The sequence below is a fragment of the Oncorhynchus masou genome, unplaced genomic scaffold, assembly GCF_036934945.1.
Source record: "Oncorhynchus masou masou isolate Uvic2021 unplaced genomic scaffold, UVic_Omas_1.1 unplaced_scaffold_2572, whole genome shotgun sequence".
Lineage (NCBI taxonomy): Eukaryota > Metazoa > Chordata > Actinopteri > Salmoniformes > Salmonidae > Oncorhynchus > Oncorhynchus masou.
In genome coordinates this window covers 1-59,633 of record NW_027009014.1, presented here as the reverse complement: position 1 = coordinate 59,633, position 59,633 = coordinate 1, and the positions used below count along the sequence as shown (strand labels likewise).

The window sequence follows — 59,633 nt, the reverse complement described above, 5'->3', positions numbered from 1 at the left end:
ATTAGGTGTTGAGTTGTGACTGATCTTTCTGTTCATGGCTGCATAATAAGTGCATTAGACAAAACGTCAAGAAGTTTCCCCCTGTTGTAATGTGGAACTCTTACAGCAGTACCTAACAGTAGAAGTACCAGTCTGTACCCTAACAGTAGAAGTACCAGTCTGTACCCTAACAGTAGAAGTACCAGTCTGTACCCTAACAGTAGAAGTACCAGTCTGTACCCTAACAGTAGAAGTACCAGTCTGTACCCTAACAGTAGAAGTACCAGTCTGTACCCTAACAGTAGAAGTACTAGTCTGTACCCTAACAGTAGAAGTACCAGTCTGTACCCTAACAGTAGAAGTACCAGTCTGTACCCTAACAGTAGAAGTACCAGTCTGTACCCTAACAGTAGAAGTACCAGTCTGTACCCTAACAGTAGAAGTACCAGTCTGTACCCTAACAGTAGAAGTACCAGTCTGTACCCTAACAGTAGAAGTACCAGTCTGTACCCTAACAGTAGAAGTACCAGTCTGTACCCTAACAGTAGAAGTACCAGTCTGTACCCTAACAGTAGAAGTACCAGTCTGTACCCTAACAGTAGAAGTACCAGTCTGTACCCTAACAGTAGAAGTACCAGTCTGTACCCTAACAGTAGAAGTACCAGTCTGTACCCTAACAGTAGAAGTACCAGTCTGTACCCTAACAGTAGAAGTACCAGTCTGTACCCTAACAGTAGAAGTACCAGTCAGTACCCTAACAGTAGAAGTACCAGTCTGTACCCTAACAGTAGAAGTACCAGTCTGTATCCTAACAGTAGAAGTACCAGTCTGTACCCTAACAGTAGAAGTACCAGTCTGTATCCTAACAGTAGAAGTACCAGTCTGTACCCTAACAGTAGAAGTACCAGTCTGTACCCTAACAGTAGAAGTACCAGTCTGTACCCTAACAGTAGAAGTACCAGTCTGTACCCTAACAGTAGAAGTACCAGTCTGTACCCTAACAGTAGAAGTACCAGTCTGTACCCTAACAGTAGAAGTACCAGTCTGTACCTTAACAGTAGAAGTACCAGTCGATCCCTAACAGTAGAAGTACCAGTCTGTACCCTAACAGTAGAAGTACCAGTCTGTACCCTAACAGTAGAAGTACCAGTCTGTACCCTAACAGTAGAAGTACCAGTCTGTACCCTAACAGTAGAAGTACCAGTCTGTACCCTAACAGTAGAAGTACCAGTCTGTACCCTAACAGTAGAAGTACCAGTCTGTACCCTAACAGTAGAAGTACCAGTCTGTACCCTAACAGTAGAAGTACCAGTCTGTACCCTAACAGAAGTACCAGTCTGTACCCTAACAGTAGAAGTACCAGTCTGTACCTTAACAGTAGAAGTACCAGTCGATCCCTAACAGTAGAAGTACCAGTCTGTACCCTAACAGTAGAAGTACCAGTCTTCACCCTAACAGTAGAAGTACCAGTCTGTACCCTAACAGTAGAAGTACCAGTCTGTACCCTAACAGTAGAAGTACCAGTCTGTACCCTAACAGTAGAAGTACCAGTCTGTACCCTAACAGTAGAAGTACCAGTCTGTACCCTAACAGTAGAAGTACCAGTCTGTACCTTAACAGTAGAAGTACCAGTCGATCCCTAACAGTAGAAGTACCAGTCTGTACCCTAACAGTAGAAGTACCAGTCTGTACCCTAACAGTAGAAGTACCAGTCTGTACCCTAACAGTAGAAGTACCAGTCTGTACCCTAACAGTAGAAGTACCAGTCTGTACCCTAACAGTAGAAGTACCAGTCTGTACCCTAACAGTAGAAGTACCAGTCTGTACCCTAACAGTAGAAGTACCAGTCTGTACCCTAACAGTAGAAGTACCAGTCTGTACCCTAACAGTAGAAGTACCAGTCTGTACCCTAACAGTAGAAGTACCAGTCTGTACCCTAACAGTAGAAGTACCAGTCTGTACCCTAACAGTAGAAGTACCAGTCTGTACCCTAACAGTAGAAGTACCAGTCTGTACCCTAACAGTAGAAGTACCAGTCTGTACCCTAACAGTAGAAGTACCAGTCTGTACCCTAACAGTAGAAGTACCGGTCTGTACCCTAACAGTAGAAGTACCAGTCTGTACCCTAACAGTAGAAGTACCAGTCTGTACCCTAACAGTAGAAGTACCAGTCTGTACCCTAACAGTAGAAGTACCAGTCTGTACCCTAACAGTAGAAGTACCAGTCTGTACCCTAACAATAGAAGTACCAGTCTTCACCCTAACAGTCATTAAAGTGATGAATAATCAGTAGAGGTCATTAGGGTGATGAATAACCAGTAGAGGTCATTAGTAGAGGTCATTGGAGTGATGAATAACCAGTAGAGGTCATTAGGGTGATGAATAACCAGTAGAGGTCATTAGTAGAGGTCATTAGAGTGATGAATAACCAGTAGAGGTCATTAGTAGAGGTCATTAGAGTGATGAATAACCAGTAGAGGTCATTAGGGTGATGAATAACCAGTAGAGGTCATTAGTAGAGGTCATTAGAGTGATGAATAACCAGTAGAGGTCATTAGTAGAGGTCATTAGGGTGATGAATAACCAGTAGAGGTCATTAGGGTGATGAATAACCAGTAGAGGTCATTAGTAGAGGTCATTAGAGTGATGAATAACCAGTAGAGGTCATTAGGGTGATGAATGACAGTATGGGGAAAATGTTTGGTATCATCAGATCTCTGACAGAAAGGTGGACTAACTCTAAATTACTGATTTAGGGTGAGAATGGCACACAGGGTTGTAAATAATCTCTAAATTCGGTTAAGTTTCCCAGAAAACCTGGTTGGAAGAATTCCCGGAATCAGGAAGGAATGAGGAGGAAATCAGGGAGCCTCCAACCAGAGGATTGTGGGTGTTCCCTCTCACCTGCAGTAGGCCTCCCTTCAGGTCCAGCAGTAGTTTAGGGGTCCCAGTCTCAGGTTCAGGACTGCTGCTGTGCCTACACCACCTGGCCTCTAGGGCGGCGCTACAGGAGAAAGGCCCCAGCAGCAGACGGCTCCGATCCTTCAGACCCGTCCTCAACACGATATCCTGCAGCTCCAACAGCACTGAGACTGACTGGACCGGGTCTACAAGGAGCACAGAGAGAAATACAGTACAAACCTTCAGTAAAGGGTTTATGTAATGTAGAGCTGGCACCTTGTACTTGTAGCTTTAAACACCTCGAAAATCAACCAGATCAACTTCAGAGAGACATACAGTACAAAACTTCAGTAAAGGGTTTATGTAATGTAGAGCTGGCACCTTGTAGCTTTAAACACCTCTAACGTACAATGAGTTGGTTTGGTTTATAACATGCTTCAGGCAGATTGTCATAACGTATTGTAGTTAACGGCAAGTGTAATTAGGGCAATTTATTTATAGTTATATTTAGTTATAAAAAAAAATGGTTTTGGGGCTCAACTACAATCACAGAAAGAGTGAAAATAAGTCTACATGTAAAAAAGAAATGGTGAGCTTCCCCTTTAACTCCAAACCCCTTTAACGCTAAACAAAGAGCAAGGGAGAGAGAGGACATCTCTGTCTTGTACCTCTCCAACATCACAACACCAAATATCACAGTTGAACTTGATGAGAAGCAGATGAGCTAGCGGTTGGTTCCTACAGTGAGACGTGTGGACCCGACAGACACTTGGTCAGACAAACACAGGACAGTTCTGGCTCAGTCCATCTCCTTCCAGTCGACAGAGGGACTGACCTCGGCTACGACCTTGGTTAGGATCCAAGCTCGATGAACTCATAAATCTCCATAAACCTTGGTCTCCGCCACTCGCTGACAATGGACGTCTCTGGTCTGTCAGTCAACAGAACACTTGGATGCTGTTCTGTGTATGAGTCATCTGTCCAGAGAACCAACTCTTTAACGGCCCTTTAAACTGTTGCCTGCCTGCCGGGGAACCCAGAGAACCAACTCTTTAACGGCCCTTTAAACTGCTGCCTGCCGGGGAACCCAGAGAACCAACTCTTTAACGGCCCTTTAAACTGCTGCCTGCCGGGGAACCCAGAGAACCAACTCTTTAACGGCCCTTTAAACTGCTGCCTGCCGGGGAACCCAGAGAACCAACTCTAACGGCCCTTTAAACTGCTGCCTGCCGGGAACCCAGAGAACCAACTCTTTAACGGCCCTTTAAACTGCTGCCTGCCGGGGGAACCCAGAGAACCAACTCTTTAACGGCCCTTTAAACTGCTGCCTGCCGGGGAACCCAGAGAACCAACTCTAACGGCCCTTTAAACTGCTGCCTGCCGGGGAACCCAGAGAACCAACTCTTTAACGGCCCTTTAAACTGCTGCCTGCCGGGGAACCCAGAGAACCAACTCTTTAACGGCCCTTTAAACTGCCGGTTGCCGGGGAAACCCAGAGAACACGGAACTAACTGCTCTGTTGTTCCACCACTTGTTCTGCTCCCGCTGTTTACAATAACCAAGACGTCCGTCTTGTTTTCATTCTGTCTGCGCTGCGGCCTTGTGCTGACATGATCCAGGCAGGCCTCGTCTCTATCAGAGCAGCACTGGGCTGTGGAGCTCCCAGGCAGGCCTCGTCTCTCTCAGAGCAGCACTAGGTTGGGGAGCTCCCAGGCAGGCCTCATCTATCTCAGAGCAGCACTAGGCTGGGGAGCTCCCAGGCAGGCCTCGTCTCTCTCAGAGCAGCACTAGGTTGGGGAGCTCCCAGGCAGGCCTCATCTATCTCAGAGCAGCACTAGGCTGGGGAGCTCCCAGGCAGGCCTCATCTATCTCAGAGCAGCACTAGGCTGGGGAGCTCCCAGGCAGGCCTCCTCTCTCAGAGCAGCACTAGGCTGGGGAGCTCCCAGGCAGGCCTCCTCTCTCAGAGCAGCACTAGGTTGGGGAGCTCCCAGGCAGGCCTCATCTATATCAGAGCAGCACTAGGCTGGGGAGCTCCCAGGCAGGCCTCGTCTCTCTCAGAGCAGCACTGAACTGACTAACTGTGGCTATCATCATCCTATTACAACAGAGAGAGCCTCATCCCAACTGGCCAGAAGACTCCACCCCTCCCATGGTGCATCATCTACAGCCCAGAGACCAGGGCAGGGAGGAACAGAAAGCACCACCCCTCCCATGGTGCATCATTAACAGCCCAGAGACCAGGGCAGAGAGGAACAGAAAGCACCACTCCTCCCATGGTGCATCATTAACAGCCCAGAGACCAGGGCAGAGAGGAACAGAAAGCACCACTCCTCCCATGGTGCATCAACTACAGCCCAGAGACCAGGGCAGGGAGGAACAAAAGACTCCACCCCTCCCATGGTGCATCATTAACAGCCCAGAGACCAGGGCAGAGAGGAACAGAAAGCACCACTCCTCCCATGGTGCATCAACTACAGCCCAGAGACCAGAGCAGGGAGGAACAGAAGACACCACTCCTCCCATGGTGCATCAACTACAGCCCAGAGACCAGGGCAGAGAGGAACAGAAAGCACCACTCCTCCCATGGTGCATCAACTACAGCCCAGAGACCAGGGCAGAGAGGAACAGAAAGCACCATTCCTCCCATGGTGCATCAACTACAGCCCAGAGACCAGGGCAGAGAGGAACAGAAGACTCTACTCCTCCCATGGTGCATCATCTACAGCCCAGAGACCAGGGCAGGGAGGAACAAAAGACTCCACCCCTCCCATGGTGCATCAACTACAGCCCAGAGACCAGGGCAGAGAGGAACAGAAAGCACCATTCCTCCCATGGTGCATCAACTACAGCCCAGAGACCAGGGCAGAGAGGAACAGAAGACACCACTCCTCCCATGGTGCATCAACTACAGCCCAGAGACCAGGGCAGAGAGGAACAGAAAGCACCATTCCTCCCATGGTGCATCAACTACAGCCCAGAGACCAGGGCAGAGAGGAACAGAAAGCACCACTCCTCCCATGGTGCATCATTAACAGCCCAGAGACCAGGGCAGGGAGGAACAGAAAACACCACGGCATGATGAGGTAAAACACAGCTGCAACCAGGATGACAATCTTAATATTCTCACTAATTAGGAAGTTTCCTTTCCTCTCCTCTCCTCCCTCCTCTCCTCCTCTCCTCTCTCCCCCTCCTCTCCTCCCCTCCTCTCTCTCCTCCTCTCCTCTCTCCCCTCCTCTCCTATCCCCCTTCCCTCCCCCTCCTCTCCTCTCCCCCTCCTCCTCTCCTCCCCCTCCTCCTCTCCCCTCCCCCTACCCTCCCTCTCTCCCCCTCCTCCTCTCCCCTCTCCTCACCCCCTCCCCCTCCTCTCCTCCCCTCCCCCTCTTTTCCCCTCTTCTCCTCCTCTCCCCTCTTCCCCTCTCTCCTCTACCCTCTTCTCCCCCTCTCTCCCTCCCTCTCCTCTCCCCCCTCATCCTCTCCCCTCCCCCTCCTCTCTCTCTGTGTGTGTGAGCTCAGCCTGTGTTCTGCCACCCAGCCTATTATCATGTGGTCAGGGAGAGAGCAGAGGAGAACCACACTCATATTTATGGTCGACCGTTGGACGCCTGAGTCGAACGGACAGCAAGTTACCATCCCTACTGCCACACACACACACACACACACACACACACACACACACACACACACACACACACACACACACACACACACACTCCCTAAATATTTTTTAGACCTGCTTGGCCTGTCTGGACAACACACGACCTGCCTGGCCTGTCAGTACAACACACGACCTGCTTGGCCTGTCTGGACAACACACGACCTGCATGGCCTGTCAGTACAACATACGACCTGCCTGGCCTGTCTGGACAACACACGACCTGCCTGGCCTGTCAGTACAACATACGACCTGCCTGGCCTGTCAGTACAACATACGACCTGCCTGGCCTGTCAGGACAACACACGACCTGCCTGGCCTGTCAGTACAACACACGACCTGCCTGTCCTGTCAGTACAACACACGACCTGCATGGCCTGTCAGTACAACATTAGACCTGCCTGGCCTGTCTGGACAACACATGACCTGCCTGGCCTGTCTGGACAAAACACGACCTGCCTGGCCTGTCTGGACAACACACGACCTGCCTGGCCTGTCTGGACAACACACGACCTGCCTGGCCTGTCTGGACAACACACGACCTGCCTGGCCTGTCTGGACAACACACGACCTGCCTGGCCTGTCTGGACAACATACAACCTGCCTGGCCTGTCAGTACAACATACGACCTGCCTGGCCTGTCTGGACAACACACGACCTGCCTGGCCTGTCTGGACAACATACAACCTGCCTGGCCTGTCTGGACAACACACGACCTGCCTGGCCTGTCAGTACAACACACGACCTGCCTGGCCTGTCTGGACAACACACGACCTGCCTGGCCTGTCTGGACAACACACGACCTGCCTGGCCGGTCAGTACAACATACGACCTGCCTGGCCTGTCTGGACAACACACGACCTGCCTGGCCTGTCAGTACAACACACGACCTGCCTGGCCTGTCTGGACAACACACAACCTGCCTGGCCTGTCTGGACAACATTAGACCTGCCTGGCCTGTCAGGACAACACACGTCCTGCCTGGCCTGTCTGGACAACATTAGACCTGCCTGGCCTGTCTGGACAACATTAGACCTGCCTGGCCTGTCAGGACAACACACGACCTGCCTGGCCTGTCTGGACAACACACGACCTGCCTGGCATGTCTGGACAACACACGACCTGCCTGGCCTGTCTGGACAACACACCCACCTGCCTGGCCTGTCTGGACAACACACGACCTGCCTGGCCTGTCAGTACAACACACGACCTGCCTGGCCTGTCTGGACAACACCACACCTGCCTGGCCTGTCTGGACAACACACGACCTGCCTGGCCTGTCTGGACAACACACGACCTGCCTGGCCTGTCTGGACAACACACGACCTGCCTGGCCTGTCTGGACAACACACGACCTGCCTGGCCTGTCTGGACAACACACGACCTGCCTGGCCTGTCTGGACAACACACGACCTGCCTGGCCTGTCTGGACAACACACGACCTGCCTGGCCTGTCTGGACAACACACAACCTGCCTGGCCTGTCTGGACAACATACGACCTGCCTCACCAGACACAGGATCACACAGACGATCAAAAAGACATGTTTCAGGACAACGGTTCCCATCCAGCTAGAAGAACCAGTCCGCAGAAGGCCAAGAACTCAGGTCCAGTTTGTGGTTTTATACATACACGCAACATTACATTACACATGTCTGTCGTCCTGACTACAGAGTCTGGGTCTACTGCAGCTCTGTCGTCCTGACTACAGAGTCTGGGTCTACTGCAGCTCTGTCGTCCTGACTACAGAGTCTGGGTCTACTGCAGCTCTGTCGTCCTGACTACAGAGTCTGGGTCTACTGCAGTTCTGTCGTCTTGACTACAGAGTCTGGTCTACTGCAGCTCTGTCGTCTTGACTACAGAGTCGGGTCTACTGCAGCTCTGTCGTCCTGACAACAGAGTTGGTCTACTGCAGAGGATCATCAAGATAAAGTGTTTATACAATACATTCCAGATGAAGGCAGCACAACATCTTAACTCGAACTTGTCATGTGTCCTTCTGTACAACACTTGTCATGTGTCCTTCTGTACAACACTTGTCATGTGTACTTCTGTACAACACTTGTCATGTGTCCTTCTGTACAACACTTGTCATGTGTCCTTCTGTACAACACTTGTCATGTGTCCTTCTGTACAACACTTGTCATGTGTCCTTCTGTACAACACTTGTCATGTGTCCTTCTGTACAACACTTGTCATGTGTCCTTCTGTACAACACTTGTCATGTGTCCTTCTGTACAACACTTGTGAGTGGTGTCTTGTGTGACTGTGAAGTTTATGAGAGAGAAACAGATCATTACGTAGCAAGACCAACTGAAAGGAGACTTGAGACAATAGATCTCTGGAGGGTACGGAGACACACAGGGCCGTCAGTCCCATATGTTAAAGCCATAGGTCTCTGGAGGGTACGGAGACACACAGGGCCGTCAGTCCCATATGTTAAAGCCATAGGTCTCTGGAGGGTATGGAGACACACAGGGCCGTCAGTCCCATTATGTTAAAGCCATAGATCTCTGGAGGGTATGGAGACACACAGGGCAGTCAGTCCCATATGTTAAAGCCATAGGTCTCTGGAGGGTACGGAGACACACAGAACCGTCAGTCCCATATGTTAAAGCCATAGATCTCTGGAGGGTACGGAGACACACAGGGCCGTCAGTCCCATATGTTAAAGCCATAGGTCTCTGGAGGGTATGGAGACACACAGGGCCGTCAGTCCCATTATGTTAAAGCCATAGATCTCTGGAGGGTATGGAGACACACAGGCCAGTCAGTCCCATATGTTAAAGCCATAGGTCTCTGGAGGGTACGGAGACACACAGAACCGTCAGTCCCATATGTTAAAGCCATAGATCTCTGGAGGGTACGGAGACACACAGGGCCGTCAGTCCCATATGTTAAAGCCATAGGTCTCTGGAGGGTACGGAGACACACAGAGCCGTCAGTCCCATTATGTTACAGCCATTAGGCTGAGACCATCAGAGCCATCAGAGCAGAAACACCCAACACCCCATCTGTTATGTCCCAGGACCACTAAAGGCCAGCTGTTGTTGCCAGGGGATTTAAGGAGGCTCTGCAGCTCTGTGTCTCTATCCACTTCATGTGTTTTGAGTTTGGAAAACTATCTCACTGGGAGGCGCGGGCCAAACGAAATGAAATGGATCCTGAAGAGCTCAGCCAAGACTTCAACATGTTACCGAAGGCAGGGGGGAGGACTGTGTGTGAGAGAGAGAGAGGCAGGGGGGGGACTGTGTGTGAGAGAGAGAGAGGCAGGGGGGAGGACTGTGTGTGAGAGAGAGAGAGGCAGGGGGGAGGGACTGTGTGTGAGAGAGAGAGAGAGGCAGGGGGAGGACTGTGTGTGAGAGAGAGAGAGGCAGGGGGAGGACTGTGTGTGAGAGAGAGAGGCAGGGGGAGGGACTGTGTGTGAGAGAGAGAGAGAGAGGCAGGGGGAGGGACTGTGTGTGAGAGAGAGAGAGAGAGGCAGGGGGAGGGACTGTGTGTGTGAGAGAGAGAGAGAGAGAGAGAGAGAGAGAGAGAGGCAGGGGGGAGGGACTGTGTGTGAGAGAGAGAGAGAGAGGCAGGGGGGAGGGACTGTGTGTGAGAGAGAGAGAGAGAGGCAGGGGGGAGGGACTGTGTGTGTGAGAGAGAGAGAGAGGCAGGGGGGAGGGACTGTGTGTGAGAGAGAGAGAGAGAGGCAGGGGGGAGGGACTGTGTGTGTGAGAGAGAGAGAGGCAGGGGGGAGGGACTGTGTGTGAGAGAGAGAGAGGCAGGGGGGAGGGACTGTGTGTGAGAGAGAGAGGCAGGGGGAGGGACTGTGTGTGAGAGAGAGAGAGAGAGAGAGAGAGAGAGAGAGAGAGAGAGAGAGAGGCAGGGGGAGGCAGGGACTGTGTGTGAGAGAGAGAGAGAGAGACAGGGGGAGGCAGGGACTGTGTGTGAGAGAGAGAGAGGTAGGGAGGCAGGGACTGTGTGTGAGAGAGAGAGGCAGGGGGAGGCAGGGACTGTGTGTGAGAGAGAGAGGTAGGGGAGGCAGGGACTGTGTGTGAGAGAGAGAGGCAGGGGGAGGCAGGGACTGTGTGTGAGAGAGAGAGAGGTAGGGGAGGCAGGGCCTGTGTTTGAGAGAGAGCGAGGCAGGGGAGGCAGGGACTGTGTGTGAGAGAGAGAGAGGCAGGGGGAGGCAGGGACTGTGTCTGAGAGAGAGAGGTAGGGGGAGGCAGGGACTGTGTGTGTGAGAGAGAGAGAGAGAGAGAGAGAGAGAGAGAGAGAGAGAGAGAGGGCAGGGGGAGGCAGGGACTGTGTGTGAGAGAGAGAGGTAGGGGGAGGCAGGGACTGTGTGTGTGTGAGAGAGAGAGAGAGAGAGAGAGAGAGAGAGAGGCAGGGGGAGGGACTGTGTGTGTGAGACTACGGATGGACGGACAGACATACAGACAGACAGACAGACAGACAGACAGACAGACAGACAGACAGACAGACAGACAGACAGACAGACAGTCAGTCAGGCAGGCAGGCAGGCAGGCAGACATGCATGTATATGTTCTGAAACATATAGAGACGACGAGAAACATCTAGAAACAATGAGAAACATCTGGAGACGACAAGAAACATCTAGAGACGACAAGAAACATCTAGAGACGACGAGAAACATCTAGAGATGACGAGAAACATCTAGAGATGACGAGAAACATCTAGAGATGATGAGAAACATCTAGAGACGATGAGAAACATCTAGAGACGATGAGAAACATGTAGAGAAGACGAGAAACATCTAGAGACGATGAGAAACATCTAGAGACGACGAGAAACATCTAGAGAAGATGAGAAACATCTAGAGACGACGAGACGATGAGAAACATCTATAGACGATGAGAAACATCTAGAGACGACGAGAAACATCTAGAGACAATGAGAAACATCCAGAGACGACGAGACGATGAGAAACATCTAGAGACGACGAGAAACATCTAGAGACGACGAGACGATGAGAAACATCTATAGACGACGAGAAACATCTAGAGACGACGAGAAACATCTAGAGACAATGAGAAACATCCAGAGACGACGAGACGATGAGAAACATCTAGAGACGACGAGAAACATCTAGAGACGACGAGAAACATCTAGAGAAGATGAGAAACATCTAGAGACGACGAGACGATGAGAAACATCTATAGACGATGAGAAACATCTAGAGACGACGAGAAACATCTAGAGACAATGAGAAACATCCAGAGACGACGAGACGATGAGAAACATCTAGAGACGACGAGAAACATCTAGAGACGACGAGACGATGAGAAACATCTATAGACGACGAGAAACATCTAGAGACGACGAGAAACATCTAGAGACGACGAGAAACATCTAGAGACGATGAGAAACATCCAGAGACGACGAGATGACGAGAAACATCTAGAGACGACGAGAAACATCTAGAGACGATGAGAAACATCTAGAGACGACGAGACGATGAGAAACATCTAGAGACAACGAGAAACATCTAGAGAAGATGAGAAACATCTAGAGACGACGAGACGATGAGAAACATCTAGAGACGACGAGAAACATCTAGAGACGACGTGAAACATCTAGAGACGACGAGAAACATCCAGAGACGACGAGACGATGAGAAACATCTAGAGATGACGAGAAACATCTAGAGACGATGAGAAACATCTAGAGACGACGAGACGATGAGAAACATCTAGAGACGACGAGAAACATCTAGAGACAATGAGAAACATCTAGAGACGACGAGACGATGAGAAACATCTCGAGACGATGCAAAACATCTAGAGACGACGAGAAACATCTAGAGACAATGAGAAACATCTAGAGATGACGAGAAACATCTAGACACATCTAGAGAAGATGAGAAACATCTAGAGACGACGAGAAACATCTAGAGACGACGAGAAACATCTGGAGACAATGAGAAACATCTAGAGACGACGAGAAACATCTAGAGACGACGAGAAACATCTAGAGACAATGAGAAACATCTAGAAACATCTAGAGACGATGCAAAACATCTAGAGACGATGAGAAACATCTAGAGACAACGAGAAACATCTAGAGAGAACGAGAAACATCTAGAGACGACGAGAAACATTTAGAGACGATGAGAAACATCTAGAGATGACGAGAAACATCTAGAGACGACGAGAAACATCTAGAGACAACGAGAAACATCTAGAGACGACGAGAAACATCTAGAGACAATGAGAAAAGTCTAGAAACCTTCAACGACCAACATGGAAGAAAAACACAAGACTAGTGTTTCAATGTTTCAGTGCTGTGGAAAATGTCCCATATGGCACCCTATTCAACGCACTACTTTTGTCCACTACTTTTCCAGTGCCCCCCCCACTGCGATTCGCCACAACAAAATATGTCTGATAGAACACAGGAAACGGCCCACGATGCATCACTGTCGAGGGCTCCAACCCGTAGGAGGAAAAACCCAGAGGGCTCTGAGTAGTGCACTATACATAGGGAATAGGGGCCATTGGGTCCTGATCTAAAGTAGTGCACTATATAGGGAATAGGGGCCATTGGGTCCTGATGTAAAGTAGTGCACTATATATACGGAATAGGGGCCATTGGGTCCTGATCTAAAGTAGTGCACTATATAGGGAGTATGCTGCCATTTGGAAACACAGCCTGGGTCAGACTAGGAGGAAACATCTCAGTGGGTCTCCATGACCATCAGCCTGGGTCAGACCAGGAGGAAACGTCTCAGTGGGTCTCCATGACCATCAGCCTGTCAGACTAGGAGGAAATGTCTCAGTGGGTCTCCATGACCATCAGCCTGGGTCAGACCAGGAGGAAACGTCTCAGTGGGTCTCCATGACCATCAGCCTGGGTCAGACTAGGAGGAAACGTCTCAGTGGGTCTCCATGACCATCAGCCTGTCAGACTAGGAGGAAATGTCTCAGTGGGTCTCCATGACCATCAGCCTGGGTCAGACTAGGAGGACACGTCTCAGTGGGTCTCCATGACCATCAGCCTGGGTTAGACTAGGAGGAAACGTCCCAGTGGGTCTCCATGACCATCAGCCTGGGTCAGACTAGGAGGACACGTCTCAGTGGGTCTCCATGACCATCAGCCTGGGTCAGACTAGGAGGAAACGTCTCAGTGGGTCTCCATGACCATCAGCCTGTCAGACTAGGAGGAAACGTCTCAGTGGGTCTCCATGACCATCAGCCTGGGTCAGACCAGGAGGAAACGTCTCAGTGGGTCTCCATGACCATCAGCCTGTCAGACTAGGAGGACACGTCTCAGTGGGTCTCCATGACCATCAACCTGGGTCAGACTAGGAGGAAACGTCTCAGTGGGTCTCCATGACCATCAGCCTGTCAGACTAGGAGGACACGTCCCAGTGGGTCTCCATGACCATCAGCCTGTCAGACCAGGAGGACACGTCTCAGTGGGTCTCCATGACCATCAGCCTGACTAGTGGGTCTCCATGACCATCAGCCTGGGTCAGACTAGGAGGACACGTCTCAGTGGGTCTCCATGACCATCAACCTGGGTCAGACTAGGAGGAAACGTCTCAGTGGGTCTCCATGACCATCAGCCTGGGTCAGACCAGGAGGAAACGTCCCAGTGGGTCTCCATGACCATCAGCCTGGGTCAGACTAGGAGGAAACGTCCCAGTGGGTCTCCATGACCATCAGCCTGGGTCAGACTAGGAGGAAACGTCTCAGTGGGTCTCCATGACCATCAGCCTGTCAGACTAGGAGGACACGTCTCAGTGGGTCTCCATGACCATCAGCCTGACTAGTGGGTCTCCATGACCATCAGCCTGGGTCAGACTAGGAGGACACGTCTCAGTGGGTCTCCATGACCATCAGCCTGTCAGACTAGGAGGACACGTCTCAGTGGGTCTCCATGACCATCAACCTGGGTCAGACTAGGAGGAAACGTCTCAGTGGGTCTCCATGACCATCAGCCTGTCAGACTAGGAGGACACGTCCCAGTGGGTCTCCATGACCATCAGCCTGTCAGACTAGGAGGACACGTCCCAGTGGGTCTCCATGACCATCAGCCTGGGTCAGACTAGGAGGAAACGTCTCAGTGGGTCTCCATGACCATCAGCCTGGGTCAGACTAGGATGACACGTCTCAGTGGGTCTCCATGACCATCAGCCTGGGTCAGACTAGGAGGACACGTCTCAGTGGGTCTCCATGACCACCAGCCTGTCAGACTAGGAGGACACGTCTCAGTGGGTCTCCATGACCATCAGCCTGGGTCAGACCAGGAGGACACGTCTCAGTGGGTCTCCATGACCATCAGCCTGGGTCAGACTAGGAGGAAACGTCTCAGTGGGTCTCCATGACCATCAGCCTGGGTCAGACCAGGAGGAAACGTCTCAGTGGGTCTCCATGACCATCAGCCTGGGTCAGACCAGGAGGAAACGACTCAGTGGGTCTCCATGACCATCAGCCTGTCAGACTAGGAGGAAACGTCTCAGTGGGTCTCCATGACCATCAGCCTGGGTCAGACCAGGAGAAACGTCTCAGTGGGTCTCCATGACCACCAGCCTGTCAGACCAGGAGAAACGTCTCAGTGGGTCTCCATGACCACCAGCCTGTCAGACCAGGAGAAACGTCTCAGTGGGTCTCCATGACCACCAGCCTGTCAGACTAGGAGGAAACGACTCAGTGGGTCTCCATGACCATCAGCCTGGGTCAGACTAGGAGGAAACGTCTCAGTGGGTCTCCATGACCATCAGCCTGTCAGACCAGGAGAAACGTCTCAGTGGGTCTCCATGACCACCAGCCTGTCAGACTAGGAGGAAACGACTCAGTGGGTCTCCATGACCATCAGCCTGGGTCAGACCAGGAGGAAACGTCTCAGTGGGTCTCCATGACCATCAGCCTGGGTCAGACCAGGAGGAAACGTCTCAGTGGGTCTCCATGACCATCAGCCTGGGTCAGACTAGGAGGACACGTCCCAGTGGGTCTCCATGACCACCAGCCTGGGTCAGACCAGGAGGAAACGTCTCAGTGGGTCTCCATGACCATCAGCCTGGGTCAGACTAGGAGGACACGTCTCAGTGGGTCTCCATGACCATCAGCCTGACTAGTGGGTCTCCATGACCATCAGCCTGTCAGACTAGGAGGACACGTCTCAGTGGGTCTCCATGACCATCAGCCTGGGTCAGACCAGGAGGAAACGTCTCAGTGGGTCTCCATGACCATCAGCCTGTCAGACCAGGAGGAAACGTCTCAGTGGGTCTCCATGACCATCAGCCTGGGTCAGACTAGGAGGAAACGTCTCAGTGGGTCTCCATGACCATCAGCCTGGGTCAGACTAGGAGGAAACGTCTCAGTGGGTCTCCATGACCATCAGCCTGGGTCAGACTAGGAGGAAACGTCTCAGTGGGTCTCCATGACCATCAGCCTGGGTCAGACTAGGAGGAAACGTCTCAGTGGGTCTCCATGACCATCAGCCTGGGTCAGACTAGGAGGAAACGTCTCAGTGGGTCTCCATGACCATCAGCCTGGGTCAGACCAGGAGGAAACGTCTCAGTGGGTCTCCATGACCATCAGCCTGGGTCAGACTAGGAGGAAACGTCTCAGTGGGTCTCCATGACCATCAGCCTGGGTCAGACTAGGAGGACTCAGTGGGTCTCCATGACCATCAGCCTGGGTCAGACTAGGAGGAAACGTCTCAGTGGGTCTCCATGACCATCAGCCTGGGTCAGACTAGGAGGAAACGTCTCAGTGGGTCTCCATGACCATCAGCCTGGGTCAGACTAGGAGGACTCAGTGGGTCTCCATGACCATCAGCCTGGGTCAGACTAGGAGGAAACGTCTCAGTGGGTCTCCATGACCATCAGCCTGGGTCAGACTAGGAGGAAACGTCTCAGTGGGTCTCCATGACCACCAGCCTGGGTCAGACTAGGAGGACACGTCCCAGTGGGTCTCCATGACCATCAGCCTGGGTCAGACTAGGAGGAAACGTCTCAGTGGGTCTCCATGACCATCAGCCTGGGTCAGACCAGGAGGACACGTCCCAGTGGGTCTCCATGACCATCAGCCTGGGTCAGACCAGGAGGAAACGTCTCAGTGGGTCTCCATGACCATCTGCCTGGGTCAGACTAGGAGGAAACGTCTCAGTGGGTCTCCATGACCATCTGCCTGGGTCAGACCAGGAGGACACATCTCAGTGGGTCTCCATGACCATCAGCCTGTCAGACTAGGAGGACACGTCTCAGTGGGTCTCCATGACCATCAGCCTGGGTCAGACTAGGAGGACACGTCTCAGTGGGTCTCCATGACCACCAGCCTGTCAGACTAGGAGGACACGTCTCAGTGGGTCTCCATGACCATCAGCCTGGGTCAGACCAGGAGGACACGTCCCAGTGGGTCTCCATGACCATCAGCCTGGGTCAGACTAGGAGGAAACGTCTCAGTGGGTCTCCATGACCATCAGCCTTGTCAGACCAGGAGGAAACGTCTCAGTGGGTCTCCATGACCATCAGCCTGACTAGTGGGTCTCCATGACCATCAGCCTGGGTCAGACCAGGAGGAAACGTCCCAGTGGGTCTCCATGACCATCAGCCTGGGTCAGACTAGGAGGAAACGTCTCAGTGGGTCTCCATGACCACCAGCCTGTCAGACCAGGAGGAAACGTCTCAGTGGGTCTCCATGACCATCAGCCTGGGTCAGACTAGGAGGACACGTCTCAGTGGGTCTCCATGACCATCAGCCTGGGTCAGACCAGGAGGACACGTCTCAGTGGGTCTCCATGACCATCAGCCTGGGTCAGACTAGGAGGAAACGTCTCAGTGGGTCTCCATGACCATCAGCCTGTCAGACCAGGAGGACTCAGTGGGTCTCCATGACCATCAGCCTGTCAGACTAGGAGGAAACGTCTCAGTGGGTCTCCATGACCATCAGCCTGGGTCAGACTAGGAGGACACGTCTCAGTGGGTCTCCATGACCATCAGCCTGGGTCAGACTAGGAGGAAACGTCTCAGTGGGTCTCCATGACCATCAGCCTGGGTCAGACCAGGAGGACACATCTCAGTGGGTCTCCATGACCATCTGCCTGGGTCAGACTAGGAGGAAACGTCTCAGTGGGTCTCCATGACCATCTGCCTGGGTCAGACCAGGAGGAAACGTCTCAGTGGGTCTCCATGACCATCAGCCTGACTAGTGGGTCTCCATGACCATCAGCCTGGGTCAGACTAGGAGGAAACGTCTCAGTGGGTCTCCATGACCATCAGCCTGGGTCAGACTAGGACGAAACGTCCCAGTGGGTCTCCATGACCATCAGCCTGGGTCATACTAGGAGGAAACGTCTCAGTGGGTCTCCATGACCATCAGCCTGGGTCAGACTAGGAGGAAACGTCTCAGTGGGTCTCCATGACCATCAGCCTGGGTCAGACTAGGACGAAACGTCCCAGTGGGTCTCCATGACCATCAGCCTGGGTCAGACTAGGAGGACACGTCTCAGTGGGTCTCCATGACCATCAGCCTGGGTCAGACTAGGAGGAAACGTCTCAGTGGGTCTCCATGACCATCAGCCTGGGTCAGACCAGGAGGAAACGTCCCAGTGGGTCTCCATGACCATCAGCCTGGGTCAGACTAGGAGGAAACGTCTCAGTGGGTCTCCATGACCATCAGCCTGGGTCAGACCAGGAGGAAACGTCCCAGTGGGTCTCCATGACCATCAGCCTGGGTCAGACTAGGAGGACACGTCTCAGTGGGTCTCCATGACCATCAGCCTGGGTCAGACTAGGAGGAAACGTCTCAGTGGGTCTCCATGACCATCAGCCTGGGTCAGACTAGGAGGAAACGTCCCAGTGGGTCTCCATGACCATCAGCCTGGGTCAGACTAGGAGGAAACGTCTCAGTGGGTCTCCATGACCATCAGCCTGGGTCAGACTAGGAGGAAACGTCTCAGTGGGTCTCCATGACCATCAGCCTGGGTCAGACTAGGAGGACACGTCTCAGTGGGTCTCCATGACCATCAGCCTGGGTCAGACTAGGAGGAAACGTCTCAGTGGGTCTCCATGACCATCAGCCTGACTAGTGGGTCTCCATGACCATCAGCCTGGGTCAGACTAGGAGGACACGTCTCAGTGGGTCTCCATGACCACCAGCCTGGGTCAGACTAGGAGGAAACGTCCCAGTGGGTCTCCATGACCATCAGCCTGACTAGTGGGTCTCCATGACCATCAGCCTGACTAGTGGGTCTCCATGACCATCAGCCTGACTAGTGGACATGAGGCTCTGCACCAAGAGGACATGGTGTTTATAGTCAACAACAGAATCACTTGGTGATCAATCTCTTCTCGACAGGCGAGATGTCAGAACCCCACAGCTAAAGAGCTGTCATCCTCCTCCAACCAGGGATTAGCTTTCATAGAAAACACAACTCTCTGTCACCTTCCCTCCCTCCCCCTCTCTCTCTCACTCTCTGCCCCTCTCTCTCTCCCCACCTTCTCTCCCCCTCCCTCCCTCCCTCCCTCCCTCCCTCCCTCCCTCCCTCCCTCCCTCCCTCTCTCTCTCTCCCTCCCCATCCCTCCCTCCCTCTCTCTCTCTATCTCTCCCTCTCTCTCTCTCTCCCCCTCTCTCTCCCTCCCCCTCCCTCTCTCGTCGTTTTTCCATTGTTTTCCATGCTGAGTGTTTTGAAACTGTGTTTATAAAAGGCAACACATCAAAAATGGATGAAAGCGGAAAAGCTGTTGAAAATCAGCGCGGGCCACGGCGTCAAGAATGTTCTCACTGCGGAGTTATGTAGATTAGAGTAAACAAGTGCAAATTGTTGAGGTTTTAATTAAAATATTTGACAATCATTTTATCTGAAGTAACCCTATGCAACATCTGTGAAGCAGATGGGTTTAAAAGCCCAGAGAAACTCTGTCCACCCCCTCCAGAGAAACTCTGTCCTCCCCCTCCAGAGAAACTCTGTCCTCCCCTGCCCCCCTCCAGAGAAACTCTGTCCTCCCCTGTTCCCTCCCCTCCAGAGAAACTCTGTCCTCCCCTCCCCCCAGAGAAACTCTGTCCTCCCCTGTCCCCCCCCCCTCCAGAGAAACTCTGTCCTCCCTGTTCCCCCCTCCCCTCCAGAGAAACTCTGTCCTCCCCTGCCCCCCTCCCCCCAGAGAAACTCTGTCCTCCCCTGCCCCCCCTCCAGAGAAACTCTGTCCTCCCCTGTTCCCTCCCCTCCCTCCAGAGAAACTCTGTCCTTCCCTGCCCCCTCCCCCCAGAGAAACTCTGTCCTCCCCTGCCCCCCCCTCCAGAGAAACTCTGTCCTCCCCTGCCCCCCCTCCAGAGAAACTCTGTCCTCCCTGTTCCCTCCCTCCCCTCCAGAGAAACTCTGTCCTCCCCTGCCCCCCCTCCAGAGAAACTCTGTCCTCCCCTGCCCCCCCTCCCCCAGAGAAACTCTGTCCTCCCCTGCCCCCCTCCAGAGAAACTCTGTCCTCCCCACCCCCTCTAACCCCCTATGTTCAGTGAACAGAAGTGACTCTTAGAGTTTCCAGACCCCAATATGCCTTTCTACCCATCTCCTGTTATTGGCCCGGTAGTAGGTTGATACTGCCAGGACATATCCTGGAGCTCCCTCTCTCCCTCCATCCTTCTGTCCCTCCCTCCCTCTCTCCCTCCATCCATCTTTCTCTCTCTCCCTGTCTCCATCCCTCTCTCTCTCTTCCTCCCTCCCTCCATCCATCCATCCCTCTCTCTCTCTCCCTCCCTCCCTCCTCCCTCCAACCCTCTCTCGCTTCCTTCCTCCCTCTCTCTCTCTCTCTCTCTGTCTCCATCCATCCCTCTCTCTCTCCTCCCTCCATCCTTCTCTCCCTCTCTCTCTCCATCCATCCCTCTCCCCCCTCCCTCCATCCTTCTCTCTCTTCCTCCCTCCCTCCATCCCCCCCTCTTTCTCTCCCTCCCTCCATCCCTCTCTCCCTCCATCCATCCTTCCCTCCCTCCCTCTCTCTCTCTCTCCCTCCATCCATCCTTCTCTCTCTTCCTCCCTCCCTCTCCCCTCCCTCCATCCATCCCCTAGTCTCTGCTCTGGTTCTGGTACCGACCATAACGTGTCAGTGTGTTGTAACAGAACTCTCTGGTCCTGGTACCGACCATAACGTGTCAGTGTGTTGTAACAGAACCCTCTGGTCCTGGTACCGACCATAACGTGTCAGTGTGTTGTAACAGAACCCTCTGGTCCTGGTACCGACCATAACGTGTCAGTGTGTTGTAACAGAACTCTCTGGTCCTGGTACCGACCATAACGTGTCAGTGTGTTGTAACAGAACTCTCTGGTCCTGGTACCGACCACAACGTGTCAGTGTGTTTTAACAGAACTCTCTGGTCCTGGTACCGACCATAACGTGTCAGTGTGTTGTAACAGAACTCTCTGGTCCTGGTACCGACCATAACGTGTCAGTGTGTTGTAACAGTAACAGAACTCTCTGGTCCTGGTACCGACCATAACGTGTCAGTGTGTTGTAACAGTAACAGAACTCTCTGGTCCTGGTACCGACCATAACGTGTCAGTGTGTTGTAACAGTAACAGAACTCTCTGGTCCTGGTACCGACCATAACGAGACAGGTCATCTTGATGTACATGACACCAAAGCAGCCGTTGTTCTTGGCGGCCGGTGGTTTACGTGCGTACGGAGAAACGGAGAAACAGAAAGGGGATCTGAGAGACTTGCTGGTCTGGCTTCTGGTCTCAACACAGCTTAGGGAGGAAACCTTGACAAACCTTCTGGAAACATCAAAACACCACCTGGTGATGAATAAACAATATAAACAGCAGAAACAGAGAGGTTTAGTCAGAGAGGTTTAGTCAGAGAGGTTTAGTCAGAGAGGTTTAGTCAGAGAGGTTTAGTCAGAGAGATTTAGTCAGAGAGGTTTAGTCAGAGAGGTTTAGTCAGAGAGGTTTAGTCAGAGAGGTTTAGTCAGAGAGGTTTAGTTAGAGATGTTTAGTCAGAGAGGTTTAGTCAGAGAGGTTTAGTTAGATATGTTTAGTCAGAGAGGTTTAGTCAGAGAGGTTTAGTCAGAGAGATTTAGTCAGAGAGGTTTAGTCAAAGAGATTAGTCAGAGAGGTTTAGTCAGAGAGGTTTAGTCAGAGAGATTTAGTCAAAGAGATTAGTCAGAGAGGTTTAGTCAGAGAGGTTTAGTTAGAGAGGTTCAGTCAGAGAGATTTAGTCAGAGAGGTTTAGTCAGAGAGGTTTAGTCAGAGAGGTTTAGTCAGAGAGATTTAGTCAGAGAGGTTTAGTTAGAGATGTTTAGTCAGAGAGGTTAGTCAGAGAGGTTTAGTCAAAGAGATTAGTCAGAGAGGTTTAGTCAGAGAGGTTTAGTCAGAGAGATTTAGTCAGAGAGGTTTAGTCAGAGAGGTTTAGTCAGAGAGGTTTAGTCAGAGAGGTTAGTCAGAGAGATTTAGTCAGAGAGGATTAGTCAAAGAGATTAGTCAGAGAGGTTTAGTCAGAGAGGTTTAGTCAGAGAGGTTTAGTCAGAGAGGTTTAGTCAGAGAGGTTTAGTCAGAGAGGTTTAGTCAGAGAGGTTTAGTCAGAGAGGTTTAGTCAAAGAGATTAGTCAGAGATTTAGTCAGAGAATTCAGTCAGAGAGGTTAGTCAGAGAGGTTTGGTCAGAGAGGTTTAGTCAGAGAGGTTTAGTCAGAGAGGTTTAGTCAGAGAGGTTTAGTCAGAGAGGTTTAGTCAGAGAGGTTTAGTCAGAGAGGTCTGGTCAGAGAGGTTTAGTCAGAGAGGTTTAGTCAGAGAGGTCTGGTCAGAGAGGTTTAGTCAGAGAGGTTTAGTCAGAGAGGTCTGGTCAGGACTGATCTGAGAACATGATCCTAACTGTTAAGAGAGGTTCAGCCCTCTGGTCTCGGTATTGGAGGACACAGGAACTAGGATCCGAAATATCACCCTATGCCCTATAAAGTGCACTACTTTAGACCAGAGCCCTATGGGACAGGGCACAACGTTAGACCAGAGCCCTATGGGACAGGGCACTACTTTAGACCAGAGCCCTATGGGACAGGGCACTACTTTAGACCAGAGCCCTATGGGACAGGGCACTACTTTAGACCAGAGCCCTATAAAGTGCACTACTTTAGACCAGAGCCCTATGGGACAGGGCACAACGTTAGACCAGAGCCCTATGGGACAGGGCACTACTTTAGACCAGAGCCCTATGGGACAGGGCACTACTTTAGACCAGAGCCCTATGGGACAGGGCACTACTTTAGACCAGAGCCCTATGGGACAGGGCACTACTTTAGACCAGAGCCCTATGGGACAGGGCACTACTTTAGACCAGAGCCCTATGGGACAGGGCACTACTTTAGACCAGAGCCCTATGGGACAGGGCACTACTTTAGACCAGAGCCCTATGGGATAGGGCACTACTTTAGACCAGAGCCCTATGGGGTAGGGCACTACTTTAGACCAGAGCCCTATGGGACAGGGCACTACTTTAGACCAGAGCCCTATGGGGTAGGGCACTACTTTAGACCAGAGCCCTATGGGGTAGGGCACTACTTTAGACCAGAGCCCTATGGGGTAGGGCACTACTTTAGACCAGAGCCCTATGGGGTAGGGCACTACTTTAGACCAGAGCCCTATGGGATAGGGCACTACTTTAGACCAGAGCCCTATGGGGTAGGGCACTACTTTAGACCAGAGCCCTATGGGGTAGTGCACTACGTAGTGAAGAAGGTGCCATTTGGGAAACAATATCTTGCCTGACCAGGAACAGGTCATTCCTCCATGGTAACGTTGTGGTTACGGATCGGAGAACACAACAGTGATGCATCATGGTCCGTTTCCTGTGTTCTATTCAGGAGGACTTTGTTGTGGCGAAACAAAACCACAGAGACCTTTAACTTCCCAGCTACGCCTCACCCAGGTCACATGACAGGGGCTTGGACTCTACAAATCTTTCACTGAGAGTATTTTAAAACCTCTTGTGTTGTTTGGTGGTTTGGTAGTTCCGCTGTCAGACAGAGAAACATGTTGAGAAGGATTATAGCAACAAACAGCAAGGCACCAGGAAACATATAGACAGGCTTGGTGAGATCTTTAAGGGCCCTCAGCAAGGCACTAGGAGACAGACAGACAGGCTTGGTGAGATCTTTAAGGGCCCTCAGCAAGGCACTAGGGGACATATAGACAGGCTTGATGAGATCTTTAAGGGCCCTCAGCAAGGCACTAGGAGACAGAAAGACAGGCTTGGTGAGATCTTTAAGGGCCCTCAGCAAGGTACTAGGAGACATATAGACAGGCTTGATGAGATCTTTAAGGGCCCTCAGCAAGGTACTAGGAGACAGACAGACAGGCTTGATGAGATCTTTAAGGCTGGTTAATGCTCCCTTCACTAAGGTGTGATATCTCTCCTAACCAGCTGGTTAATGTCACTAAGGTGTGATATCTCTCCTAACCAGCTGGTTAATGCTCCCTTCACTAAGGTGTGATATCTCTCCTAACCAGCTGGTTAATGTCACTAAGGTGTGATATCTCTCCTAACCAGCTGGTTAATGTTCCCTTCACTAAGGTGTGATATCTCTCCTAACCAGCTGGTTAATGTCACTAAGGTGTGATATCTCTCCTAACCAGCTGGTTAATGTCACTAAGGTGTGATATCTCTCCCAACCAGCTGGTTAATGTTCCCTTCACTAAGGTGTGATATCTCTCCTAACCAGCTGGTTAATGTCACTAAGGTGTGATATCTCTCCTAACCAGCTGGTTAATGTCACTAAGGTGTGATATCTCTCCTAACCAGCTGGTTAATGTTCCCTTCACTAAGGTGTGATATCTATCCTAACCAGCTGGTTAATGCTCCCTTCACTAAGGTGTGATATCTCTCCTAACCAGCTGGTTAATGTTCCCTTCACTAAGGTGTGATATCTCTCCTAACCAGCTGGTTAATGTTCCCTTCACTAAGGTGTGATATCTATCCTAACCAGCTGGTTAATGCTCCCTTCACTAAGGTGTGATATCTCTCCTAACCAGCTGGTTAATGTCACTAAGGTGTGATATCTCTCCTAACCAGCTGGTTAATGTTCCCTTCACTAAGGTGTGATATCTCTCCTAACAAGCTGTACTGGGACTTCACTTCCCAGGTGCCTCGAGGTGTAGTCCTCATAGAACTGTACTGGGACTTCACTTCCCAGGGGCCTCGAGGTGTAGTCCTCATAGAACTGTACTGGGACTCCACTTCCCAGGGGCCTCGAGGTGTAGTCCTCATAGAACTGTACTGGGACTTCACTTCCCAGGTGCCTCGAGGTGTATTCCTCATAGAACTGTACTGGGACTTCACTTCCCAGGTGCCTCGAGGTGTAGTCCTCATAGAACTGTACTGTGATTTGTAAGTCGCTCTGGATAAGAGCGTCTGCTAAATGACTTAAATGTAAATGTAATGTGACTCCACTTCCCAGGGGCCTCGAGGTGTAGTCCTCATAGAACTGTACTGGGACTTCACTTCCCAGGGGCCTCGAGGTGTATTCCTCATAGAACTGTACTGGGACTTCACTTCCCAGGTGCCTCGAGGTGTATTCCTCATAGAACTGTACTGGGACTTCACTTCCCAGGGGCCTCGAGGTGTAGTCCTCATAGAACTGTACTGGGACTTCACTTCCCAGGGGCCTCGAGGTGTAGTCCTCATAGAACTGTACTGGGACTCCACTTCCCAGGGGCCTCGAGGTGTAGTCCTCATAGAACTGTACTGGGACTCCACTTCCCAGGTGCCTCGAGGTGTAGTCCTCATAGAACTGTACTGGGACTTCACTTCCCAGGGGCCTCGAGGTGTAGTCCTCATAGAACTGTACTGGGACTTCACTTCCCAGGGGCCTCGAGGTGTATTCCTCATAGAACTGTACTGGGACTTCACTTCCCAGGGGCCTCGAGGTGTATTCCTCATAGAACTGTACTGGGACTTCACTTCCCAGGGGCCTCGAGGTGTATTCCTCATAGAACTGTACTGGGACTTCACTTCCCAGGGGCCTCGAGGTGTATTCCTCATATAACTGTACTGGGACTCCACTTCCCAGGTGCCTCGAGGTGTAGTCCTCATAGAACTGTACTGGGACTTCACTTCCCATGGGCCTCAAGGTGTATTCCTCATAGAACTGTACTGGGACTTCACTTCCCAGGTGCCTCGAGGTGTATTCCTCATAGAACTGTACTGGGACTCCACTTCCCAGGGGCCTCGAGGTGTATTCCTCATAGAACTGTACTGGGACTTCACTTCCCATGGGCCTCAAGGTGTATTCCTCATAGAACTGTACTGGGACTTCACTTCCCAGGTGCCTCGAGGTGTATTCCTCATAGAACTGTACTGGGACTCCACTTCCCAGGGGCCTCGAGGTGTAGTCCTCATAGAGCAGAAGTAGAGGAACCTGAGCTGACCCTGAGGCAATAATATGAACTGGGAATACTCCTAGGATCTAAGTTGAATGTGAATACAGAGGCTATATAGACAGAGGTTACTCTGAGAGACAGAAAGAGAAGAGAGGAGGGGGGGGAGAAAGGGGGAGAGAAAGAAGGAGAAGAGGGGGAGAGAAGAGAAGAGAGGGGGAAGGGGGAGAGAAGAGAGAAAAAAAGGGGGAGAAGAGAGGGAGAGAAAGAGAGAGGGGGAGAGAAGAGATGGGGGAGAGAAAGAAGGAGAAGAGGGGGAGAGAAGAGAAGAGAGAGGGGGGAGAGAAGAGAGGGGGAGAGAAAGAAGGAGAAGAGGGGGAGAGAAGAGAAGAGAGAGGGGGAGAGAAGAGGGGGGAGAAGAGAAGAGAGGGGGAAGGGGGAGAGAAGAGAGAAAAAGAGGGGAAGAGAAGAGAGGGGGGAGAGAAGAGAGGGAGAGAAAGAGAGAGGGGTAGAGAAAGAAGGAGAAGAGGGGGGAGAAGAGAAGAGAGGGGGAGAAGAGAAGAGAGGGGGAAGGGGGAGAGAAGAGAAAAGGAGGGGAAGAGAAGAGAGGGGGGAGGGGGAGAGAAGAGAGAAAAAGAGGGGAAGCGAAGAGAGGGGGGATAGAAAGAAGGAGAAGAGGGGGAAAGAAGAGAAGAGAGGGGGAGAGAAGAGAGGGAGAGAAAGAGAGAGGGGGAGAGAAAGAAGGAGAAGAAGGGAGTGGAGATAAGAGCGAGGGGGAGAGAAGTGCGAGGGAGGAGAAGAGAGAGGGGGAGCTGCATTTTTCAACTATAAAAAGACAACAGGGAAAATAAATGTTTAAAGCTCTTACCGTCTAGCTTGGGCCCAGTCTTCATGTCCATGGTACTCTTCATAGCCGCCACCGACCAGGACAGGCTGGGCCGGGCAGGGTGCGACTCGGTCTCCATGACAACCACGATCTGGGCGGTGCGGAGGGACACCTTGTGGAAGGGTGCCAGGGCTCTTAGGGAGCTGAGGTGGGAGGGGTCGGGACGAGGGGGAGAGGAGGACGAGGTCCTACTGGGGGAGGAATGAGGGGTGGAGGGGGGTTTGGGAGCCTCCCAGTAGTGATGAGGTAGAACCCTCCTCAGGTAGGCCTTGGTCTGCTCCAGTTTCACCAGCGTAGGGTTCACCTTCAGGGGCCGGGACAGCTCCACATTCAGCTCCGCTGGACGAACAGAAGACAGAGTTACCGTAATATTAAATATTAACAAAAGACAGAGTTACCGTAATACTAAATATTAACAGGAGACAGAGTTACTGTAATATTAAATATTAACAAAAGAGAGACAGGAGACAGAGTTACCGTAAAACTAAATATTAACAAAAGACAGTTACCGTAATACTAAATATTAACAGGAGACAGAGTTACCGTAAAACTAAATATTAACAGAAGACAGAGTTACCGTAATACTAAATATTAACAGGAGACAGAGTTACCGTAAAACTAAATATTAACAGAAGAGAGACAGGGGAGAGAGAGTTACCGTAATACTAAATATTAACAGGAGACAGAGTTACTGTAAAACTAAATATTAACAGAAGAGAGACAGGAGACAGAGTTACCGTAAAACTAAATATTAACAGGAGACAGAGTTACCGTAAAACTAAATATTAACAGAAGAGAGACAGGGGAGACAGAGTTACTGTAAAACTAAATATTAACAGGAGACAGAGTTACCGTAATACTAAATATTAACAGCAGACAGAGTTACTGTAATACTAAATATTAACAGAAGAGAGACAGGAGACAGAGTTACCGTAAAACTAAATATTAACAGGAGACAGAGTTACCGTAAAACTAAATATTAACAGAAGAGAGACAGGGGAGAGATAGTTACCGTAAAACTAAATATTAACAGGAGACAGAGTTACCGTAATACTAAATATTAACAGCAGACAGAGTTATTGTAATACTAAATATTAACAGAAGAGAGACAGGAGTCAGAGTTACAGTAAAACTAAATATTAACAGGAGACAGAGTTACCGTAAAACTAAATATTAACAGAAGAGAGACAGGGGAGAGATAGTTACCGTAAAACTAAATATTAACAGCAGACAGAGTTACTGTAATACTAAATATTAACAGAAGAGAGACAGGAGACAGAGTTACCGTAATATTAAATATTAACAAAAGACAGAGTTACCGTAATACTAAATATTAACAGGAGATAGAGTTACTGTAATACTAAATATTAACAGAAGACAGAGTTACTGTAATACTAAATATTAACAGAAGACAGAGTTACTGTAATACTAAATATTAACAGAAGACAGAGTTACCGTAAAACTAAATATTAACAGAAGAGAGACAGGGGAGAGAGAGTTACCGTAATACTAAATATTAACAGGAGACAGAGTTACCGTAATACTAAATATTAACAGAAGAGAGACACGAGACAGAGTTAGCGTAATATTAAATATTAACAAAAGACATAGTTACCGTAATACTAAATATTAACAGGAGACAGAGTTACTGTAATACTAAATATTAACAGAAGACAGAGTTACTGTAATACTAAATATTAACAGAAGACAGAGTTACCGTAAAACTAAATATTAACAGAAGAGAGACAGGGGAGAGAGAGTTACCGTAATACTAAATATTAACAGGAGACAGAGTTACCGTAAAACTAAATATTAACAGAAGAGAGACAGGGGAGAGAGAGTTACCGTAATACTAAATATTAACAGGAGACAGAGTTACTGTAATACTAAATATTAACAGAAGAGAGACAGGAGACAGAGTTACCGTAAAACTAAATATTAACAGGAGACAGAGTTACCGTAATACTAAATATTAACAGAAGAGAGACAGGGGAGACAGAGTTACTGTAAAACTAAATATTAACAGGAGACAGAGTTACCGTAATACTAAATATTAACAGAAGACAGAGTTACCGTAAAACTAAATATTAACAGGAGACAGAGTTACCGTAATACTAAATATTAACAGAAGACAACCAGGTGTGATAAACACCTCACTTTGCAGTGATAGATGTGCAGAAGATGAATGTGCAAGTAGAGGTACTGGGGTGCAAAGGAGCAAAACAATAACAATATGGGGATGAGGTAGTTGGATGGGCTGTTTACAGATGGGCTGTTTACAGATGGGCTGTTTACAGATGGGCTATGTACAGGTGAGTGAACTGTGAGCCCCTCTGACAGCTGGTGCTTAAAGTTAGTGAGGGAGATGTGAGTCTCCAGCTTCAGTGATTTTTGCAGTTCCTTCCAGTCATTGGCAGCAGAGAACTGGAAGGAAAGGCGGCCAAAGTAGGAATTGGCTTTGCGGGTTACCAGTGAAATATACCTGCTGGAGCGCGTGCTACGGGTGGGTGCTGCTATGGTGACCAGTGAGCTGAGATAAGGCAGACAACACATGTAGCCTGGAGGAGAGGAAGAGGAGGAGGAGGGGGAAAAGGGAGGATGAGGAGGATATGGAGGAAGGGGGAGGGGGGATACTGCCATTCACCCCAGTGGAAGAGGAGATGGGGGAGAGGGAGGTGAGGTTTAGAGGGGGGAGAGGGAGGTAAGGTTTAGAGGGCCCACCTCTCTGACTCTTTACACCCAGCTCCTATAGAATCTTTACACCCAGCTCCTATAGAATCATCTGGAAGTCCAGCCAACTCTTACCCCCTACTTACTAACACATTTAACCTGTAGCCTTCAAAGGTAGCCTCTTTAAGCTCATCGTGTGCTGAGAGAGGGGGAAAGGCAGCACACGGAAATCTGGATTAATGAAAGAAAGATGGTGGTCCTTCCGTCATGTTCGTTGGGACATCAAAAGAAGGCCTTGTTCAGGAGTGATGTCCCTTCACTTCTCAGGCAGGTGTTTTGATTAGGAACACACTTCCTTTCCATCAAACACAAAGTGGTGCTTTTAACCCGGCCGAGGACTGTCAGTGGTCTTTAACCCAGCCGACGACTGTCAGTGGTCTTTAACCCGGCCGAGGACTGTCAGTTGTCTTTAACCCAGCCGACGACTGTCAGTGGTCTTTAACCCGGCCGAGGACTGTCAGTGGTCTTTAACCCAGCCGAGGACTGTCAGTGGTCTTTAACCCAGCCGAGGACTGTCAGTGGTCTTTAACCCAGCCGTGGACTGTTAGTGGTCTTTTAACCAGAGGACTGTCAGTGGTCTTTAACCCAGCCGAGGACTGTCAGTGGTTCATTAACCCAGCCGACGACTGTCAGTGGTCTTTAACCCAGCCGAGGACTGTCAGTGGTCTTTAACCCAGCCGAGGACTGTCAGTGGTCTTTAACCCAGCCGAGGACTGTCAGTGGTTCATTAACCCAGCCGACGACTGTCAGTGGTCTTTAACCCAGCCGAGGACTGTCAGTGGTCTTTAACCCAGCTGAGGACTGTCAGTGGTCTTTAACCCAGCCGAGGACTGTCAGTGGTCTTTAACCAGAGGACTGTCAGTGGTCTTTAACCAGAGGACTGTCAGTGGTGCTTTTAACCCAGCCGAGGACTGTCAGTGGTCTTTAACCCGCCGAGGACTGTCAGTTGTCTTTAACCCAGCCGACGACTGTCAGTGGTCTTTAACCCAGCCGAGGATTGTCAGTGGTTCATTAACCAGAGGACTGTCAGTGGTCTTTAACCAGTGGACTGTCAGTGGTTCATTAACCAGAGGACTGTCAGTGGTTCTTTAACCAGAGGACTGTCAGTGGTCTTTAACCAGAGGACTGTCAGTGGTTCATTAACCAGAGGACTGTCAGTGGTTCTTTAACCAGAGGACTGTCAGTGGTTCTTTAACCAGAGGACTGTCAGTGGTTCTTTGACCAGAGGACTGTCAGTGGTTCTTTAACCAGAGGACTGTCAGTGGTTCTTTAACCAGAGGACTGTCAGTGGTTCTTTAACCAGAGGACTGTCAGTGGTTCATTAACCAGAGGACTGTCAGTGGTTCTTTAACCAGATGACTGTCAGTGGTTCTTTGACCAGAGGACTGTCAGTGGTTCTTTAACCAGAGGACTGTCAGTGGTTCTTTAACCAGAGGACTGTCAGTGGTTCTTTAACCAGAGGACTGTCAGTGGTTCATTAACCAGAGGACTGTCAGTGGTTCATTAACCAGAGGACTGTCAGTGGTCTTTAACCAGAGGACTGTCAGTGGTTCTTTAACCAGATGACTGTCAGTGGTTCTTTAACCAGAGGACTGTTAGTGGTTCATTAACCAGAGGACTGTCAGTGGTTCTTTAACCAGAGGACTGTCAGTGGTTCTTTAACCAGAGGACTGTCAGTGGTTCTTTAACCAGAGGACTGTCAGTGGTTCTTTAACCAGAGGACTGTCAGTGGTTCTTTAACCAGAGGACTGTCAGTGGTTCTTTAACCAGAGGACTGTCAGTGGTTCTTTAACCAGAGGACTGTCAGTGGTCTTTAACCAGTGGACTGTCAGTGGTTCATTAACCAGAGGACTGTCAGTGGTTCATTAACCCAGCCAAGGACTGTCAGTGGTTCTTTAACCAGAGGACTGTCAGTGGTTCATTAACCAGAGGACTGTCAGTGGTTCTTTAACCAGAGGACTGTCAGTGGTTCTTTAACCAGAGGACTGTCAGTGGTTCATTAACCAGAGGACTGTCAGTGGTTCATTAACCAGAGGACTGTCAGTGGTCTTTAACCAGAGGACTGTCAGTGGTTCTTTAACCAGAGAACTGTCAGTGGTTCTTTAACCAGAGGACTGTCAGTGGTTCTTTAACCAGAGGACTGTCAGTGGTTCTTTAACCAGAGGACTGTCAGTGGTTCTTTAACCAGAGGACTGTCAGTGGTTCTTTAACCAGAGGACTGTCAGTGGTTCATTAACCAGAGGACTGTCAGTGGTTCATTAACCCAGCCGAGGACTGTCAGTGGTTCTTTAACCAGAGGACTGTCAGTGGTTCATTAACCAGAGGACTGTCAGTGGTTCTTTAACCAGAGGACTGTCAGTGGTTCTTTAACCAGAGGACTGTCAGTGGTTCTTTAACCAGAGGACTGTCAGTGGTTCTTTAACCAGAGGACTGTCAGAGGACTGTCAGTGGTTCTTTAACCAGAGGACTGTCAGTGGTTCTTTAACCAGAGGACTGTCAGTGGTTCTGTTAGTGCCCCGCCCTCTCTCTCTTCCCTCCCCCTCTCCCTCTCCCTCCCCCCCTCTCTCACTCCCTCCCTCTCCCCCCCTCTCTCTCCCTCCCTCTCCCCCTCTCTCTCCCCCTCCCCCTTTCCCTTCCCCTCTCCCTCTCTCTCCAACTGGTAGCTGTTACTTCTCCAACCTCCTGTCATTGACCCTTTCATACAAGAGGAGGAAGCAGAAAGACGGAGAGCAGGACTGTTTCCTGGGTCCTCCAGGTCAGACAGAAGACTGTCAGGAAGAGAAGAAGAGAGCAGGACTGTTTCCTGGGTCCTCCAGGTCAGACAGAAGACTGTCAGGAAGAGAAGAAGAAGACAGAGGGGGATTGAAGAGGAGAGGGTTGGTCCAGCCTTGAACCCTCCCTCACTGCAGCTGCCTTCCTCTGTGTGTGTGTGTGTGTGTGTGTGTGTGTGTGATGTGCAGGCCACAGCAAGGCGAGGGTCAGATCTGAAACCTCATCCCGTTTACATCCCAGTACACACACACACACACACACACACACACACACACACACACGTTACTTGTGTTCCCTCTCTGCAGGTTCCATCCTTGGCAGGGGAGCTGTGATTGGTCCATGTGCTCTCAGTAAATGTCTGGCAGCTTTGCTGTAAACACAGGGACCTGCTCTCCTCTGACTGTGGTCTCCATCTGGTCTGATGGACGCTCACCTCGTTAAACAGCTTCAAATCAGAGGGGCCTTAGGGAACACTGCCTGGGGGGAGTCCCAAATGGAACCCTGCCCTATTCCCTATATAGTGCACTACTTTAGACCAGAGCCCTATTCCCTATATAGTGCACTACTTTAGACCAGGGCCCTATTCCCTATATAGTGCACTACTTTAGACCAGAGATTTGTACCTTGTCAGTGACGGCCTGGGAACAGTGGGTTAACTGCCTGGTCAGGGGCAGAACGACAGATTTGTACCTTGTCAGCTCGGGGATTTGAACTAGAAACATTTTGGTTATGAGTCCAAGAACATCAACTGAGAATCAGCTGTATGAATCAAGGTTAGAGGACATGACAGAAATACCTTCAGCACAGACAGGATGTGAACTGACTGGGATTGTACGCTCGTGTGTGTGTGTGTGTGTGTGGTGTGGGAGAGACAGCCCACAGAGAGACATCCCACAGAGAGACATCCCATCCCACAGAGAGACATCCCAGAGAGACATCCCAGAGAGACATCCCACAGAGAGACATCCCATCCCCCAGAGAGACATCCCACAGAGAGACATCCCCCAGAGAGACATCCCATCCCCCAGAGAGACATCCCACAGAGAGACATCCCATCCCACAGAGAGACATCCCAGAGAGACATCCCATCCCCCAGAGAGACATCCCACAGAGAGACATCCCAGAGAGACATCCCATCCCCCAGAGAGACATCCCCCAGAGAGACATCCCACAGAGAGACATTCCACAGAGAGACATTCCACAGAGAGACATCCCATCCCACAGAGAGACATCCCATCCCCCAGAGAGACATCCCCCAGAGAGACATCCCACAGAGAGACATCCCCCAGAGAGACATCCCACAGAGAGACATCCCATCCCACAGAGAGACATCCCACAGAGAGACATCCCATCCCACAGAGAGACATCCCCCAGAGAGACATCCCATCCCCCAGAGAGACATCCCACAGAGAGACATCCCCCAGAGAGACATCCCATCCCCCAGAGAGACATCCCCCAGAGAGACATCCCACAGAGAGACATCCCACAGAGAGACATCCCCCCAGAGACATCCCCCAGAGAGACATCCCCCAGAGAGACATCCCCCAGAGAGACATCCCCCAGAGAGACATCCCACAGAGATACATCCCATAGAGACATCCCATCCCACAGAGAGACATCCCCCAGAGAGACATCCCACAGAGAGACATCCCATCCCACAGAGAGACATCCCATCCCACAGAGAGACATCCCACAGAGATACATCCCATAGAGTGTGTGTAGGGTGTGTGTAGAGTGTGTGTAGGGTGTGTGTAGGGTGTGTGTAGGGTGTGTAGAGTGTGTGTAGGGTGTGTGTAGGGTGTGTGAGTCCTCACCTGGTCCACTGAGGAAGTCTCTGATCTGCAGACAGGCCAGAGGAGGGGGGACACCTGTCTGACTGTCAGACTCTCCTGATACAGTCTGGACCCACAACACACTGTAGTCTAATACCTCTGGGAGAGACTTTCCTGGATCTGGAGGAGGGGGGAGAGGGAGGAGAAGAGGGGGGAGGGGAGGGGAGGAGAGAGAGAGGAGGAGAGAGGAAGAGAGAGGAGGGGAGGGAGGGGAGGGGGAGGGAGGGAGGGAGGAGAAGAGAGGGGAGGAGAGGGGAAGAGGGGGAGGAGAGAGGAAGAGAGAGGGGGAGGAGGGGAGGAGAGAGGAAGAGAGAGGGGGAGGGAGGGAGAGGGGAGGGAGAGGGGGAGGGAGGGAGAGGGAGGGAGAGGGGGAGGGAGAGGGAGGGAGGAGAGAGGAAGAGGAAGAGAGAGGAAGAGAGGAGGAGAGAGAGGAGGAGAGAGGAAGAGAGGGGGAGGTGAGAGGAAGAGAGAGGAGGAGGGGGAGGAGAGGGAGGGAGGGGGAGGGGAGGGTAAGAGAGGGGTGGAGAGGAGGGGGAGGGAGAGGGAGGAGAGGGGAAGAGAGGGGTGGAGAGGAGGGGGAGGGAGAGGGAGGAGAGGGAGGATAGGAGGGAGAGGGGAGGGAGGAGAGGGAGGGGGAGAGGGGATGGGAGGGAGAGGGAGGAGAGGAGGGGAGAGGGGAGGGAGGAGAGGAGGGGAGAGGGGAGGGGAGGGAGAGGGAGGAGAGGAGGGGGAGGGGAGGGAGAGGGAGGAGAGGAGGGGGGAGGAGGGGAGAGGGGAGGGAGAGGGAGGAGAGGAGGGGGGAGGGAGAGGGGAAGAGAGGGAAGGAGAGAGGAAGAGAGGGGAGAGGGGGGGGAAGAGGGGGGAGGGGAGAGAGATTAGATTTTGTAAATGAGTGAGATACATCAAGATCTACACCAGATGAAGCCCCCCTCCACTCACCCAGACACTTATAGTCAGAGGAGACTCCCCTCAGAGACACATCGAACACAGACACGTCCAGCCTCTGCTTACGGTGGTGGCAGCTGAGCAGGGCCGACGGCTGGACCACCTGGAGGTACAGTAGGGGCTCCAGGACCCGGTCTCCAGCCCCTCTCCTCCCAGGCTGCCTCACGATGGTGACCCCCAGGGCCTGGCGGGCCGAGTAGCGGCTGGGGGCGGGCAGGGAGTCCAGGGAGAGGAGTGAACCTCGGGGCTCCTGGGGAACGTTGTTACTGTTTAGGAGGTCCTCTGCTGTCAGGCCTGACAGAGGGACCAGGGTAGGAGGGCCTGGGGAGGAGGAGGAGGCTGGGATGGTGTCTGGCTGGTTCAGGGCACTCTTCCCTGTCGTCCCGTCTCCAACCTTCTTCTCTGGCGAGGCGGGGGGGGTCTTGGATAGAGTGGAGCAGGCGTAGGTCATGACAGAGAGTTTACTGGCGGTCAGGAAGACGTCGAAGGGGACGAAGGAGAGGTTCTTGATGACGGTGGACTTCCTGGAGGGTCGAGCGTCGGTGTTGGGAGCCTCCGCTCTGCTGCTCCATCTGGATGATACGGATCCTGGCGCTGTCGCTGCCGAACCCACTGTCCTGGAGCCCGCTGCGACTGGACGCCGAGTCCACACCGCAAGGCCCCGCCGAGGAACGACACTGCTGCTCCCCACGCTGCACCTGGGGGGGCGGAGACAGACAGAACTCTGCTAAAATATCCTCCGTGTACAACGTAGGACACCAAATAATGCATGCAGAGCAGAATTAGGCCAATACCCGCTAATTATCAAAATCCAGAAAAGAGCTGTTAAATTCTACAACCACCTAAAAGGAAGCGATTCCCAAACCTTCCACAACAAAGCCATCAGCTACAGAGAGATGAACCTGGAGAAGAGTCCCCTAAGCAAGCTGGTCCTGGGGCTCTGTTCACAAACACAAACACACCCTACAGAGCCCCAGGACAGCAGCACCATTAGACCCAACCAAATCATGAGAAAACAAAAAGATAATTACTTGACACATTGGAAAGTATTAACAAAAAAACAGAGCAAACTAGAATGCTATTTGGCCCTAAACAGAGAGTACACAGCGGCAGAATACCTGTCCACTGTGACTGACCCAAAATTAAGGAAAGCTTTGACTATGTACAGACTCAGTGAGCATAGCCTTGCTATTGAGAAAGGCCGCCGTAGGCAGACATGGCTCTCAAGAGAAGACAGGCTATGTGCTCACTGCCCACAAAATGAGGTGGAAACTGAGCTGCACTTCCTAACCTCCTGCCCAATGTATGACCATATTAGAGAGACATATTTCCCTCAGATTACACAGATCCACAAAGAATTTGAAAACAAATCCAATTTTGATAAACTCCCATATCTACTGGGTGAAATTCCACAGTGTGCATCACAGCAGCAAGATGTGTGACCTGTTGCCACGAGAAAAGGGCAACCAGTGAAGAACAAACACCATTGTAAATACAACCCATATCTATGCTTATTTATTTTATCTTGTGTCCTTTACCATTTGTACATTGTTAAAACACTGTATATATATATAATATGACATTTGTAATGTCTTTATAGTTTTGAAACCTGTATGTGTAATGTTTAATGTTAATTTTTATTGTTTATTTCACTTTTGTATATATATATATATTATCTACCACACTTGCTTTGGCAATGTTAACACATGTTTGAATTGAATGGAATTGACAGACAGACATACAGACAGACAGACAGACAGACAGACAGACAGATACACAGACAGACAGACAGAGAGAGACACACACACACACACAGACAAACAGACAGAGACACACACACAGACACACACACAGACAGACAGACAGACAGACAGACAGACAGACAGAGGCTCTTCGTTAAGAGGCGCCGTGACATCACAGAACCGATCCAGAACCGATCCGACCAACGGAGAGGCTCTTCGTTAAGAGGCGCCGTGACATCACAGAACCGATCCGACCCAACGGAGAGGCTCTTCGTTAAGAGGCGCCGTGACATCACAGAACCGATCCGACCAACGGAGAGGCGCTTCATTAAGAGGCGCCGTGACATCACAGAACCGATCCGACCGACGGAGAGGCTCTTCATTAAGAGGCGCCGTGACATCACAGAACCGATCCGACCCAACGGAGAGGCTCTTCGTTAAGAGGCGCCGTGACATCACAGAACCGATCCGACCCAACGGAGAGGCTCTTCGTTAAGAGGCGCCGTGACATCACAGAACCGATCCGACCAACGGAGAGGCTCTTCGAGAGGCGCCGTGACATCACAGAACCGATCCGACCAACGGAGAGGCTCTTCGTTAAGAGGCGCCGTGACATCACAGAACCGATCCGACCAACGGAGAGGCTCTTCGTTAAGAGGCGCCGTGACATCACAGAACCGATCCGACCAACGGAGAGGCTCTTCGTTAAGAGGCGCCGTGACATCACAGAACCGATCCGACCAACGGAGAGGCTCTTCGTTAAGAGGCGCCGTGACATCACAGAACCGATCCGACCAACGGAGAGGCGCTTCGTTAAGAGGCGCCGTGACATCACAGAACCGATCCAGAACCGATCCAGAACCGATCCAGAACCGATCCGACCAACGGAGAGGCTCTTCGGTCACCGTGTTTCCTGTTCAGCTCCGCCTTGACAACCAACTATCTGGAGGGTTGAAACCGTCAATAAACTAACCGAAGCATCAAATCACACAGTTACAGACATGGAGAAGGAGAAGCTTATTCTGCCATCTTAAAATATTGAATATTTCCTTATTTATATTTATTAAAGTATTTTTTGCAAATTCTTTTAAGAAATGTGACATTTGCCTTTAAAGAAAAAAAAAAACATTTGCCCAGGAAGTCAGATGTGATCGTTTGAAGCATTGACAACGTCTAGAGGGGTTTGAAGGGGTTGTGATCTAACGTAATGACGTGAATATTAAACTCTCTGTGGGGATAGAAGTGGAGACGGCTGCCATGACAGATGACCCGAAAACCAACGTGAATAAGTGCCGAGCTTCTATGTCTTGGGTTTTAATACACATTCTCCACACAGGACTTCTTTACCAAATCAGTCACATGGTCAGGAAGTGGGCTTTGGTTGCCAGGAGACACAAAGAAAGACAGATGAATGTTACCGACAAAATCATCAGAGACAACTGGTAGACCTGGTTCAGCCACTACAGTGTCACGACGCACACGAAGAAACCAGGAAGCTGTACTCAACGCACACGGAGAAACCAGGAAGTTGTACTCAATGCACACAAAGAGACCAGGAAGCTGTACTCAACACACACGGAGAAACCAGGAAGCTGTGCTCAACGCACACAAAGAGACCAGGAAGCAGTACTCAACGCCCACGAAGAGACCAGGAAGTTGTACATAAAGAGACCAGGAAGCTGTACTCAACGTTTGGTACAAATCACTGGTCTCACTCGCTTGTTACCCGACAGAACTAAAGACGCAGTAGATGTCTTGAATTCAAGTCTTTCAGGTGTGACATGACTATTACTGCCAGGTTGAATAACATGGCAGTATCCCTGAGTGCTCTCTGATGTCCTCTATACTGCCAGGTTTAGAGCAGTCTCCCTGAGAGCTCGCTGATGTCCTCTATACTGCCAGGTTTAGAGCAGTCTCCCTGAGAGCTCTCTGATGTCCTCTATACTGCCAGGTTTAGAGCAGTCGCCCTGAGTGCTCTCTGATGTCCTCTATACTGCCAGGTTGAATAACATGGCAGTCTCCCTGAGCTCTCTGATGTCCTCTATACTGCCAGGTTTAGAGCAGTCTCCCTGAGAGCTCTCTGATGTCCTCTATACTGCCAGGTTGAATAACATGGCAGTCTCCCTGAGAGCTCTCTGATGTCCTCTATACTGCCAGGTTTAGAGCAGTCTCCCTGAGAGCTCTCTGATGTCCTCTATACTGCCAGGTTGAATAACATGGCAGTCTCCCTGAGAGCTCTCTGATGTCCTCTATACTGCCAGGTTTAGATCAGTCTCCCTGAGAGCTCTCTGATGTCCTCTATACTGCCAGGTTTAGAGCAGTCTCCCTGAGAGCTCTCTGATGTCCTCTATACTGCCAGGTTTAGAGCAGTCTCCCTGAGAGCTCTCTGATGTTCTCTATACTGCCAGGTTTAGAGCAGTCTCCCTGAGAGCTCTCTGATGTCCTCTATACTGCCAGGTTTAGAGCAGTCTCCCTGAGAGCTCTATGATGTCCTCTATACTGCCAGGTGTAGAGCAGTCTCCCTGAGTGCTCTCTGATGTCCTCTATACTGCCAGGTTTAGAGCAGTCGCCCTGAGTGCTCTCTGATGTCCTCTATACTGCCAGGTTGAATAACATGGCAGTCTCCCTGAGAGCTCTCTGATGTCCTCTATACTGCCAGGTTTAGATCAGTCTCCCTGAGAGCTCTCTGATGTCCTCTATACTGCCAGGTTGAATAACATGGCAGTCTCCCTGAGAGCTCTCTGATGTCCTCTATACTGCCAGGTTTAGAGCAGTCTCCCTGAGAGCTCTCTGATGTCCTCTATACTGCCAGGTTTAGAGCAGTCTCCCTGAGTGCTCTCTGATGTCCTCTATACTGCCAGGTTTAGAGCAGTCTCCCTGAGAGCTCTCTGATGTCCTCTATACTGCCAGGTTTAGAGCAGTCTCCCTGAGAGCTCTCTGATGTCCTCTATACTGCCAGGTTTAATAACATGTCAGTCTCCCTGAGAGCTCTCTGATGTCCTCTATACTGCCAGGTTTAGAGCAGTCTCCCTGAGAGCTCTCTGATGTCCTCTATACTGCCAGGTTGAATAACATGGCAGTCTCCCTGAGAGCTCTCTGATGTCCTCTATACTGCCAGGTTTAGAGCAGTCCCCCTAGTGCTCTCTGATGTCCTCTATTACTGCCAGGTTGAATAACATGGCAGTCTCCCTGAGAGCTCTCTGATGTCCTCTATACTGCCAGGTTTAGAGCAGTCTCCCTGAGTGCTCTCTGATGTCCTCTATACTGCCAGGTTGAATAACATGGCAGTCTCCCTGAGAGCTCTCTGATGTCCTCAATACTGCCAGGTTGAATAACATGGCAGTCTCCCTGAGTGCTCTCTGATGTCCTCTATACTGCCAGGTTGAATAACATGGCAGTCTCCCTGAGAGCTCTCTGATGTCCTCTATACTGCCAGGTTTAGAGCAGTCTCCCTCACATCTCCCTATCTGATGCTAGTTAATGATGTTGGTAGAGAGTTCCCAGTTCATGAACATGAGGATTCATCCATAAAGAATCAACTGTCCTACCTCGTCTCCCTTCCCCATCTGACCAACCTGCACATGGTTCCTATTACCCCCCCTTTCCCTCGCTCTTTCTTTCTCTGTCTACCCTCTCTCTCTCCTCAGCCTGTTCTCTCAGCTCTCTCTCTCTCTCTCTCTCTCTCCCTCCCTCCCTCCCTCCCTCTCTCTCTCTCTCTCTCTCTCTCTCTCTCAGCTCCCTCTCTCTCCCTCTCTCTCTCTCTCCCCCTCCCTCCCTCTCCCCTCTCTCTCTCCCTCCCTCTCTCTCCCCTCCCTCCTCCCCTCCCCTCTCTCCCTCCTCTCCCTCCCCTCCTCCTGTTCTCTCAGCTCCCTCTCTCCCTCTCTCTCTCCCCCTCCCTCCCTCCCCTCTCCCCCTCTCTCTCCCTCTGCCTCTCTCCCTCCCCTCCCTCTCTCTCCCTCCCTCCCTCCCTCCCTCCCTCTCCCTCTCTCCCTCCCTCCCCTCCCTCTCCCTCCCTCCTCCCTCCCTCCCTCCCTCCCTCCCTCCCCTCCTCCTCCTCCTGTTCTCTCAGCTCTCTCTCTCTCCCTCTCTCTCTCCTCCCCCTCTCTCTCCCTCTGCCTCTCTCCCTCCCCTCCCTCTCTCTCCCTCCCTCCCTCCCTCCCTCCCTCCCCTCCTCCTGTTCTCTCAGCTGTCACTCCCACTACATCCAGTGTTCCTCCTTCCCGAGAGTTAAATGTACAGTATATTACATCAGAACAGGAGATGGTGTTTCAGTCCTCCAGTCATACAGTGAACCCAGTGACACAGCTTTAAACACAACGCCTGATTTATTACATATATCCTAAACAGTGTCATCAAAGGCCAAAAAACAAGATCCTTATAAAACACAGGGTTCAAGGGCTTCCAATACGGTCCCCTGTGCCAAAACCTCTCCCCTCCCCTCTCCCTCCCTTCTCTCCTCTCTCCCTCCCTCTCTCTGTCCCTCCCTTCCCTCTCACATCTCCAAATAATGAGGAGAGGATGTGCTCTCTGTCTGTCTCTCTCTGTGTTTTCTGCAGAAACGTAACATTTTCCAGGCATTTCAATAGAGGCAGTAAGGACCACTAGACAATCTGCTCCGTGTGTATTGTGTCAGGGGGGGGGACTTGGTGAAGGTATCTGGAGAACGCAAACATCCACAACATCCACCTCCTCGTCAGGAACGGAAGAGGACAAATAAGTAGAGCAGCCTGGGGGGGGGACAGAGGAGAAACCACAACCCTTTCCACTGATCCCCTTCTCTCTCGCACTCTCTCTCTCTCTCCTCCCTCTCTCCCTCCCTCCCTCCCTCACCCCCCGCTCTCACTCCCCCTCTCTCTCCCCCTCCCTCACCCCCGCTCTCTCCCTCCCTCCCTTATCTCTCTCCCCCTGCTCCCTCTCTCTCTCTTTCTTCTCTCACCCTCCCTCCCCCTCTCTCTCTCTCACCCCTCCATCTCTCTCCCCCTCCTCTCTCTCCTCTCTCGCTCCCTCTCTCTCTCTTTCTCTCTCTCACCCTCCCTCCCCCTCTCTCTCTCTCCATCTCTCTCCCCCTTCCATCTCTCTCACCCTCCCTCCCCTCTCTCCTCCCCCTCTCTCTCTCCCTTCTTCCACTATCTCTCCCCCTCTCTCTCTCCCTTCTTCACTATCTCTCCCCCCCTCTCTCTCTCGCTCCACCTCAAGGTAACAGGGTTCACAATCAAATCTACTCTGCTCCTCACCAATCCAGCCAAGAGACCACTTCCTAAACTACTACTTTCTCTAAATATAGATAGATGCACACAGATGTTATAGACAAACTCGTATTACAAGAAAGACTTTTCCTGAAACAAATCAACTTCACTTAAGTACTTCAGGAATCCGCTAACAAAGGAATCAGCTGACAAAGGAATCAGCTGACAAAGGAATCAGCTGACAAAGGAATCAGCTGACAAAGGAATCCGCTAACAAAGGAATCAGCTGACAAAGGAATCAGCTGACAAAGGAATCAGCTAACACAGGAATCAGCTAACAAAGGAATCAGCTAACAAAGGAATCAGCTAACAAAGGAATCAGCTGACAAAGGAATCAGCTGACAAAGGAATCAGCTGACAAAGGAATCAGCTGACAAAGGAATCAGCTGACAAAGGAATCAGCTAACAAAGGAATCAGCTGACAAAGGAATCAGCTAACAAAGGAATCAGCTAACAAAGGAATCAGCTAACAAAGGAATCAGCTAACAAAGGAATCAGCTGACAAAGGAATCAGCTAACAAAGGAATCAGCTAACAAAGTTAGACGGCAAGACAGAACAAATTGAGGGAAACATTACAAAAGAAAACTTGAACGCAGTCAGACCACCCATAGTACTGCCTGCTTCACTCTGTCACACCACCCATAGTACTGCCTGCTTCACTCTGGTACACCACCCATAGTACTGCCTGTTTCACTCTGTCACACCACCCATAGTACTGTCTGTTTCACTCTGTCACACCACCCATGGTACTGTCTGTTTCACTCTGTCACACCACCCATGGTACTGTCTGTTTCACTCTGTCACACCACCCATAGTACTGTCTGTTTCACTCTGTCACACCACCCATAGTACTGCCTGCTTCACTCTGTCACACCACCCATAGTACTGCCTGTTTCACTCTGTCACACCACCCATAGTACTGCCTGTTTCACCCTGTCTCCTAGACAGTCACACACCACCCATGGTACTGTCTGTTTCACTCTGTCACACCACCCATAGTACTGCCTGATTCACTCTGTCTCCTAGACAGTCACACACCACCCATAGTACTGTCTGTTTCACTCTGTCACACCACCCATAGTACTGCCTGCTTCACTCTGTCACACCACCCATAGTACTGTCTGCTTCACCCTGTCTCCTAGACAGTCACACACCACCCATAGTACTGTTTGCTTCACCCTGTCTCCTAGACAGTCACACACCACCCAGAGTACTGTCTGCTTCACCCTGTCTCCTAGACAGTCACACACCACCCAGAGTACTGTCTGCTTCACCCTGTCTCCTAGACAGTCACACCACCCATAGTACTGTCTCCTTCACCCTGTCTCCTAGACAGTCACACACCACCCATAGTACTGTCTCCTTCACCCTGTCTCCTAGACAGTCACACACCACCCATAGTACTGTCTGCTTCACCCTGTCTCCTAGACAGTCACACACCACCCAGAGTACTGTCTGCTTCACCCTGTCTCCTAGACAGTCACACACCACCCATAGTACTGTCTCCTTCACCCTGTCTCCTAGACAGTCACACACCACCCATAGTACTGTCTGCTTCACCCTGTCTCCTAGACAGTCACACACCACCCATAGTACTGCCTGCTTCACTCTGTCTCCTAGACAGTCACACACCACCCATAGTACTGCCTGCTTCACCCTGTCTCCTAGACAGTCACACACCACCCATAGTACTGTCTGCTTCACCCTGTCTCCTAGACAGTCACACACCACCCATAGTACTGCCGGCTTCACTCTGTCACACCACCCATAGTACTGCCTGCTTCACTCTGTCTCCTAGACAGTCACACACCACCCATAGTACTGCCTGCTTCACCCTGTCTCCTAGACAGTCACACACCACCCATAGTACTGCCTGCTTCACCCTGTCTCCTAGACAGTCACACACCACCCATAGTACTGTCTCCTTCACCCTGTCTCCTAGACAGTCACACACCACCCATAGTACTGTCTCCTTCACCCTGTCTCATAGACAGTCACACACCACCCATAGTACTGCCTGCTTCACTCTGTCTCATAGACAGTCACACACCACCCATAGTACTGCCTGCTTCACTCTGTCTCCTAGACAGTCACACACCACCCATAGTACTGTCTCCTTCACCCTGTCTCCTAGACAGTCACACACCACCCATAGTACTGCCTGCTTCACTCTGTCTACTAGACAGTCACACACCACCCATAGTACTGTCTCCTTCACCCTGTCTCCTAGACAGTTACACACCACCCATAGTACTGCCTGCTTCACTCTGTCTACTAGACAGTCACACACCACCCATAGTACTGTCTCCTTCACCCTGTCTCCTAGACAGTCACACACCACCCATAGTACTGCCTGCTTCACTCTGTCTACTAGACAGTTATTTCTCTCTCTTGTGAACACATCAAGGTTGCTATAGTTACCATCCCGAACCGAAGAACATATCAGGAAGTTAAGTGACCAGGCCAAGGTATAGAAATATAATCGATCCGTCAATTACTTGAATGGGGAGGTCTGTTCTATTTCTCTGTTTCTATGTGTATTTTCAGAGCCTTCGGAGACTTGTTTTCCACATTTTGTTGTCTTTCAGCCTGAATTTAAAATGGATTAAATTGAGTGGAATTATGTTTTTAGAAAACATTTTAGGAATTCATTTCAAATGGAAAGATGCAAATGTCTTGAGTTATTAAGAATTAAAACACTTTGTTATGACAAACACTTTGTTACTGAATAAACACAGTGTTGACAGTACTGAATAAAAACAGTGTTGACAGTACTGAATAAACACAGTGTTGACAGTACTGAATAAACACAGTGTTGACAGTGTTGAATAAACACAGTGTTGAATAAACACAGTGTTGACAGTACTGAATAAACACAGTGTTGACAGTACTGAATAAAAACAGTGTTGACAGTACTGAATAAACACAGTGTTGACAGTACTGAATAAACACAGTGTTGACAGTACTGAATAAAAACAGTGTTGACAGTACTGAATAAAAACAGTGTTGACAGTACTGAATAAACATAGTGTTGACAGTACTGAATAAACACAGTGTTGACAGTGTTGAATAAACACAGTGTTGACAGTACTGAATAAACACAGTGTTGACAGTGTTGAATAAACACAGTGTTGACAGTACTGAATAAAAACAGTGTTGACAGTACTGAATAAAAACAGTGTTGACAGTACTGAATAAAAACAGTGTTGACAGTACTGAATAAACATAGTGTTGACAGTACTGAATAAACACAGTGTTGACAGTACTGAATAAACACAGTGTTGACAGTACTGAATAAAAACAGTGTTGACAGTACTGAATAAAAACAGTGTTGATGGTACTGAATAAAAACAGTGTTGACAGTACTGAATAAACACAGTGTTGACAGTACTGAATAAAAACAGTGTTGACGGTACTGAATAAAAACAGTGTTGACAGTACTGAATAAACACAGTGTTGACAGTACTGAATAAAAACAGTGTTGACAGTATTGAATAAACACAGTGTTGACAGTACTGAATAAACACAGTGTTGACAGTATTGAATAAACACAGTGTTGAATAAAAACAGTGTTGACAGTACTGAATAAACACAGTGTTGACGGTACTGAATAAAAACAGTGTTGACAGTCCTGAATAAAAACAGTGTTGACAGTACTGAATAAACACAGTGTTGAATAAAAACAGTGTTGACAGTACTGAATAAACACAGTGTTGACAGTACTGAATAAACACAGTGTTGACAGTACTGTAAACTGAATAAAAACACAGTGTTGAATAAACAGTGTTGACAGTACTTGAATAAACACAGTGTTGACAGTACTGAATAAAAACGTGTTGACAGTACTGAATAAACACAGTTGACAGTACTGAATAAACACAGTAAATAAAAACAGTGTTGACAGTACTGAATAAAAACAGTGTTGACAGTACTGAATAAACACAGTGTTGACAGTACTGAATAAACACAGTGTTGACAGTACTGAATAAACACAGTGTTGACAGTACTGAATAAAAACAGTGTTGACAGTACTGAATAAAACAGTGTTGACAGTACTGAATAAAACAGTGTTGACAGTACTGAATAAACACAGTGTTGACAGTACTGAATAAACACAGTGTTGACAGTACTGAATAAAAACAGTGTTGATGGTACTGAATAAAAACAGTGTTGACAGTACTGAATAAACACAGTGTTGACAGTACTGAATAAAAACAGTAATAAAAAAACAGTGTTGACGTACTGTACTGAATATAAACAGTGTTGACAGTACTGAATAAACACAGTGTTGACAGTACTGAATAAAAACACAGTGAATAAACACAGTGTTGACGGTACTGAATAAAAACGGTACTGAATAAAAACAGTGTTGACAGTACTGAATAAACACAGTGTTGACAGTACTGAATAAAAACATCAGCTCATTGCTGTACTCTTTGACAGTCTCTCTCTGGCCATGGTTTTTAAAGGTTATTATTAAATCTCACCTCGTCTAGTATCACACTTTGCTGTGGGGTCGTGACCCAGGTCAGCTGGGTAGGCGGAGTTAGTCCCTTCAGACAACTGAAACGGTCTACTGTAGTTTAGATAGAACATCACTGCTCAGCTCTAGTGACATCATCAGGAAGCGACATCATTGTTAATTCAGGGGTCAGTGGCAATGGTATAATTAGAATGTTGATGACATGGCTACTGAGTCAACCCAGGGTCAACCCAGTGACATCATTAAGAAGGGACAGCTCTAGCTACTGAGTGAGAGGGTCAGCCCAGTGACATCGTTAAGAAGGGACAGCTCTAGCTACTGAGTGAGAGGGTCAGCCCAGTGACATCATTAAGAAGGGACAGCTCTAGCTACTGAGTGAGAGGGTCAGCCCAGTGACATCATTAAGAAGGGACAGCTCTACCTACTGAGTGAGAGGGTCAGCCCAGTGACATCATTAAGAAGGGACAGCTCTACCTACTGAGTGAGAGACCATGACATCATTAAGAAGGGACAGCTTACCACAACAGCTGACATCATTAAGAAGGGACACTGCCCTTCAGGTTGATGACACATTAAGAAGGGACAGCTCTAGCTACTGAGTGAGAGGGTCAGCCCAGTGACATCATTAAGAAGGGGACAGCTTAGCTACTGAGTGAATGGCATATGACTTCCTTAAGAAGGACAGCTCTACTGAAAATGGCAATGACTTTTTTCCACAACAGCTGATAAATGGCAGGTTGATGACTTCCTGTAAATCACTTTGATAAAAGCGTTTGATAAATGGCATATGACTTCCTGTAACGACAGACTGATAAATGGCATATGACTTCCTGTAACGACAGACTGATAAATGGCATATGACTTCCTGTAACGACAGACTGATAAATGGCATATGACTTCCTGTAACGACAGACTGATAAATGGCATATGACTTCCTGTAACGACAGACTGATAAATGGCATATGACTTCCTGTAACGACAGACTGATAAATGGCATATGACTTCCAGTAACGACAGACTGATAAATGGCATATGACTTCCTGTAACGACAGACTGATAAATGGCATATGACTTCCTGTAACGACAGACTGATAAATGGCATATGACTTCCTGTAACGACAGACTGATAAATGGCATATGACTTCCTGTAACGACAGACTGATAAATGGCATATGACTTCCTGTAACGACAGACTGATAAATGGCATATGACTTCCTGTAACGACAGACTGATAAATGGCATATGACTTCCTGTAACGACAGACTGATAAATGGCATATGACTTCCTGTAACGACAGACTGATAAATGGCATATGACTTCCTGTAACGACAGACTGATAAATGGCATATGACTTCCTGTAACGACAGACTGATAAATGGCATATGACTTCCTGTAACGACAGACTGATAAATGGCATATGACTTCCTGTAACGACAGACTGATAAATGGCATATGACTTCCTGTAACGACAGACTGATAAATGGCATATGACTTCCTGTAACGACAGACTGATAAATGGCATATGACTTCCTGTAACGACAGACTGATAAATGGCATATGACTTCCTGTAACGACAGACTGATAAATGGCATATGACTTCCTGTAACGACAGACTGATAAATGGCATATGACTTCCTGTAACGACAGACTGATAAATGGCATATGACTTCCTGTAACGACAGACTGATAAATGGCATATGACTTCCTGTAACGACAGACTGATAAATGGCATATGACTTCCTGTAACGACAGACTGATAAATGGCATATGACTTCCTGTAACGACAGACTGATAAATGGCATATGACTTCCTGTAACGACAGACTGATAAATGGCATATGACTTCCTGTAACGACAGACTGATAAATGGCATATGACTTCCTGTAACGACAGACTGATAAATGGCATATGACTTCCTGTAACGACAGACTGATAAATGGCATATGACTTCCTGTAACGACAGACTGATAAATGGCATATGACTTCCTGTAACGACAGACTGATAAATGGCATATGACTTCCTGTAACGACAGACTGATAAATGGCATATGACTTCCTGTAACGACAGACTGATAAATGGCATATGACTTCCTGTAACGACACAGACTGATAAATGGCATATGACTTCCTGTAACGACAGACTGATAAATGGCATATGACTTCCTGTAACGACAGACTGATAAATGGCATATGACTTCCTGTAACGACAGACTGATAAATGGCATATGACTTCCTGTAACGACAGACTGATAAATGGCATATGACTTCCTGTAACGACAGACTGATAAATGGCATATGACTTCCTGTAACGACAGACTGATAAATGGCATATGACTTCCTGTAACGACAGACTGATAAATGGCATATGACTTCCTGTAACGACAGACTGATAAATGGCATATGACTTCCTGTAACGACAGACTGATAAATGGCATATGACTTCCTGTAACGACAGACTGAAGTACAGGAACAGTTCAGTGTCGGTTTCCAGGTTGCCATGACGCTGAACCTTGACCTGCACAGTTTCCACCTGAACCCCTGCTGTGGTACTCTATTCTTTATGCAGACCATAATATGAACGGCAGGGCACCGTTCTGTTCTTACCGATGACCTCAACACGTTTAAAGTGAACGGCAGGGCACCGTTCTGTTCTTACCGATGACCTCAACACCTCGTTTTTACCAGGGCACCGTTCTGTTCTTACTACCTCAACACGACATTGAGCGGCAGGGCACCGTTCTGTTCTTACCAATGACCTCAACACGATGACCTTAGTGAACGGCAGGGCACCGTTCTGTTCTTACCGATGACCTCAACACGATGACCTCGTTTTGAGTGAACGGCAAAAGCACCGTTCTGTTCTTACCGATGACCTCGACACGATGACCTCGTTTTGAGTGAACGGCAGGGCACCGTTCTGTTCTTACCGATGACCTCAACACGATGCTCTCGTTTTGAGTGAACGGCAGGGCACCGTTCTGTTCTTACCGATGACCTCAACACGATGACCTCGTTTTGAGTGAACGGCAGGGCACCGTTCTGTTCTTACCGATGACCTCAACACGATGACCTCGTTTGGAAGAAACTAATAACACTTAACTGAAATGTCATAAAAATAAAAAACCCTATTAATTCTGTCATTTTCTGGGGGAAAATATATAGATAATCTTAAATCAGTCAGTCGCTGGTCTTTGTAAAGCGCCACAGAAACAACAGAAACAACATCAAAGAACTCTTTAAAACGCTGCTGAACTTTAGTTTGAATAACAAAGACGACCTGTTCTGCTCTGAACCACAACAAAGAACCAGAGAGAGGGAGAGACTGACCTGCACCAGCTAATGGAGGCAGATTAGCTCAGAGAGACTGTCAACTACAGTTTAAATACTACATACTGTTCTTGAGGGAGAGGGGGGACCAGGACGCTGAGAGAGAGAGAGAGAGAGGAAAGGATGGAGAAAGAGGGGAGATGGACAGACAGAGAGGGGGAGAGTGAGACAGACAGAGAGGGGGAGAGAGAGACAGAGAGAGGGGAGGAAGGATGGGAAAGAGCGAGATGGAGAGAGGGGGGAGAGAGATGGAGAGAAAATGATCAAGACGGGGAGAGAGAGAGAGAGATGGGAGAGGAGAGAGAGGGGGAGAGAGAGACAGAGAGAGGGGGATGAGAGAGAGAGGGGGAGAGAGAGACAGAGAGAGGGGGAGAAGAGAGAGGGAGAGGAGAGATAGAGGGGGAGAGAGAGAGAGAAAGAGAAGGAGGGAGAGAGAGAGAGGGGGAGAGAGACAGAGAGAGGGGAATGAGAGAGAGGAAGAGAGACAGCGAGAGGGGGTAGGAGAGATAGAGGGGGAGAGAGAGAGAGGAGGGAGAGAGAGGGAGGGACATAGAGAGGGGTGAGGAGAGAGAGGGAGGGGAGAGAGAGAGAGAGGGGGGTGGAGAGAGAGAGAGAGGAGGGAGAGAGGGAGAGAGAGAGGGGGAGAGAGAGAGAGAGAGAGAGAGAGAGGGAGAGAGAGAGAGAGAGAGAGAAAGAGAGGGAGAGAGAGGAGGAGAGGAGAGAGAGAGAGAGAGAGGAGGGAGAGAGAGAGAGAGAGAGAGAGAGAGAGAGAGAGAGTGAAAAGGATCAAGACGGGGAGAGATAGATGGGAGCAATAACACAACCTGGTATTTTCCTGACGTGTCAGAGGGCTCTTGTGTTCTGTGATCAGTGTTGGACAGACCAGTTGGACATGAGAGGTAAACATCCGGAGACAGTATTACCACAGCCATATTGACATTCCTGAGGCCCTTGGTCAGACATCCCTGTCCCCCCTCTCTCTCTCTATCTGCCCCCCTCTCCCCTCCACCCTCTCCTGTTCCTCTACCCACAGAGAGGAGGCTTTAATTACTGAATGAGAACAGAGGCTCCAGAGGACCCAGGGCCGCTGACAGGCCCCAGCATAGGAGGAGAGGCTGATGTGATGAGCCAGGGAACTGGGCCTGGAGATAAAGCCTCTACACACTGGAGAACCACCACCTCCCTTGTTATTCATCTGCTCTCTCCCTCTCTGTTGTGTGGTCTGGACCAATCAGAGCTCTGAAACAAGCACCAAATGATAAACCTGTAGCGAGCTGGATAGAACCTGTAGCTAGCTGGATAGAACCTGTAGCTAGCTGGATAGAACCTGTAGCTAGCTGGATAGAACCTGTAGCTGTATAAAACCCTGCCAGCCCGTACCCTGACTCTGTACCGGTACCCCCTGTATATAGCCTCCACATTGACTCTGTACTGGAAACCCCTGTATATAGTCTCCACATTGACTCTGTACCGGTAGCCCCTGTATATAGCCTCCACAATGACTCTGTACCGGTACCCCCTGTATATAGTCTCCACACTGACTCGGTAGCCCCTGTATATAGCCTCCACATTGACTCGGTACCGGTACCCCCTGTATATAGCCTCCACATTGACTCTGTACTGGTACCCCACCCTGTATATAGCCTCCACATTGACTCTGTACCGGTACCCCCTGTATATAGCCGCCACATTGACTCTGTACCGGTACCCCCTGTATATAGCCTCCACATTGACTCTGTACTGGTACCCCCTGCATATAGCCTCCACACTGACTCTGTACTAGTACCCCCTGTATATAGCCTCCACACTGACTCGGTACCAGTACCCCTGTATATAGCCTCCACATTGACTCTGTACTGGTACCCTCTGTATATAGCCTCCACATTGACTCTGTACCGGTACCCCTGTATATAGCCTCCACATTGACTCTGTACCGGTACCCCTGTATATAGCCTCCACACTGACTCTGTACCGGTACCCTGTATATAGCCTCCACATTGACTCGGTACCGGTACCCCCTGTATATAGCCTCCACACTGACTCTGTACTGGTACCCCCTGTATATAGCCTCCACACTGACTCGGTACCGGTACCCCTGTATATAGCCTCCACACTGACTCTGTACCGTACCCCTGTATATAGCCTCCACATTGACTCGGTACCGGTACCCCCTGTATATAGCCTCCACACTGACTCTGGGTACCGGTACCCTGTATATAGCCTCCACATTGACTCTGTACCGGTGCCCCTGTATATAGCCTCCACACTGACTCTGTACTGGTACCCCTGCATATAGCCTCCACACTGACTCTGTACTGGTACCCCTGTATATAGCCTCCACACTGACTCGGTACCAGTACCCCTGTATATAGCCTCCACATTGACTCTGTACTGGTACCCCCTGTATATAGCCTCCACATTGACTCTGTGCTGGTACCCCCTGTATATAGCCTCCACATTGACTCTGTACCGTAATACCCTGTATATAGCCTCCACATTGACTCTGTACCGGTACCCCTGTATATAGCCTCCACATTGACTCTGTACCGGTACCCCTGTATATAGCCTCCACATTGACTCTGTACCGTAATACCCTGTATATAGCCTCTACATTGACTCTGTACCGTAATACCCTGTATATAGCCTCCACATTGACTCTGTACCAGTACCCCTGTATATAGCCTCCACATTGACTCTGTACCGGTACCCCTGTATATAGCCTCCACATTGACTCTGTACCGGTACCCCTGTATAGCCTCCACACTGACTCTGTACCGGTACCCCTGTATATAGCCTCCACATTGACTCGGTACCGGTGCCCCCTGTATATAGCCTCCACACTGACTCTGTACTGGTACCCCCTGTATATAGCCTCCACACTGACTCGGTACCGGTACCCTGTATATAGCCTCCACACTGACTCTGTACCGGTACCCCCTGTATATAGCCTCCACATTGACTCGGTACCGGTACCCCCTGTATATAGCCTCCACTGACTCTGTACTGGTACCCCTGTATATAGCCTCCACACTGACTCGGTACCGGTACCCCTGTATATAGCCTCCACATTGACTCTGTACTGGTACCCTCTGTATATAGCCTCCACATTGACTCTGTACTGGTACCCCTGTATATAGCCTCCACATTGACTCTGTACCGGTACCCCTGTATATAGCCTCCACATTGACTCTGTACTGGTACCCCTGTATATAGCCTCACATTGACTCTGTACCGGTACCCCCTGTATATAGCCTCCACATTGACTCTGTACCGGTACCCCTGTATATAGCCTCCACATTGACTCTGTACCAGTACCCCCTGTATATAGCCTCCACATTGACTCTGTGCTGGTACCCCCTGTATATAGCCTCCACATTGACTCTGTACCGTAATACCCTGTATATAGCCTCCACATTGACTCTGTACCGGTACCCCCTGTATATAGCCTCCACATTGACTCTGTACCGGTACCCCCTGTATATAGCCTCCACATTGATTCTGTACCGTAATACCCTGTATATAGCCTCTACATTGACTCTGTACCGTAATACCCTGTATATAGCCTCCACATTGACTCTGTACCAGTACCCTGTATATAGCCTCCACATTGACTCTGTGCCGGTACCCCCTGTATATAGCCTCCACATTGACTCGGTACCGGTACCCCCTGTATATAGCCTCCACACTGACTCTGTACTGGTACCCCTGTATATAGCCTCCACACTGACTCGGTACCGGTACCCCTGTATATAGCCTCCACACTGACTCTGTACCGGTGCCCCCTGTATATAGCCTCCACATTGACTCGGTACAGGTACCCCCTGTATATAGCCTCCACACTGACTCTGTACTGGTACCCCCTGTATATAGCCTCCACACTGACTCGGTACTGGTACCCCTGTATATAGCCTCCACATTGACTCTGTACCGGTACCCCCTGTATATAGCCTCCACAGTGACTCTGTACTGGTACCCCCTGTATATAGCCTCCACACTGACTCGGTACCAGTACCCCCTGTATATAGTCTCCACACTGACTCGGTACCAGTGCCCCCTGTATATAGCCTCCACACTGACTCGGTACCAGTACCCCTGTATATAGTCTCCACACTGACTCGGGTACCAGTGCCCCCTGTATATAGCCTCCACACTGACTCGGTACCAGTACCCCCTGTATATAGTCTCCACACTGACTCGGTACCAGTACCCCCTGTATATAGCCTCCACACTGACTCGGTACCAGTACCCCCTGTATAGAGCCTCCACACTGACTCTGTACCGGTACCCCCTGTATATAACCTCCACACTGACTCTGTACCGGTACCCCCTGTATATAACCTCCACACTGACTCGGTACCAGTGCCCCCTGTATATAGCCTCCACATTGACTCTGTACCGGTACCCCTTGTATATAGTTTCCATATTGACTCTGTACTGGTACCCCCTGTATATAGCCTCCACACTGACTCTGTACCGGTACCCCCTGTATATAGCCTCCACACTGACTCTGTACCAGTGCCCCCTGTATATAACCTCCACACTGACTCGGTACCAGTGCCCCCTGTATATAGCCTCCACACTGACTCAGTACCAGTGCCCCCTGTATATAGCCTCCACACTGACTCGGTACCAGTGCCCCCTGTATATAGCCTCCACACTGACTCACCGGTACCTGTATATAACCTCCACACTGACTCGGTACCAGTACCCCCTGTATATAACCTCCACATTGACTCTGTACCGTAATACCCTGTATATAGTCTCCACACTGACTCGGTACCAGTACCCCCTGTATATAGTCTCCACACTGACTCGGTACCAGTACCCCCTGTATAGAGCCTCCACACTGACTCGGTACCAGTACCCCCTGTATATAGTCTCCACACTGACTCGGTACCAGTACCCCCTGTATAGAGCCTCCACACTGACTCGGTACCAGTGCCCCCTGTATATAGCCTCCACACTGACTCAGTACCAGTGCCCCCTGTATATAGCCTCCACACTGACTCGGTACCAGTGCCCCCTGTATATAGCCTCCACACTGACTCGGTACCGGTACCCCCTGTATATAACCTCCACACTGACTCGGTACCAGTACCCCCTGTATATAACCTCCACATTGACTCTGTACCGTAATACCCTGTATATAGTCTCCACACTGACTCGGTACCAGTACCCCCTGTATATAGTCTCCACATTGACTCTGTACTGGTACCCCCTGTATAGAGCCTCCACACTGACTCGGTACCAGTACCCCCTGTATATAGCCTCCACACTGACTCGGTACCAGTGCCCCCTGTATATAGTCTCCACACTGACTCGGTACCAGTACCCCTGTATATAGCCTCCACACTGACTCGGTACCAGTACCCCCTGTATATAGTCTCCACACTGACTCGGTACCAGTACCCCCTGTATATAGCCTCCACACTGACTCGGTACCAGTACCCCCTGTATATAGCCTCCACACTGACTCGGTACCAGTGCCCCTGTATATAGTCTCCACACTGACTCGGTACCAGTACCCCCTGTATATAGCCTCCACACTGACTCGGTACCAGTGCCCCCTGTATATAGTCTCCACACTGACTCGGTACCAGTGCCCCCTGTATATAGTCTCCACACTGACTCGGTACCAGTGCCCCCTGTATATAGTCTCCACACTGACTCGGTACCAGTGCCCCCTGTATATAGCCTCCACACTGACTTGGTACCAGTGCCCCCTGTATATAGCCTCCACACTGACTCGGTACCAGTACCCCCTGTATATAGCCTCCACATTGACTCGGTACCAGTACCCCCTGTATATAGCCTCCACACTGACTCGGTACCAGTGCCCCCTGTATATAGCCTCCACACTGACTCGGTACCAGTGCCCCCTGTATATAGCCTCCACATTGACTCGGTACCAGTACCCCTGTATATAGCCTCCACACTGACTCGGTACCAGTGCCCCTGTATATAGCCTCCACACTGACTCGGTACCAGTGCCCCCTGTATATAGCCTCCACATTGACTCGGTACCAGTGCCCCCTGTATATAGTCTCCACATTGACTCGGTACCAGTACCCCCTGTATATAACCTCCACACTGACTCGGTACCAGTGCCCCCTGTATAGAGCCTCCACACTGACTCTGTACCAGTGCCCCCTGTATATAGCCTCCACATTGACTCGGTACCAGTGCCCCCTGTATATAGTCTCCACATTGACTCGGTACCAGTACCCCCTGTATATAGCCTCCACATTGACTCTGTACCGGTACCCCCTGTATATAGCCTCCACACTGACTCGGTACCAGTACCCCCTGTATAGAGCCTCCACACTGACTCGGTACCGGTACCCCTGTATATAACCTCCACACTGACTCGGTACCAGTACCCCCTGTATATAGCCCTCACACTGACTCGGTACCAGTACCCCCTGTATATAGCCTCCACATTGACTCGGTACCGGTACCCCCTGTATATAGCCTCCACACTGACTCGGTACCGGTACCCCCTGTATATAGCCTCCACACTGACTCGGTACCAGTACCCCCTGTATATAGCCTCCACACTGACTCGGTACCAGTACCCCCTGTATAGAGCCTCATTATTCTTATTGTGTTACTTTTTATGATTACTTTTTATTTTAGTCTACTTGGTAAATATTCTCTTCTTGAACTGCACTGTTGGTTAAGGGCTTGTCAGTAAAGCATTTCACGGTAAAGTTGTATTATAAGAAATTGTATTATTAGAAAATAAAGTTTGTTTTGATAAAAGTGTAACAACAGAAAACAGCAGAGTCAATATCATCCCTGTGGGGACGAGAACAGAACACATCACAGTGGTGTATTATAGTGGTGTATTATACAGGTGTATTATAGTAGTGTATTATAGTGGTGTATTATAGTAGTGTATTATAGTGGTGTATTATAGTGGTATTATAGTGGTGTATTATAGTGGTGTATTATAGTGGTGTCCTAGAGTAGTGTATTATAGTGGTGTATTATACAGGTATTATAGTGGTGTATTATACAGGTGTATTATAGTGGTGTATTATAGTGGTGTATTATACAGGTGTATTATAGTAGTGTATTATAGTGGTGTATTATACAGGTGTATTATAGTGGTGTATTATAGTGGTGTATTATACAGGTGTATTATAGTGGTGCATTATACAGGTATTATAGTGGTGTATTATAGTGGTGTACTATAGTGGTGTAAAATAGTGTTGTATTATACAGGTGTATTATAGTGGTGTATTATACAGGTGTATTATAGTGGTGTATTATAGTGGTGTATTATAGTGGTGTCCTATAGTAGTGTATTATAGTGGTGTATTATACTGGTGTATTAAACAGGTGTATTATACAGGTGTATTATAGTGGTGTATTATAGTGGTGTATTATACAGGTGTATTATAGTGGTGCATTATACAGGTATTATAGTGGTGTATTATAGTGGTGTATTATAGTGGTGTAAAATAGTGTTGTATTATACAGGTATTATAGTGGTGTATTATACAGGTGTATTATAGTGGTGTATTATACAGGTGTATTATAGTGCTGTATTATAGTGGTGTATTATAGTGGTGTTATAATTATAGTGGTGTCCTATAGTATATGGTGTATTATACTGGTGTATTAAACAGTGTATTATAGGTGTATTATAGTGGTGTATTATACAGGTGTATTATAGTGGTGCATTATACAGGTATTATAGTGGTGTATTATAGTGGTGTATTATAGTGGTGTATTATATGCAGGTGTATTTATTATAGGTGGTGGTGTATTATAGTGGTGTATTATAGTGGTGTCCTATAGTAGTGTATTATAGTGGTGTATTATACTGGTGTATTAAACAGGTGTATTATAGTGGTGTATTATAGTGGTGTATTATACAGGTGTTTATAGTGGTGTATCATAGTGGTGTATTATAGTGGTGTATTATACTGTATTATAGTGGTATTATACAGGTATTATAGTGTGTATTATAGTGGTGTACTTATAAAATAGTGTTGTATTATACAGGTGTTTATAGTGGTGTATTATAGTGGTGTCCTATAGTGGTGTATTATACAGGTGTATTATATTGGTGTATTATAGTGGTTTTTATAGTGGTGTATTATAGTGGTGTATTATAGTGGTGTCCTATAGTAGTGTATTATAGTGGTGTATTATAGTGGTGTTTATTATAAACAGGTGTATTATAGTGGTGTATTATACAGGTTTTTATAGTGGTGTATCATAGTGGTGTATCATATGGTGTATTATACTGGTGTATTATAGTGGTGTATTATAGTGTTGTATTATAGTATTTGTATTATACAGGTTTTTATAGTGGTGTATTATAGTGGTGTCCTATTGTAGTGTATTATACTGGTGTATTATATTGGTGTATTATACAGGTTTTTATAGTGGTGATTATAGTGGTGTATTATACTGGTTTATTATAGTAGTGTAATAAGGGTGGTGTATTATACTAGTTTATTATAGTGGTGTATTATAGTGGTGTATTATACTGGTGTATTATAGTGGTGTATTATACAAGTTTTTATAGTGGTGTATTATAGTGTGATTATAAAGAGCAGAACGAGGGGATGAGAACAGAACACATCACAACACAGCTGAACTATGCCGAGCAGAACGAGGGGACGAGAACAGAACACAATACAGCTGAACTATGCGAGCAGAACGAGGGGACGAGAACAGAACACAATACAGCTGAACTATGCCGAGCAGAACGAGGGGACGAGAACAGAACACAATACAGCTGAACTATGCCGAGCAGAACGAGGACGAGAACAGAACACAATACAGCTGAACTATGCCGAGCTCCGCAGCCCTGCAACAGAAAGTTGGCTCCAGCAGACGGGCCTTTCTTACTTATTGGACTTGAAAACATTCTCCTCTCGACATATGCAGTTGGCACAGCAGGCACCACAGCCTTGGTTTGATTACAAATATTTAGTCACAAAAAAACAGCAGAGAGAGAAGCTCTGCTCAGTGTTTCAGAGAGGAGGGAGGCGTGAGGGAGGGGGAGAGAGGGGAGGGAGAGGCACAGAGAGGAAGAGAGAGGGAGGGGGAGAGAGAGAAGTAGCCTGAGATCATGTTTAATTGCTGAGAGAGGCTATAGCATCAACTGTATGTTCTCCTCTTTCCTGGATGGAGAAACAACTGGTGTATTATAGTGGTGTATTATAGTGGTGTATTATAATGGTGTATTATATTAGTGGTGTATTATAAGTATTATAATGGTGTATTATAGTGGTGTATTATGTGTATTATACAGGTATTATAGTGGTGTATTATAGTGGTGTATTATATTAGTGTATTATACATGTATTATAGTGGTGTATTATAGTGGTGTATTATAGTGGTGTATTATATATATAGTGTATTATAATGTATTATAGTGGTGTATTATAGTGGTGTATTATAATGGTGTATTATAGTGGTGTATTATAGTGGTGTATCATAGTGGTGTATTATAGTGGTGTATTATAATGGTATATTATAGTGGTGTATTATAATGGTGTATTATAGTGGTGTATTATAATGGTGTATTATAGTGGTGTATTATAGTGGTGTATTATAGTATTGTGTATTATAGTAGTGTATTATAGTGGTGTATTATAGTGGTGTATTATAGTGGTGTATTATAGTGGTGTATTATAGTGGTGTATTATACAGGTGTATTATACAGGTATTATAGTGGTGTATCATAGTGGTTTATTACAGTGGTGTATTATAGTGGTTATTATAGTGGTGTATTAGAGTGGTTATTAGAGTGGTTATTAGTATTATATAGGTATTGTGGTGGTGTATTATTGCGTTGTATTATAGTG

General features: G+C 49.1%; 1 protein-coding gene across 1 annotated transcript; it reads right to left on the bottom strand.

Moving 5' to 3' along the window:
- Nucleotides 1-2,883: 2,883 nt before the first annotated feature.
- On the bottom strand, nt 2,884-36,554 carry LOC135533675 (intermembrane lipid transfer protein VPS13B-like; the record flags this gene model as incomplete). The annotated part of the gene is made up of 5 exons (XM_064960948.1): nt 36,544-36,554; nt 35,000-35,703; nt 34,043-34,180; nt 26,709-27,065; nt 2,884-3,086 (listed from the first exon to the last, which is right to left on the bottom strand). Coding segments are annotated over exons 1-5 (1,413 nt in total), but the record flags the coding sequence as incomplete, so codon positions are not given.
- Between the last annotated feature and the right edge of the window lie 23,079 nt (nt 36,555-59,633).